The sequence below is a fragment of the Ursus arctos genome, unplaced genomic scaffold (assembly GCF_023065955.2).
Source record: "Ursus arctos isolate Adak ecotype North America unplaced genomic scaffold, UrsArc2.0 scaffold_3, whole genome shotgun sequence".
In the NCBI taxonomy this organism is placed as follows: domain Eukaryota; kingdom Metazoa; phylum Chordata; class Mammalia; order Carnivora; family Ursidae; genus Ursus; species Ursus arctos.
In genome coordinates, this window is record NW_026622985.1 from 45,437,499 (window position 1) to 45,509,587 (window position 72,089).

General features: G+C 35.7%; 1 pseudogene; it reads right to left on the reverse strand.

Moving 5' to 3' along the window:
• Positions 1–3,381: 3,381 nt before the first annotated feature.
• On the reverse strand, positions 3,382–41,531 carry LOC113260921 (40S ribosomal protein S6-like; annotated as a pseudogene).
• Between the last annotated feature and the right edge of the window lie 30,558 nt (positions 41,532–72,089).

Below are 72,089 nucleotides of genomic sequence, written 5' to 3' on the forward strand. Positions count from 1 at the left end.
GCCATAAAATAAAAAACATGGAGGAAACTTAAATGCACATTATTAAATGAAAGAAGTCAATCTGAAAACTGGACATACTGTGTGATTCCAACCATAAGACATACTAGAAAAGGCAAAACTGTGGTGACAATAGAAAAATCAGGCTTGGGGAAAGGAGGAGTGAATAGGCAGAACACAGAACATTTTTTGGGCAAACTATTCTATGTGATACTATAGTGGTGGATACATGTCATTACACATTTGTCAAACCCCACAAAATGTACAACAGCAAGAGCAAACAGTAATATAAAGTCTGGACTTTGGCTCATGTGTCAACAGGTGGGTTTATCCATTGTAATAAATGTGCCACCACCTGGGTGGGGGAGGCTGCACCAGTGTGGGGGTAGCTCAACGGTGCGGTGAACCAGAAAGTGATCTAAAAAAGTGTATTTTTTAGAAAGGAAATTATAAAATGAGTTCTCATATTTCCTCTAATTTATTCATAGTTTTGCATTCCTATACGCAGCATAGTATGAGGCAAGATCTAACAAATTTTGCTACATTGATAAGGAATTTCCATTGGTTGATTTTCATAATGACTCTAAAAACCCTTAAACTCCCCCATCAGTGGGTCAGTATCTGGATTCTGTACTATTCCATTACTTATATATCTATACTTATGACAATACCAAATAATTTAAATCACTTTGACTTTATAATATATTTCATTATGATACTGCATAGGGTATTGGTCAAGGATGGAGGCTCCAGAATAAAACCACACAGTTACTAATGGTGTGACCTTAGACAATATACTTTATCACCTAGTGCCTCACCAGTCACATTAAATAGAAGAGTTCCTAACTATATTAAATAATATAATATATATATATAAAGCTTTTGGAGGAGTGCTTGACACATTAAGTCGGATCTATTGCCACGTTTACTAATTCTATGATGGTTACTATCATGTGGTAGGGCAAACACTCCCCTTCAGTGTTTTTATTTTTCAATAAACTCTTGATCTTTTATTCTATTTTGCAGTTTTGTCTTCCATATGATCTTGAAAATAAACTTGTTGCATTACGTGAAAAATAATATTCTCTGTCTTGATTTATTACTGTTAAATATATATAATGAATTGCATTGAAGGAATGTTTTAAACTTATATTGAATGAGTGCTGTTACTATATTGTGTCTTCATCCAGGAATATTGAATGTCTTCCCTATTATGCAGATTTTTATGCCCACTGGTGACTTTATATGGTGGTGAATTTTCTTATGCTTATTTTAGTATTGTTGTTGTGTTATTATTTTTCTTACTCATGGGAGCCCTTCCCTCTCTCATTTTCATGCTCATTACAGTTTTTATTTTTTTTTTGTTTTTGGTTAGGGGAAATAAATAATTGGTGTTCGTACGCTGTATGGTCACCTTTTTCAACTTATTAGTTCTAGTCGTTTTTCAGTTGATTCTTTGTAGACATATTTTAGGGATAGAATTATGTACCCCCCCAAAAGATACTTTGAAGTCTAAACCCCCATACTTCGTAATGTGCCCTTATTTAGAAAGAGGGTCTTGTGCAGATGTGATCAAACTGAGGTGAAGGCATTCACGTGGGCCCTAAACCAATATGACTGATATCCTTATAAGAAGAGCAAAACATTATGTGAAGACAGAGACACACAGGGAGAATGCCATGGGACTACAAAGGAAAACACTGAAGTGAGGCAGAGAAGGAAATCAAGGATCAAAAGTGACCAGAAGCTAGGAAGAGGAAAGAAAGGTTTCTTCCCTATAGCTCCTAAGAAGGAGCATGTCCCTGATAATACCTTGATTTTTCACTTCTAGGTTATAGAACTGTGAGAGAGTAAATTCTTGTGTTATACTGTCTGGTTTACGGTACTTTTTTTATGATAGCTTTAGGAAATGGATATACTTTTCATGAAGACATATGACCCATAAATAAGAAGAGTACTGTCCTTTTTTTAATGTTTATACTTAAATCCTTTTTTCTTACGTGATTGCATTGCTTGGGATCTCCCTGAAACATTAAAGAGTAGTGGTGATAATGTGCATTTATCTTATTTCTGAATTCAATAAGATTCATTTTATTAACTTACTAATAGTATGTTGCTCTCTGGGGTTTCTAGTAGATAATATTTATCAAGTTAAGAAAGTTTCCCTCTATTGAAGCCAGTCTAGTGAATTCCATTAAAACTGAATTTAGATTTTTAGGGTTATCTACTGAGAAAAATCACATTTTTTTTCCTTCAAACTTTTCCTCCTGTGATTTACATTATAATATTTCCTGAGGCTGAAACATTCTTATATTCCTGAAAGTGTTCTTGGTGATTCATTGTTCTTTTAATATATTGCTTGATTCAATTTATTAACATTCTATTTAGGATTTTTCACACAGGTTCATAAATAAAATCAACCACTAGTTATTTTTATCTTGCTTGTGTTCTTTTGATTTGTTTCAGGATTACATTAATTTTGTAAAGTTAATTGGGACATTTTTAAATTTATTTCCAGCTATATTTCTGCTATCTAAAACATTATCTAAAAGGTTGAAATTATCTGTTTCTTGAATAGGACTCATTGATAAACACTGTGTGATCTGGGTATATTTTTTTGGATGTTGATCTTCCGCAGTTTTTTATTTCTTCAAGATTATTGGTATGTTGAGATTTTTCTACTCTTTCTAACTCTTAAGCCAGTATGATGATGATTTAGATGACAATTTAAATATTCATAGAAAAGCATCTATTCTGTCCACATTTTCAAATATACTTATATACAGCTTCTATTAGCTCGTAGGGTTACAGTAAAAAAGTATCACAAACACTATGTCACAGTTCGGGAGTCTGGAAGTCCAAAATCAAGATGTCGGCCAGGCTGGGATTTTATGAAGGCTGTGAGGGAAGGATCTGGTGCAGGCCTCTCTCTTTGACTTACAGATGGCTGTCTCTTCCTTGTGTCTTCTACGTCATCTTTCCTCTGTGCCTGTCTCCATGCTCTGATTTCCCCTGGACACCAGTTATATCGGATTAGGTTCCAATTTAATGACCTAATTTTTTTTTTGAGGGGAGGGGGGGAGAGAGAGAATCTTATGCCTGCTCCATACCCAGCACAGAGACAGACATGAGGCTCGTTTCTATGATCCTGAGATCATGACCCAAGCTGAAATCAAGAGTTAGACACTCAACAACTAAGCCACCTAGGTGCCCCCTTAATGACCTCATTTTAACTTGATTAGCTAAGAGTTTATCTCCAAATGAGGTTATATTCTGAGGTACTGGGGGCTGAGGACTTTAACATGTGAATTTTGAGGGGACACAGTTCAACCCACAACCTAGTTCTCCCTATATTTTCTCTTATCTACTTAATAACAGTCTGTATTTGTAATTGTACTTTATTTCTCATGCTTAATAATATTTAGGGGTGATTTTGATCTTTCAAAAATTTATCAGTTTGCCACGCTCTATTTAACACTCTCTAAATGATAGCTTTTGGCATTTTGATCATGGCTAAGTTTTCTTAAAAATTGTGTTCTTATCTATTTATTCCTTTCTTCTGCTTTATAATGTTTTTATTTACTTTCTTGATATGAAGCATAGATAATTCATTTTTACATTTTCTTATATTTTAATAAATCAATTTATGGGTAAACATCTTTTGAGCATGACTTGGGTCACCTTCAAGAGGTTTAAAATAATAGTATTTCTATCTTTGTTTATTTCTGAAGAAATTCTCATTTTCATCTCGATTTTTTTTTATCCCAAGACATAAAAAAATCTATTTTAAAATTAGTAAGTAGATATCTTGACTGAGATTTAAAAAAATAATAATGTGGGTCATATGGCCTCTGCTTTTGGTATCTGTAGAGAATATACTCTCCTCCATGGCTTAGTGCTTAGCTAATTTGTGAATTCTCCAACTCTTTGAAAAAAATTGTTTTGTTTATAAAACATAGTTATATATATGCATATAAAGTTATATATATATAAACATACATACTGATATAATCATGTTTTTCATTTGTCTTTAAATTTCTCTAGAAATATTTTTAAGATTTATTTATTTGAAAGAGAGAGACTGCAAGCAGGGCAAGGGGCAGAGGAAGAGGGAGGGGGAGAATCCTCAAGCAGACTAATGAGTGTGGAGCCTGATTGCAGGGCTCTATCCCAGGACCCTGAGATCATGACCTGAACAGAAATCAAGAGTCGGGTGCTTAACGCCCCAAAATTTCTCTAGACATTTTTATTTGTTAACTCCCATCAAAATTTTTATTATTTTTTTTATTTTTTAAAAGATTTTATTTATTTATTTGACAGAGACAGCGAGAGAAGGGAACACAAGCAAGGGGAGTGTGAGAGGGAGAAGCAGGCTTCCCGCCAAGCAGGGAGCCCGATGCTGTAGGGCTCGATCCAAGGACCCTGGGATCATGACCTAAGCCAAACACAGACGCTTCACGGCTGAGCCACCCAGGCACCCCCCCACACCCTTGCAATTTTTAAAGCTATTAGAAACGTTAATGCCTGGGACATCTTAATGGAGTGCATCTTTTGTCAAAAAGAATTACTTCTCTTTGTTCCATTTATTGGTTTTCACACTAAATTCTATTTCATTTATTTTTATTGCTCTATTTTTTATTTTTTCTGCCTATTTTCTTTTGTATTTAGCTGTTAAATTACCTCTCATTTCAAAAATAATTCTGATAGAAAAAACAACTCTTGTGTAAGTCCACACTATTGGAATAATGTTAAGCAATCTGTAAATCTTGATCATGTTAGATTTGACTCTGCTCATGTTAATTTTGACTAGTGATATGTTAGTGACATTAATTTAACAACTTATGCTATCAAAGTTCAGGATTAAGTAATACCCTGTCCCTCTAACCAATTTCCTTTTTCTCAAAATTGCCTATTTTTGTTCCTCCATTTCTAAATTTCCCTTTACTCTGAGTTTCAGTGCATCTGGATGTTAGGTCCATGTTTTACTATTATACTTTACATTAGAAACCAACTATTATATAGACTTAACATTTTTCTTACCATATGTCTGTTACCACATATAGTCCTATTTATTGGATTTCTTTCTTTGTTTTTTAAGATTTTTATTTATTTGAGAGAGAGAGAGAGCGAGGGGAAGAGAACGCAAGAGGGGGGTGGGGGGCGAAGGAGCAAAGGTAGTAGCAGACTCCCTGCTGAGCAGGAAAGCCTGGTGTGGGGCTGATCCAGACTCCAAGATCATGACATGAGCCTAAGGCAGACGCTTAACTGACTGAGCCACCCAGGCACCTCTACCGGATTTTTTTCTAATTTTGCTGGAAATAATCTTTTCTTTAAATTATTTTTTTTATTATTATGTTCAATTAGCATTAGCCAGCATATAGTACATCATTAGTTTTTGATGTAGTGTTCAATGACTCATTAGTTGCGTATAACACCCAGTGCTCTTTTGGAAGGTCTGTAACTAGGGAAATTTATGAGTGTGGCTATTTCATAATTTATTTTACTCTATCAATTAATGGTTTAGCTAGAAATATGGTTAAGATTTAAATTCTTAGATTCTTAAGAATTCTTAAGAATTCTTAAATTCTTAAAAACTTGAGAAGCTCCTCTTGTCCTGTAGCATCTGCTATTGAGGAAGAAGCCTGATTCTAATCTAATTCTTGTTCTTTTATAAGGAAGTTGTTTTTGTCTCTTAAGAAGCTTTTATCTTTTCTTTTTATCCTTGGATCCTACATTTTACCACACATTTCATTATATAGTTCTTTCTTCATTCATGTTAGGATTTTGTTGCTTGTACACTTACTTTGAAGACGCTAATTTTTGTGGGGGAAATTTTCTTCTATGTTACTCTGATTATTGGATTTTCTTTATATATCTGGTGGTTCATTATTGCCTGCTCATTGTCTCATTTACTAACAGCTGTTCAAGTTTTATTAGAACTGTTTGCATGATTGGTTGTGAAATGAATAGAATATGCCTGTATGAGGTATAATTATAGCTTGTCTTCTGGATATAGGGCTCTATCTCTTCTTACAGAGTTGCTAACTACCTGGGATATTGTCCAAATACTTTCGCTAATCCTCTTGATTAGCCAAACCAGGAGACAGAGGAAGGTCTAGTTCCTGTGAAGTTCATAGACATCCAAACAGATCCCCTGGGTAACATTCTGCTCCTTACATTTAATTACTTTGATCTATCTCTCATGATAGTTTGTAAGTTCTTTGTACCTTGTTACTCTGCAGCTTCCCTGTCAATCCGATTCTACCTGCTTTCTGTCTTACAGGAATCCCTCCTAATTTCTAATCTTCCAGTACAGCATTGCAATATATGCACGGTACATTGTGAGTCATGCCCTGTGTAGCCTGTTTCTGTGTGTTGGGCCAGGCAAGCAGTGTTCTCATTTTCCAATGCTGTTGAGATTATCAATTTAAAAATAGTTTTTCTTCTCTTTTAAAAGATTTATTCAGGAAGTAAGCCAGAAGTATTGTATTAGTCAGACATCTAACAGATCTCTTTATCGACCCATTGCCTGTTGCTGTCATCTGTGCGCCATAATCAAAAACCCTTCTTTTTCTTTCTTTCTTTCTTTCTTTCTTTCTTTCTTTCTTTCTTTCTTTCTTTCTTTCTTTCTTTCTTTCTTTCTTTGTTAGTATTATAGAAAGATCATGGTCTTTCATGATTATAAGATTATTATTACAAGAAATCAGAAAATATCATTTTCCCTCTTCTCTCTTTTTTTGTGTATCATGCCAATCCACACTTTCTGGGGAAATGTGAAATATGTTAATTCCAAGCAAATGATTGTGTCCTTTTAGCTTTCTCTAAAAATTTAGGATTAGTTACGTATAACACCCAGTGCTCATCACTACATATGCCCTACTTAATATTAACAGAGCTCATTATTCATGAGAAGCAATAAAGGAAATGGATTTATACTTTCTTAGTCTTTTCAGAAAGCTGTGGCTTGTCAAACTTTAACGTATGAAATGGTTGGTTTGACATCAAAGATTTCACCTGGCTTGTGTACTGAAGATAGTTTGATCCTTACTACAGTGTTTTAGGAAACATAAACATGGCTCTCTAGGTAATTAGAAAGAACTTCAGGAAATAAGATGTGTTCCTTCCTATCCTCTACACTTCCTCTGACATGGAAAAAGAAAAGCCTTTAGAATTTTTTTTTTTTCATTTTACCTAATATGACTCCACACAATGAGTTACTGAACTGAACTTCCTCCCCTACACAGTCCATCATTCTGCAGTATTTCACCCACTAGCCAATCCATCTGGAACTTTATCTAGTCACTTGCCAAATTCCTCCTCTTTCTTAAAGATGTTCTGACCCACCTCTGAGTTTTCATTTCCTCCCACTCTACCTAAGTGATGAGCTCTAACCTCTTCCTTCCAGATGTCAAGCTCACCTACTCCCCTGAGATAAAATATCTGCAACAATCTTACTTCCCTGCCAACCATTCACCAAGGTAAAAATGAATTTTCATATCTCCATTTCAAGTGTCAAAAGAACCCATTTTCAACTGGAAAAAATTATATGCCTTTTTCAAACTTATCACCACTCTACTGAATATATCAATTTGGACACAAGAGCTTATTTTATTTTAGTCTCAACCATTCTTACAATTCCTTCAGTGCACACACAGACATGTGCAAACACATACCATATTCCTGGTAAATTGTATCCAAATGGCCCTTTTATATATATTAACTTCTGGGGAAAAAAATCATACTACCATGTCCCTAAATTATTTGGAAGCAGAATTCCTCAGTATTCCTCATACATGCCTTTTTATAATTTCTTATAGTATCGATTGCTTATAACAGCCATAGAATTATATACACTTAACTATAGAAGGGAACATATAAATTATCTAAATAGCTCCCACTCCCAGTATGAAATACATCTAATTTTAGGTGATTACTATTTTGTGATAAAGTTTGCTCATCATTCATTCATTTAATCAAGAAATACTTATTGAGGGGTGCCTGGGTGGCTCAGGCCGTCAAGTTCCTAACTCTTGATGTTTGGCTCAGGTCATGATCTCAGGGTTATGAGATGGAGGCCCTCAACGGGCAGTGCCTACGGAACCTGCTTAAGATTCTCTCTCCCTCACCCTCTGCCCCTCTCCCACAACCCTACTTGTGCCCACTCTCTCTTTCTCAAGAAAAAAAAAAAAAGAAAGAAAGAAAGAAAGAAAGAAAGAAAGAAAGAAAGAAAGAAAAAGAAAAAGAAAAAGAAAGAAAAGAAAAAGAAAAGCAAATATTTACTGAGTGTTTTACTATGTCCCAAGACTAATCTAATGGCTGGGCATAAATCAATCATCTGCACTTTCAAAGAAATCACGTTTTAATGGGAAGAGACAAATAAGTAATAAACATGATAATTAAGTTGGTAATACAATGTGAATGTGTAATCTGGGATTTTACCTATTTGCTAGTTGATTAGATAGATACCCTGTTATGTTTCATGGTTGCTGACAGAAAACATAAGACTCCTGGATCAGAGACAAAGCTCTCTTACGCACAGCACAGCAGGCAGCAGGCACATTAGCTTATTTTGCATGGGAATTATGCAGTTGGGACCGGATGGATGCTGCACCTGCAGGAGAGCGGAATCACAACTGAGGAACACGGGATATGAAGAGATCACTATTTTGTAGCAAGCCGTAAGCAAGTCTTGTCTTTGGTTCGAGAGAGAAACGTTAACTTCTCTTTCAAGATTGCTTGCTATCAATCCAACTCTGAGGAATGTCCCAGTTAAAGAGCTATCAGGATTTTGCATTCTTGGCATACCCAGCAAGATGGGTAGAAGCACAAGTGACCCTTGAAGGTGATTTCCATAAAGATGGGCGGTGATAACTGCTATGGAATAGAGAACCAAGTAGATCAAGGACATAGAACAGAGGAGGCAGGAGGAAGGGTCGCCATTTGCACAGCTGAAGAGGTTGGTCAATGTAGATAAAATTATGCTGGGGTGACAACTCCAAATCTCGGTGATTTATAATGACAGATATTTTTGTTTCACTCAAAATAGATGTCAACAACCAATGGGTGGCAGCAGACTTTATGACCGTCATCTTGTTTCCTGAGCAAGAATAGTATTTTCTTAGTCATAATATTGGTTGAAAGAGGGAAAATAACAAAGTGCAACCTACCAAAGCTTCTTTCTCTCTATGTGTCATTAGCCAATGCAAGTCAGATGGCCAAGTCTAACCTTACACTAGGGAGAGGAAGAGGATGCTGATGACAAAATCTGTTATAGTAGTCTTTATAAAGAAGGTGAAATTCAAGCAAATAGTTGAAAGAAATGAGAACTGTAACCAAGTGGGTATATGGGGTAGGGAATTCTAGGCAGAAAGAAAGGCTTGAAAAATGACTTTAAGGTGTGCCTGGGATGTTGGAAGAATATCAACAAGGCCATTGAGGATGGAACAGAGCAGAAGAAGGGAAATAATTCCTCTGGGCAAATAGAGAGAGCCACTTCTGTAAGCCACTGTAAGGATTCTATGTTATAATTTCCGTGAAATAGGGAATCACCACCATACCAGAACTAAATTGTAAAAGAGAAAGAATAGAAGCAGCAAGATTTCTTCAGTGCTCCGTCAGAGGTGGCTCAGAGCAGGGTGGTAGCAGGCACTATGGTGGAGAAATGGGTACTGCATGTATTTTGAAGGTAACAGCAATAGACATATTGGATACGGGCGATTAGGAAGGGAGAAAAAGAATGAGACAGGCTCATTCATGTCACACTTGAAAAGCCTGTATTATGAAAGGTTATGTATGCGGTAAAATTTACACTAAATTTATACTAATGTGAATTAATAATCATGTTCTTAATCATCTCTATTTTTAAGATATTTTGCCTGTTTTTTCCTATCAGTTTCTGGAGGCCAGTGCTAAAAATCTCCCAATATGATAGTGCCGAAGAATTTAGAATGGTCGTATTTTTGTATTGGATTGATAACTTCATCTTTTTTAAAAAAAGATTTTATTTATTTAGTTGTCAGAGAGAGATAGAGAGAGCACAAGCAGAGGAAGTGGCAGGCAGAGGGGGAAGCAGGCTTCCGCTGATCAAGGAACCCGATGCAGGACTCAATCCCAGGTCTCTGGGATCACGACCTGAGCCGAAGGCAGATGCTTAACTGACTGAGCCACCCAGGCGCCCCTAACTTCATCTTTATGAAACTTTTTACTTTTAAACATTCAAGGGGTATGTCTTATATAGCTTATAGATGAGTTTTATTTTTTATCCAGTCCAACAATTCCGAATTCTAACTGGATGACTTCGTTAATTTACATTTAAAGTTTTACTGCTGGGCACCTGGGTGGCTCAGTCAGGTAACCAACTGCTTTTGGCTCAGAGTCCTGAGATCAAGCCCCACTTCTGGCTCCCCGCTCAGTGAGGAGGCTGTTTTTCCCTTTCCCTCTGCTGCTCCCGCTGCTTGTGCTCTCTAGCTCGTGCTCATTCTCTCTCTCTCAAATAAATAAAATCTTAAAAAAAAATAACGTTTTACTGCTCTATTTGTATTTGAATTAGCATTTTATTATATATTTTCTATTTTCCTAATAGTTTCGTTTATCTTTTTTATTTTTTAATCTGTTTTATTTTCCCTCTCTTAGTTTGCTGGTTACTTTTTGTTGTTACCCTACAGATTGCAAGATTTGTCTTAGATTTATTAGATTTTATTTCAAATTAGAAAATTTACCAATTTCCAGAAATCCAAAGATCTTACTTAAGTCCATTTAATTATCTGCATCTTATTTTTGTTTGTTTTGGTAACTTTTGTTTCTAGGTGGGGGAGGGGCAAAGAGAGAGGGAAAGAGAGAATCTTAAGCAGGCTCCACACCCAGCATAGAGCCCCACGCAGGGCTTGTTCTAAAGATCCAGAGATATGAGCTGAGCTGAGATCAAGAGTCTAGCTCAACCAATTGAGATACCCAAGTGCCCCTTGGTAACATATTTTAAATCTGCATAAATTTTACATCATATAAAATATTGCTACTGTTGCTTTTTAAGGTATTAGTATTCACTTATATTTATTCTTATATTTAATCTTTCTATTGTTTGATGTCTGATCTTCTTTGTGACTCTTAGAAATTTCTATCTCGTTTTTGACTGGACTCAAACTTGGAGGTAGAAGCTCTCAGAAGACAGCCCCTGTCTTTTGGCAATCTGCTCCTGCCATTTTTCTTTGATCTCTTTCTTCTCTTGGCCAAAAATTTAGCATTTTCTGCAGTTTCTGGCTTATTTTTCTTAGTACACTGTTTCTCCAGAGCAATATGCCAGAGTTTGTGTTGGAGGGTACGTGGAGTAGTTAACCAGACGTTGAATCTTGAGTGCTTTGGTTCTAGGTTCTTTTGGTTCTTCTTTGTTTACAGGCTTTTTCACAACATATTAGCAGACATCATCTTTTTAAGAAAGACTGAAAAGTTTGTGGGTTCTGCTGGCTCTTTTGGGCCCCAGGTGATGAGGCACACAGTAGTACCAGTAAGTTCAGGAATATCCTTCTCTCTCTCTCTTTTTTTTTCTTTTTTTTTTTTACAACAACCAAGTTGAGAACGCTGAGATTGGCATCCCCAACACAACCCCAAACAGGTATGTGCTTTCTTTCTCCAGTCGCCTTGGTCTGTAGCAGGAATGCCCCTTATTCAGCAGCAGGGAGACATAGCCATGGGTCAAGACGCCCTGCTTCATGGGGAAGCCCTGTTTGTCATTGTCACCACTGATTCAGACTATATAACCCTCCATTCTTCACCCAGATCAGCAGCAACTTCTGTGACCATACACTTCTCATAAAAAGTATGAAGTTTCTGTTCATCATCCACTTCAATGAGTTTCTAGCTGCCAGTGGCTGGGAAAGCGACATTCAGCTTCGTCCTACAGCAGCCTACCACTTCCAAGGCACCAGAAGAAAGAAGAAATCTTTCTATTGTTTTTCATTTCTGCTTTCATTACTATGTTTAATCATGAGTCATTTCTCTTTTGCCAGAAAAATCCCCTTGAATATTAATTTTCATAATTTCTTGTCAATGCATTTTTCTTGGTCTGAAAACTGTAATTTTTTTTTTAATTTACAGAGCTTACTTTTGTTAATTATAAAGTTGTAAGTGGCTACTATTGCTTTCAGAATTTTAAAGGCAACATCCCGCTGTCCTTGGTCTGCTAAAAAGTTGATTCTCTATCTACTGTTGCACCCATAAAAGCAATGTGGTCATTTTCCCTTGCTGCTTTTAAAATAATCTTTTAGATTTTGGTTTTCAACAATTTTTCTATCCCATAATGAGGTGTGGTTTTTATTGCATTTATCTTGCTTGGAGTTCATAATATTTAACTACTAATTTCAATTACTGCATTTTTTTTTTTAGTTATAGAATTTCCATTTGATTCTATTTTATAGATTCCTCTTCTATAGTGAAATTCTCCATTTTGTCCCTATTTTTCTTGAATACAGTGATCATAATTCTTTTAATATTCTCATCTGGGAAGTCCTATATCTGGGTCATCTATGTGTCTGTTTCTATAATCTTGGATTTTCCACCTGCTTTTCAATGATTTGGTTCTATCTTTTGGGTTGCCTAGTAATTTTTTATTGTATGCTATACCTTTTATATTAAAATCTACGGAGTCTTTTTTTTTAATAGAGATTTAATTTTCATTTGGCAGTAAATTAAAATATGTGTGGGTTAAATTGTTTCAATTAAAAATTGAAATAATTTTTGTTTATATTTCAGTGATTTGGGAGGCTGGTTTATTTCTGGTGTGCTTTTAAATCTAGGAAGGTTCTTTCACAAGGTCCTCAGCTTATGAAGTCCCTTTCTCCTTGGTGAACACTAAATTCCAATATTTTTTTCTTTTCTGTAACATTATGAGACTGATAAGATATGTTTCATTTTTTTAACTCCTTATCAGATCCTTTCTAATTTTTCTTTTTCTATTAAATCTGGCCCACACAAGAGTAGCTTAGGAGTTAGGAAATCCCTTAAGGGAAAATTGTACAGAGAATGTTGGTCTCATTTCTCTGTGATTCGCCTTTATTCACTGGAATCTTGGAATCTCAAATTTTGCCTATTTTGGTGGTCTTGAATTTCAATTGTTTAATCTCTTGAACACAGTTTGCTTGCTGAAACTTTTAACCTCATTTTTTTTTTTTTGCTAGACTCTATGCTCAGTGCTTTGAATTACCAAATGTCCCAAGGAAAAAATAGCAGTGGCAAATGTATGACTTGTTTTAATGCATTTCTCTTCTTTCCAGGGTCTTCTTGGCTATTCTCCAATCCCTCCAATTGGCTGTTTTTGTTTTTGTGTTTTACATTTTATGAATTTTTTTTCCTGTAGTTAGCCTAAGCATCAGTATTACTCTTATACGACCTACTTTGTTATAGTTAGAAGCAGATGTCTGTCAAACTTTTTTTTTATTGTTATATTTTAAAAGTTAGATTACAGGTATACAAGTCAGATTATCATGCTTTGAAGACCAGCTTTGCTACTTCTCTGACACCTGACTCTTGGCCTCAGTTTCTTCATATGTAAAATGGATATAACAGAGTTTCTACTTTATAGAGCTGTTATGTGAAGTACAAGAGTGTTGTATGCAGTATGCTGAGCACAGAGTCTGACTCTTATGAAGCACAAATACACGTTACAAATATGACTATTAGTCTGCTTCTGGTCCAAAGGTACTTACTTCCCACTCAGCAGAGAGTAGAGATGTTGCCTTACTTTTAAATAAACTTTTGACAAGACTTTTGCAATTAAAACATTTTTTGTAATAATTAAAAAAATATTTAATAATCTGTACAAGAATGGATTCAGTGATTGTTGCCAAGTTTACTAAAGTGAATTTTTAAATTATTCCGTTTAAAATCTATCTTTTTTTCCTCTCTGCTATCCTCTGGCACCTCAACAGTTCTGCAAAATTTCTCTAATAATACCTCTGGTAATATTATACCATATATGTTCCTTTGACCCTGCTTGGTGTACAGTTTTGTACTGTTATCTGTTGAACTTGTGCTTGTATTTTCTGACAAAATTTTATATACCTAATTGACACCATGACTTTTGTTGTTATTGTTGATAATATTCCTGTGATCAGAGCGCTGAGTGCCTCATTGCATTCAATAATTATTTGTTGAATTTAATTGGGGCATGAGTGGGCAAAAAGAAAGTAGAAAAACTGAGAACCCCACACCAGTTTAAAAAGGTGAGAAGATATATAGGCATTCATGGTTCTCAAAATTCTGATTTCAAGAAAATGTTTTCTTTCTCTTCTCTTTGATCACCAGAAAATGTCAAATGTTAAGTCTAGTAAAATAGATAATTTATTGTGTATATTCCAAAAGATAGAACATACTTCCAGATTACATATTTATTAATTTCAGAGAGCAATTATGACTTATAATAGGAAACATTAGCCTGTGCTAACATGTGAGAGCCTTTGCACTATAAAAATTGCATTAACGTCTTTTGTTACTTGAAAACAATTGATGTTATAGTTTGGTTTTATGATTCAAGTTTCCAGGCCCCTTGGTAAGAGAGATATCTTAGAGAAGGCATAAACGAGGAAAGCCTCTCTTTAAGAGCCTCTTGCCTGCTCTGGTCAATTCGCCCATTTTTAAGACAAAGCCTGGCTTGTTGAAGCAGGAGACGTACCTGTAACAGAACTTTGTCTCCTCTGTTTCAGTCTTTGTCTCTCCTAGTTTTCACAAACTCCATATAACCACTGGAGCATCTTTTCTTTCCTTATACTTTCTACACCTGACTTTTATTTAGACTTTCCTTGCTTTCAGATTCTTTCCACAGAGGGCTCAAGGTTGACTTTTCTGCTTAGGCTTCTTCTATAATTCTGGTAACTGACAATATGAATCTTTCATCAATATGGTGTAATACTTACTTAGAATTCTCTGGAGAAGCTCTTTCTCTCTAGCTCCTAAGGGACATCTTGGTTACAACATAGCCTAAAAACCATTTTCATCAGAAGAGATGAACCCAAGTCTATTCAAGAGAAAAATACAGGGTCCTGTAAACAGTGATTAAACACTGTATACCATTCTTCTAGGAGTAGTCTTTGATTTGGATTGATAAACAAAATCATGATACACAATAGATTTCACTCAGCACCAAGTTGGCTTAGCTTTAAGAAAAAAACACAGCAATGTTATCTGTCAAAGTTGTGGTTAGCAAAAATATTTCAATAGTAATTACATTTGTAATATGTTTAAATGAGGCATTCATAAATTTTATTAGTCAAAATATTGAAACCAATAAAACACCATTCACTAGCCAACATAACATTCATGATACTGTTATTGAAAATTATGAAAATATTTACTGTCAGTTTTGAATCTCTTTTCCATTGCAATCATTCCACGAAAGTGCCTCTGTACCTGAATCTGATGATATCATTATGGATCTCTGAATAATGTGCTTATTATTGGATCAAATTCTCCTGGAAGTCTTCCCAGAATTAGGTTGCAACTGTTCTGTAAGAAGACACATCTAGAAAAGCCAATTAGCCTGCCAGTCTCCATAGCATTTTTTAAAGCTGGTATTTAAGAGAGGCCTATGGCTACTTTGATTTTACAGATTTCACTAGGTGATAATTTCCCAGTCATCAGAATTAATGAAAATTCAGGAAATGTCAAACTTCAGGGAACATAAAACCTCACATAAAAACATTTTAGAAGGATCCAGTAACCTTCCAACATGACAAACCAGGCCTTTCTTTATACACATTAGAGCTGGAAGAGAAAGTAGAAGGTGAAGATAAGGGTGGTAGGCGAAGCTAGATCTAAAGGTTCTGGCAGATGTATTTTGATCTTCCACTGCCCCTGGACATGGATCACGTAATGAAGGAATCCTTCCCACACATTCTGTAAGAATGGAATATATGCTATACCTCTTGTAAGACGTAGTAACTGGAAAGGTGGATGGAGACACATACAAAGGAAGGAAGAGTAAAACTTGCCAACTTCACAGTCCAAGGTGATGTGGATGTCTATTCATGACTCTTCATAAGCCCTTATTCTAGAAGGTGCTGACCACTCTCCAGGGAATTCAGTTCTCACTGCATTATTTTTTAGAACCAGCATCTGTAAAGGTGATTGAAATAGTATATTAGAATATTCCCTATAAAAAGGAGAAGGAAAAATACCTCTGAATTATATAGATGGAACTTTTCCTTTCCCATAAGAAATGTGTGCCTCACTTAGCTAAAGACAGAAACATTCTCCTTTGTAGTCATTAGTTCTAAAGCTTTTTTTGAACTTTCCTAGATAAAGTATATATAACTTCCAAGGTCATCTCTGTGTGCCCAGGGTATTTCTTTGCATAGCCCCCACCTTTCTCTGGGCTTTCAATGAGAAAATAACAAATCCTGGGTACAGATAAGTGAAGGGCTTATAAGCAATGGTGCTTTGCATAGGTTACCTTTTGGAAGGCAATGCAGCCATTTGTGCCATTGTATGCATCCCTCAGTGAATTTAAAGATTTCTACTCCATGACGTATGGGTTTCAATAAATTGGCCCAATATCACTTTTCATCCACTTTTCACATGGCACTCAGGATCACAGCCGAAAACAGAAAGACTCTGAATCACCCCATGGGGGTGTCTCTTCTTTTTACTAGGGTTCTCTAGAAGCGCTTTCTCCATCCCTAATGAGCTTGTGCTTTTACCAACTAAACTTAAAATAGGTATTCTCCATACCCATTTCCTCCATATTTTGTTCTTGGTACAAAGTATTTTTTCTCTGCCTTTCATGTTAGGGGGAAAAATATATCTATCTATCTATATATCTATATCTATATCTATATCTATCTCCTAATTGTGCCCTAGTGCATATATTAAAATGGAAAATAACAGATTAAATGTGTAAGAGGAAAAGTCAGCAGCCCACTAAGAGCCTAACACACACACATGCGCGCGTGCGCGCGCGCACACACACACACACACACACACACAAAGAGCAGGCAATTAAAAGGTCACAAGGAAAAGAATATGGGTTTCTGGAAGGGGTTTAAATGTAAACAGCCCCCTGACTTTGGGTTCAAATAGAGAATGAATGGAAAGGTTGGACATATTTATTAAGGCAGACGATTTGAAAAATTAATCCTTGGCTAAACTAAAAAACATCCAAGGAAGGCAGTATTTGAATGTCTACCCTCAAGTCCAAGAGGAGGAATCTCCAGGGATTTTCTGGAGAGAAGAAACTCTATTACAACATTTTCCTGGCCTGAAAGCCTACTTAGGAGGAAGTGAACAGAACCCAGCCCCAAGGCCAAATTTCAGGCTCAAGTGGATGGACTGCCAGGACATCCTACACACCGGACAAAAGCAGTGAAGCCAAGACAACCCACATTCTCATGCTTTTAAAAACTGGGGAACCTCAAGGGGGTACTTGATTTATGTGGAATAACTAGCCTGCCCAAATACATTTTAGAAAGAAAACCTTTTCCAACACTCTCACCTGGGATTGAGGACTCTGGAAAACGGTGGTGGAAGAAGGAAATAGAGTAAATTGCTCCTTGGCTAATGCATTGAGACTCTTGGAAGAGAGCCTAAGGTTGGGAAAATAACAATAGCCAGCAGTTATTGCGCACTTACTGTGTGCCATGCCATAATAGCTTTACATGTAGAATCCCCTCCTATCCACACAAAATTCCTACAAGTCAATGCAATTATTACATCGGTCTTTATAGACGAGGAAGCTGGAGCCTAGATTGGCTATCTAATCAATGAACATACTATGAACGTGAAATGAACACCTAGTATAAAGCCAGGTTTGCCTGATTAAGGGTCTGCATTCTTAACAACCTATTGGGTTCAATAAATGAGCCACTGTAAGAAAGACAACCATGAGTTGGGAAGCAAACCTAAGATTCATATAATTTGTATGATTCTGTACTCAAATTCATGAATCTCATAATTAAAGAAGTCTCTCAAACAGACTTTCAAAGAAGACTGTTAGAATTTATCTGTAGAACAATAAGAGGTTAGAGAACAGACTGCTGCAGGGTACAATCTGCATATTTACTCAGGCTTTAAAATTTGGAACCTCAATGAATTGGTGCTAGTCCTTGGCCAACTTCTCTCAATCTAATTTATTGATCTTAAAATAATGAAAAGTAAAATAAATTTATTTATTTTTAAAAAGATTTTTTTATTTACTTGACACAGAGAGACAGCCAGCGAGAGAGGGAACACAAGCAGGGGGAGTGGGAGAGGAAGAAGCAGGCTCCCAGCGGAGGAGCCTGATGCGGGGCTCGATCCCAGAACGCCGGGATCACGCCCTGAGCCAAAGGCAGATGCTTAATGACTGAGCCACCCAGGCACCCCAAAATAATGAAAAGTAAAATTTAAAATTAAGCAATTAAAAGATGTTTCCTGTGCTATTGCTATATGCATTCATGGACATTCTATCTCTTAATCTAATGACCAACTCAGTGGTTAGCATAAAATATGCATTCAGTAAGTATTTTTAAAATAATGAGGTAGGTAGGCATTTCCCTCATTTTACAGATGTGACAACTGACACTCAAAGAAAACTTACCCATGACCGCAAGACTTCATGTAGGATTCAAATTTAGTTTTTCTAACTTCAAAACCCATACATTTGGTACAATATCGAAAGCCACAAAATTACAACATTATGTTGTTATAGAAGTGAATAAAGTGAGTGGAAAGGAGATTACACTTGTGCAGGGTCTTAAATAGTGAGCAAAACCTTTCATGGAACAAAATTAATTGTACATGGGAATGTGGAAGAGTGTGGAGGGAAATATTCTTGGCCACTGCTTCCAAATTTGTTCGTATCATAGTGCATATACTATTTTTATAGCACGCTGTGGGAAATGAGGAAGTAATTCTCAGCTGGAGGCAACTTCCCTGAGTGCTCTGGCCATTCCTGACTCTGACCAGCTACACTGTGAGTTGAAGGGGTCTATATCTTATCACAACTTTAATCCCATGGCCGCATACAAATATTTCAGATTTACCAATTGAGAAGCTTCGTTCTGGACATATAAAATAGCATGCAAAAATGTAGATACAAGGAAATGCATGAAATATTTTTGAAGCCTTGAGAAGTTCAGCTTGGTTTAGGAGATATGGTAGGAGATGGTACTAGAGAAGTTGTTCCAGAGTCTGGTTATAAAGTTTCTTAAATGCCATGTATTGGGATTGCAAAATTATAATAAATATGCAACACAAACAAAACCCAAAAAAACTCAAACCTAAAATTATGCAATAATGAAAAGAAGGATTTTCCTTTTTCAATTTTTTTCTTCAATATCCTTCTATTTGAAACTGTATTTATAACTCAGAATCTCTGAGATTCTTGCTGTGATGCAGTAATTGTATTAGACAAAACCTCCCTCTGAGATCAACTATTAGAGCTGAGCAAAATGAAACAAATAAAATAAAAAGGAACAACTGTTTAAAATTATTCTCCAATAACTAAGGCAATAAGAAATTGAGGAATCAAATTCCTGAAAAGAAAGGAAGTGCATTGAAATGAACCCTCCATTTGTCTCCACTTTTTCACCTTGACTGCCAATTCCTAGCCCTGAACATAGAAACTGATCACAAAGCAGCAGCCTAGAAACTGTTGGAAGACAAAGAATTGGACTTCAGCATTATCAGAAAAGGCATAATTTGAGGGACTCCTAATCAGGGGATTTCGGGAAAGCGACTCTGACAGTCTACATATAATTTCTGCCCTAAGGACTCACTGATTCTGAGACAGAGAAACTCTGAAACTCTTCTCGGAAGCTAAACACTTTAGCAGAGAGTTTGTAAATCTCATGATGCTAGAGAGACAAAAAGCAGTGTTCAGCTCCCCCAAGTAAGAATGATCCTATTCAAACACATAAGATTATTTCACATTGAGATTCCTGCAAGCATTGCATACAAGGAGTAAGAACCAACTAAAAATAGACCAGTTTTGCTTGGATGAAAGCAATCTGCCTATATTTAAATTGGATTGGAAAAACAAACACTAAATCTTCACGGACGATATCTAGAGCCTTTACAATTTTTTTCTACATATTTTCCAGCATTAAATAAAAACTGATGAAATATGTAAAAAAAAAGCAATCAAATAACTAGAATAAAGAGAAAACATAGATTCTTAAATAAACGAGATTAATGTATTTAATAAAATAGATGATGATTTGAAAAAGCTCACCAAATAGCAACATCATTTAAAACAGAAATCAAATATTATATAGATAATTGAAATTGAGAATTAAAAGATGGGTTTAATGGCAATTTAAGAACTGCAGAAGACAGGAGTAGTGATTGGATTATAGATTAGTAGAATATTCAGAATGAAGCATAAATAAAAGGATGGAAAATACACAAATCTAAGAAATATACAGATAAATATTAAAATTTTCGATATTGCTGATTATATGTTCTATATGGATTAATTACATTTATACTTTACTAGTTATAAACATTTAGAAAGTAAAAGTTGAAAGAGAAATTAATTTATAATAGCTTGAAAATCACAACGTACCTAGGAATAAATCTAATGAAAATTGGAATAGCTCTAGCAGTAATCCATAAAATATTATCAGAGAAATCAAAGAGAACTGTAATAAGTGGAAAAAAAAAACCACTATGGCCAGAGACTGGAGGATTCAGTATTCTTAAAATGCCAGTTCTTTCTAAGTTGCTCTGTAGTTTCAAAACAATTTCAGTTAAATTACCAACTTTTTTTTTTAATTGACAGGCTAAAGCTAAATTTATATGAGAAGGCAAAGGGCCAAGAATAACCATGATAATCTTGAGAAAGAACAGATTTGGAAGATTTATATCATCAGTTATCGAGTTTTTAATAAATCTACTATAAGGAAAAATATGTGATATTGGTACATAGATACACAATTTGATAGAATAGAACATAGAATTCAGAAGCAAATCCATTCACATATATACATCCAATTACAACAAAATTGTTAAAATTCAGTAAATAAAGAATGATCCTTTGGTAAATAGTACTGGATCAACTGAATTTTTTATGGAAAAAGTGGTCATTTATTTCTACCTAAGACCTCATATACAAAATTCAGTCCCAATAGATTTCAGACATAAATGTGAAAAGCAAAAAGGTAAGGTTGTACAAGATCAAAAATATCAAGATGCCCATTTGGTATAAAATATTTTTTAAAGTGTTTTTTTTTTTTAAGATCACAAAACACTATCCAGAAAGAAATGGTAGAATAGATTTGATTTTATTACAATTGAGAGAAAAACACACCATCAAAAGTGTAAAAAAGATGGGGTGCCTGGCTGGCTCAGTCAGTAGAGCATATGACTCTTGATCATGGGGTTGCAAGTTCAAGCTCTATGTTGGGTGTGAAGATTACTTGAAAAAAAAAAAATAAAATCTTGAAAAAAAAAAAAGAGTAAAACGACAAGCCATAAAGTTTGAGAACACATTAGCAATATGTATATTTGGCAAAACACATGTATCCATAATATATGAAAAATGTCTAAAAGCAATAAGAAAAAGATAGCCCATTTAATTTTAATAATCAAAGGCTTGAACAGAAATTCCAAAAAGGAGGCTATTCAGATGTCCAATCCACATGTCCAAAGGTGCTCAAACTTATTAGTGATCAGAGAAATACGCATTAAAATCACAATGAGACAACATTAAGTGTTGGTGAGCTTGAGGGGCACTAAACCCCTGCACACCACTAGTGGTAATACATATTTTTATAACAATTTTGGTAAACTGACAATATCTATAAAGCTTTGTGTATCACACCTTACGACCCAACAACCCCACTCCTAGCTATGTAATCAAGAGTAACACATGCCATTGTATACTAATTCAAGGTGTGAGAATATTCATAGCAGTATTAGTCACAATAAAAAGCCAGACATAAATCTCCATTAATAATAATATTTGTACATTTGTACGATGGGATGATATACAGTAATAATAAAGAAAAACTCCACTGCTGTATGCAACAACTAGGTGAACCTCACTGACAGATGATTCAAAGAAGCCAGCCTTAAACAACACCTACATTAGGTGATGGGGATTAAGTCGTAAGGAGCGCTGGGTGTTGTATGGAAGTGTTGAACTGCTCTACTGTACACCTGAAATGGTATAACACTGTATATTAACCACACGGGGATTTAAAATAAAATAAATAATAAAAAAAGAATACCTATATCGTATAACTTCATTTATTTAAAGTTCAAAACTAGCAAAATGAATCTAGCTGATAGAAGTGAGGCTATTGGTTACCATTTGAAGGCATTTTAACTGTAGACTGTTAGGAGAGAGACTTTTGGATGGATGTTCTATATCTTCTGCATGTCCTATTTTTTCATCTGGTTGTTAGTTACATAAGTATGTTCCCTTTATAAAAATGTATTAAACTGTGCATTTCAAAAATGTATACTTTACTGTATGCAAGTTATATTTCAACAAATGAAAATATCTTTGTGTAAAATGTAAATAACCTCTCAATATTTTATTGTACAGCCATTTAAACCATTCCCTTTTGGTCATTGTACTGCCATCACTGTATAAGGTTATCCTGTCTTGGGTTTCAGCCACCTACTCACATCTCTCTCTCTCCCCTTTCTTGATCCTCACAGGCCATAAAAACCTGAAAAAATAAGTTCACTTCTTGGGCTCCTGTTTTTACATATGTAAAATATAAAGATTGGGTTACATTACTTCAAACTTTCGTTTTTTTTGAACCTTCCTTCATATCCCTGCAGCTCTAGTCTTCCTCATGCATAGTTTTCACTACTCCACTGAACAAATTCTGACAGTATCTTCATCAATAAATTTAAATTTTTTGCTTGTCTTGGAAGGCAAAATTTCTGCCTGTCCAATCTTATGTCCTATAGCTCCCAAGAACATTCCTTTCTCCTATCATATTTGTCCAGAATCCTCAATGCCCTATGAGTCCTACATATTAAATTCTGTTATATCTCCTTTTTCTCCCTCTCTCTTTGATGTCTGCTAGTTGTTCAAGTCCCCATTCAAGCCTTCTTTCTCCAACCAACATCATCCTACTATTTTTCCCTTCACTGATGTGCCCATTGTCAAATACTTTGCACACAGCATGTTGCAATCCTCTGCTATCCTACATTTGCCTTACCTGTGGCCCTTCTATTTTCCCAATGAGGAATCAGCTCTTTAAGGAGAGGAAGTATGGGTTTGCATGACATGCCACTACTTTGGCATGTGCAGTCTCCTGATGTAAAGCACTTCTTCCAGTTTTATTATCAGGGATGCCTGGGTGGCTCTGTGGGTTAAGCATCTACCTTCAGCTCAGGTCATGATCCTGGGACTCCTGGGATTGGCCTCTGGAACGGAGCCCTGCATGGGCTTCCTGCTCAGCGGGAAGTCTGGTTCTCCCTCTCTCTCTGCCCCTCCCCCCACTCCTGCTCCCTCCAGATCACTCTCTCTTTCAAATAAATACACAAAATCTTAAAAAAAAAAAAGATATAATTGACATATAGCACTGTATAAGTTTAGAATGTACAACATAATGATTTGCCTTACGTATATTGTGAATGATTACCACAATAAGTTTAGTTAAGATCTATCATCTCATACAGATACAAAAAAATTCCAAGAAACAAAACAAAAGGCTCTAGGATCTGCTCTTAGGTTTCCTATAAACCATAGAGCAGTGTTAACTACAATCATCATGTTGCACATACACCTAGTTCTTATTTATCTTATAACTGGAAGTTTGTGCCTTTTAATCACCTTCCTCCAATTCCACCACCCCCATTTTATCGGTTTGTGATCGTGGGCTCTAATACAATGGCAGATTCTGAAGGCCAGGCTTCTAATTGCATTCTTGTTTATTTCCTCACAAATGGAGTTAAATCTTGCACAAAGAAAACTTTCAATATATACTTATTAACTGATTTTTTTCTGGTTCTTTCAAAGAAACAGGCCATTATAGTATTAAAACTAATACCATTCCTTTACTCCAATGCTTCCATGGCATCACACTCTGCATAAAATCCGAAGGACTTCATGGGCCACGAGGTGCGTGGGACCTAACCCTCACCTAATTCTCGGGCGCTCTTCCCCACCCCTGCTCATTCTCAGCCTTCAGCCTTATTCTTCCCCCAGGCCTAACTTTTCACTTATTTTAGATCTTTCTTCAAATGTTACCTCCTTAGAGAGATCTTATTTATCTTATCATGTCCTATGCAATATTTTCTTTTGTTTATCTCTGTGACTTTACCTACTCCTACCCCAAATGTAAACTACTCAAAGGAAGGACTTTGAGTTTCTTATTTTTTGTTTATCTCCAAGGCTTGCACATATAATGTGTTCAATAAATATGAACTGAATAAATATATAAAAAAATGAACAAGTAAACACTGACAATAATAATTGAAAAAAATTCTAATCCAAAGTATATGTTCAGAGTGGATTGAAAACATAAATTCAGATCCTAAGGGACAAAGTAATATATCAACTATATAAGAAGATAACACAACTTCATATTTGTGGGTATAATGAATAAAAATAGGGTGAATGTGAGTTGTGGACAAATTGTTCTTACAAAATGATAGGATAAATGATAGTGTTTTAAAACTTCTGAGTTTAGGCTAAGTCGAATACTGAGCTATACAGTAAATAATGAATAAAGCTGATTATCTATGTCTGATCTTATTATAAAAACCAGTGCATCTGGGAACCAGATGACTTTAGAATTACATTATAGACAACAACTCTTTAATGCTTCAATATAGGTGGAGACAGGAATCATTATCCCATTTAGCAGACTTTTAAAGTTGAGGTAGTAAAACAAATGGTTTGTCTACTGTTTCAACATTTATTTGAGAGTGTCATGTTGGATTTGAGTTCATAGCCACGTGTTTGTTCCTGCATTTCCTGTATAATTTATTACATAATTTATGTTATGAACATAAATTTCAACATAGTGAGAGAAGCATCACACTCTGTACTCTACAATAGATTGCTCTTCTGTAATCATCCAATTATGGGTAACCAGAAAGGCAATGAATACAGCACTGGATATTAAATGTGGACATATCCCCTACTAATTTATTTAAAAAGTGAGGTTAGGAGTTGGTTCAGGTTCAAGAGTGGCTGGCTTATGGAAACACATGGATTCCAGCCCAAATTAGGATCTTAAAGGAAGTATAATACACTATGATACAGAGAAAGTGGGTTTGTGGTGGCAAAGTTGTAGCACATACCAATTTGGTGACTCCTGACAAATCACATATAAGCATTTTTTTAAAAAAATTCAAGATTTATAAATAATATTAGTGATATATAATCATTTTTCTTCTTGTGGGTTATTTTTCATAGATTTATCCCTTTATTTTTATTTTTTTATTCATGGATATTCAAAATTCCACTCTTTACCCCCCCCCCCCACAAGGAAAGTTCCAGCCTCAGAGTTGTTAAAGTAAAAACAATTGTTGTTAAAATGGAAAATAGAGGCAATTTGTATCATTGGCCCACCACAGTTTGGCTCAGGTCTTCTAGTCTCTGCTCTTGTGAGAATGAAGCCAGACCACACACTGAGACTGAATTACAACACTTCAAAAAGAAGAAAAACACAAATGGAAAAAGTCGAATGGGTTTCCAAATAGGAGGTGGTAGACAGTGAAGAAACCTCTTAGCACAACTCTTAAAAGGGCTAAACTCTGAATCTGAGGCCCTGACATGCAATCATGAACTTGCATTCCCATTCTTCTGTGGCTGTAGGACAGGAAATGTCCATTCAACTGCACATTGTACTAGTCCCATCAGTTTGAGTGGAAATGCATTTTTAGAGCCTTTTATCCCAATCCCCACTTTCTGCAAATGGATCCTGTCATTTATGAAAATAAAAATGAGAGCTGAATGAACTATTTTCTTCCATAAAACTATTTCAGCAAGTGAATGAATAAATTAGGGAGTGAATCATCGGCAAGAAGACCTTAAGTTGTTAGTGACAGAGAAACATAACATACTCTCTTAGGCACAAAGCAACATCTAAATCCTAGAATCCAAGTACGAGTTGATAAACTGTGGGAAGGGGAGGGGTGAAGATGTGTTTCAGGGAAAACTCAGGAAAGGTACTGATTCCCTCTGGAATGTTCTCCATCTCTTATCTCTAGCCTAGGCACTTAGGATACAGTAGAGAACAGAAGAAAATACTATCCCTTCCTTCAGAAATACAAATCTAAATTTGAAAACAGCCTCACAGATCTAAGATTAGAATTGCTGTGAGTACCAGAACAAAGAGATACATGTTAACATGGGGGCACAGAAAATGTATGAATTGACTAGAAAAGCAGGGGAGGCTTTCCCAAAGAAATATGATGGAATTGACCTACACTGTCTGCAGATCAATCTCAGAATCATGAGGGAAGTTCATATCCTGAACACAGCCAGGCACAGAAGGGCTTCCCAACACTATCATCTGGTTAGACCTGGGAATGTTAGGGTCATTTGGCCAGACATATATGTTTCCATGGCTCTTTTACAAATATTATGCAAACTTCTCAAAATTTGGACCTCACTTGGCATTTAAGGAATCCTTTGGGGAACAGCACAAATAGGAGCTTTGGAGATGGTTTAAATCTAATCAGAAGAAATAAAAGGGGAAAATAGAGGAAAGAAGCAATAGGGAAGAAAATGGACATTTTTAAGTGCCAAGTAGAAACTAGATGCCGAATATAAGTTATCTCATTTAATTTCCCCCCAATACTATGGCCATTCAGAATAGTTATCTCCATTTGATAGAAGTGGAAACTGAGGCTTCCAGGAATTGAGTAATTTACTGACTATGACAAATCTAGCTAATTTGCTAGGATTTGAACACAGGACTCTCGCTTCAGACCCATGCTCTTATTTTTTTTTTTTTTTCATATACAGTGTTTCTTCTCTAGAGAAATCTTACTAGGCCTTAGGAGTAGACAGGTTGTGTCCATCCAAGCTCTGCTTTTAATCCAATTTAAATAAAAGAGAATGCTTCTGAGAATTCAACCCAATTGCATTATTATCCCAAGACAGAAATTCCAGAGAGTTCTGCCTTAACTCGTAGTGTCATTGATAACCATCATTTCTGTCAACCTAGTCATACCCTGAACTTACTCCTGTTAAAATAGATTGCGTCCTTCCCTAACTGCAGAGACAGGCTCATAACCCAGGCTGGAATAATAATGCCTTTCTCGCTTCCAGTCATAGTGTTTGTCAGTGCAGCACACATTATAGCTTGGTTTACCCAGTGCTCAACTATAATCCTTTGCCTCCATCACAGAGGTTGGAAAAGATAAAATAATCCATTTCCCAGATCCCATGTGGCTAAGAGTGGCCATGTGGCCCTTTTCTGGTCAATGAGATGTAAGTTTGCTGAATAGTACTTCTGGGATAGGTTTTGCTTCCATGATAAGAATGAACAGACACAGTTGGCTTGTCTTTTTGCCAGTTCTCTTTCCAGCTGAAATTCAGATGTAGTACCTACAGATGCAGTACCCATTCAGTAACCGTAATGCAGTAAGCATGAGGACATAGCCAACAGCAAAGATGTTGGAACAGAAAAAATGGAAAGAGCTTGGATTTCGAGCTACTTTGCTGTTTCCCTTAGTTTTGCTATTGGAGGAAAAATAATCTTCCAATTGTTTAAGCCACTATAATGAAGCCACTATTACCTTCTGTTTTACTAACAAAGCACTCCTGAGAGATAAAGTCAGAGTCACATATATAAAGAAGCCAGGATGGGGCACCTGGGTGGCTCAGTTGGTTAAGTGTCTGCCTGCCACTCAGGTCATGATGGGGTCCTGGCATGGAGTCCCACATGGGGCTCCCTGCTCAGCGAGGAGCCTGCTTCTCCCTCTCCTGTTAGCCCCGCTTGTGCTCTCTCTCCCTCTCTCTTTCTGTTACATCTATCTATCTATCTATCTATCTATCTATCATCTATCTATCTATCTATCTATCTATCTATCTATCTATCTATCTTAAAAAAAAAAAAAAAGAAGCCAGGCCAATTAAAATCCTTTCTCAAGGTTTTTTTCACTTGAGCTAGAAAGGTGATACTCTTTTTAATGTTTTATCTGAAGAAAGTGGTCCCATTCCTTGCAGTTGTGGCCACCCACAGAAACAGGTGCACCTTCAACAAAATTTAGTGTGGATTTTAGACTGATGATGCTCCATATACACCAAGAGGATATGAAAGGATTAGAGATAAATCAGACAAAATATATACTCTACCTGTTCAAAAACTATAAAATAGTACTGGAAACAAAGAAGACCTAAATAAATGAAGAGACCTACATTGAACAGTGGTTGGAGAACTCATATTATAATATGTAAATTTTCCTCACATTAATTTATAGATTCAAAAACGTTACAACCAAAATCTCAGGAGGCTATTTTTGTGAAAAGTGTCAAACTGATTAAAAAATTTATATGGAAATGATCTAGAATAGCCAAAACAACTTTTGAAAAGAATGAAATAGTTGGAGGACTAACGCTTGATTTCAAGGCTTTTTAAAGTTATACTAATCAAGACAGTATGGCACTGGCATCAAAATAAGCAAATAGATTAACTAAATATAATATGGAGTCCAGAGGTAGAACCACACGTACAGGGACAATTGATTTTTGGCAAATATGCAAAAGCAAGTCAATGGGAAAAGGAAACACAAGTGGTGCTGGAATATTGGCTATCATTATGCAAAATGTAAATGTCGTTCCGTATGTTGCCTCACATATATGAATTAACACTATATGGATCATGGACCTGGATGTGGACCCAAAAATATAGAATCATATATGAGAAGAAAACAGAAGAGATTTATGACGTAGGGTTAGGCGAAGATGTCTTAGATATGACACTGCTATATCGGATGGCTAATAGTATTTCATTGTGATTTTAATTTTCATTTCCCTAATGACTTATGAGGTTGAGTATCTTTTCTTGGGCTTGTTATTTTTAGAAATTCTGTGAAGTGTCTGTTCAAATCCTCAGTCCATTTTTAATGTTTCATTTTGTCTTATTGAGTTATATGTTATTTATTCTAGATTCAAGACATTTATCAGATCATTGTTTTGCAAATATTTTTTTCCAGCATGTGGCTTGCCTTTTCATTTTTTAAAATAGTGTTCTTCTAAAAGTAAAAGCTTTTAATTTGATATTCTTCGGTGATTTTTTTTTCTCTAAGATTGTCTTTACATATCCTAAGAAATCTTTGCTTAACCCAAGATTATGATTTTCTACTATGCTTTCAGAAGTTGTAGAGTTTCACCTCTCAGATCTAGGTCTCTATTCTTTTTGAAGGGTGAAGTAAGGGTTCAGGTTTATTTATTTATGTAATCTGCATGGATATTCAGTTGTTTCAGCACTTGTTGTTGAAAAGTCTGTCCTTCAACTTTTGACTTATTTTAATACTTTGACATACATTAATTGTTTATATATGTATGTCTAGACTTCCTCTTCTGTTTCACTGATCTATTTGGATATCCTTAATACCAATACCACAGTAACTGGATTATTGTAGCTTTATTAAATTCTTGAATTCTGGGAATATGTTAACTTGAGCTATTATACCTATTTCAAATTTGATCAGCATCCTCTGTGTCCTTTGAATTGCCGTGTAAGTTTTAGAGCAGCTTGTACAGTCTTTCTAAAGAAAAGACTCTCCCTTTACACAGTTCCCTTTCCTTTCTTATTCTGACTCAGATTCCAGCCACCTTGTCTTCCCCAAACTCCAATGTCTGTCTTTAAATCCACAACTCCATGACGCTACCGGCTTCTTTTGGACTCATCCTCCCTTCCCTGCGGCCTGGAAATTGCTTCCAGGAAGTTCACTGGAGCATTTATAGGACTGACCTTGTTTGTTTCCCTTCTCTCAGTGATCCCAGGCCTCTGCCCTTGTCTGGAAATAGTTGTTGCAAATATTTTGTCCAGTTTGATGTTTACATTGAGAAACCAATGCCTGTGGCAGTTAATCCTTCCTGGGCAGAAGCAGAATTCCTGACAGGCGTTTTAATTGTAGTCCTTCTAGTTGATGTGTGGTGTGTCTTATGGTGTTTTTAATGACTCATGATTTTGAGCAACTTGTCATGGGCTTCTCAGTCTTTCATATACCTTTACTTACGAAAACCTTATCAAATATATTGTTCATTGAAATGAGGTTGTTTGTTTTAAGTTGTAGGAATTCTCATATATTCTAGAAACCAGTCCTTTATCAGAAATATGTATTATGGGGGCACCTGGGTGGCTCAGTTGGTTAATCATCCGGCTCTTGGTTTTAGCTCAGGTCATGATCTCAGAGTGGTGAGATCAAACTCTGGGTGGGGCTCTGTGCTCAGTGTGAAGTAGGCTCAAAATTCTCTCTCCCTCATCCTCCCCCTCTGCACCTCCCCCCAGCTTGTGTGCATGTGTTTGTATTCTCTCTCTAAAATAAGTAATAAAATAAATAAATAAAATCTTAAAAAAAAAAAAAAGAAATATGTATTGTGAATATTTTCTCCAGGTCTTTGATTTTCTTTCTTCTCTCCTCTCCTCTCCTCTCTTCCCCTCCCCTCCCCTTTTCTTTCTTTCTTTCTTTCTTTCTTTCTTTCCTTCTTTCTTTCAGATTTATTTATTTATTAGAGAGAGAGAGACAGGGAGAGAGAGTGCAGGGGGAGGGGCAGAGGGAGAGGGAGACAAGCTGACTCTCCACTGAGGCGGGATCCCAATTGGGGGCTTGATCCCAGGACCCTGAGATCATGACCTGAGCCAAAATCAAGACTGGGACTGAACCAACCAGGCATCCCTCCAGGTCTGTGTCTTTCTTATTCATGTCTTTGTAGGGCATAATTTTTACTTTTAATAAAGTCCAATTATTGATTTTTTTCTTTTAGGAGTCATACTATTTGACCTTTGCCTACTGAAGGTCAGAGATTTTCTTCTTATTTTTTTCTAACACTTATAGTTTTAGCATCTACACTATGTCTAGGATCCACCTAAAATTAATTTTGCATGTATAGTGTAAGGTAAGGATTGAGGTGTATATTTTTACAAATGGATATCTAGTTGTACCAGCACTATTTGTTGGAAAGAAAATCTTTTCCCATTTAACTACCTTGGCATATTTATTAACATTGATTAACCATGTATATGTGTGTGTTCATTTGGGGGCACTCTATTTTTTCTTCCTTTATTTATATATTTATTTATATTTGAAATCATGTAGAATAAGTCCTCCAACTTTTTTCTTTTATAAAATTATGGTTTGATAAGAAATACACAGGATCAAACCGAAAGTCATGTTCAATGACCAACAAGGAAAAATTTGAGAAAAAATTAAATAATCATAATATTGAATTTTAATCCACAAAATAGAATAAATATTTATACATTCATACTAATATAAATAAATGATTTTTAAAAATAAATATATGGGGGAGAAAGAACTCTTCCATTCAGTAGATTTCTAAATAACAAATACATAAGGAGTGAGGGAAATTCTATGTTTCACTACAGATGTGTGTTGAATTGTTTCATCTATGAAGGTAGTCACGTAGTATTCTTTTAATTTGTGAATGTGCTGAATTAAATTGATTATAAGTGTTAAAATCAATAATACATATTATTATATTACTGGTTCTAGGTAACATTTTCCCATTTCTTCATATGTCTACTCATTTTTACTGGATGTTGGACATTTGTTAATTTTATATTGTTGAGTAACATAGTTCTAAAATTCTTTTAAAGGCTGTTGGATTTTGGTCTGGCATATAGTTAAGTTACTTATTTTGAGGCTTGCTTTCAAATGCTATTAGTGCAAGTCCAGGGTAGTTTTTATTCTAGGGAGGTTTTTTTGTTGTTGTTCTTCCTGTGGTCCTACTCTTAGGTCCTTCTACCTCCCCTGAATGTCCTGACTATTCAGTGTAATTCCTCTATTCTGGCTGGCTCGAATTGAAAAGTCTCCCAGAATTGTGCAAACTCTACATATTTTTTGTTACACGTCTCTGGTCTTTCTTTTCCTGGGCCAGTGGATTTTTTTCTATGCATGGGGAACTTAGAATTCAGCAACAGATTCCAGGGTATTCTATGCAGATGTCTGGGACTATTTCCCTGTATGGCTGTCTTCTTTTATTATATTACTCTCCTCAGTTTCCAGTTGCCTCCACCTCCCTGAAATTTGATATCTGCCTCTTTAAATAGAGCACCATTCTGTAGTTGGGATTCTCCTCCCTGTACCATGGGCTAGAAAGTGCCTCTAGAGAGAAAGCCACAAAGATGACATAACTCACCACATTTGTTGACCTTCTCTGAATATCAAGATAATAGTCCTGGAATGATGGTTGTCCAATATCTGCAAACAGTTGTTTCAAATATTTTGTCCAGTTTCCTAGTTGTTTATGGCAGGAAGATAAGTCTCATCTTGGTTTTCCTGGGAAGCATATTGTTTTCTTTAGTTTTTAGTGATAATTTATATGTTGAAAGATTACCAATATGATTTACCAAAAAAAGCTATTTTCTTTTTTGTCTGTTCTTTTAGGACTATACTAGATTCTCATCTAATTGCAAGGATTAATATGTGAGAAATACTATGCTTGATTAAATGGTGCTCCTTAAACATTTTTGCTTTAATACCTTCTAAAATAATTTTGTGAAAGTATATATAATATATACATATATTTGCACATTCTCAAGTTAACATGTAAATATGCTTTCAAATGTTCAAATACTTTTTTGTGAGAGATATAATATCTAGTATACTGTAAAAATTGACATTAAAGCAATCTCCCCACTATTTTAAATGTTTAATATCTTAATAAATGTCATGGCTATTTGATGTCATCTATAATCCGTATTTTATTGGCTTCTGTATTATACTTCTCTGCCACAATAATAGGCATTGAAATCACAAGTTGTTTCTTCTTCATTTACTAGAACACAAAGTTCAAAATTTCAAAAAGTGTTTTCTTCTACATATTATTGTGATTATTGTTATTATTTTAAATATCAACCCTAGAAGCATATATTACACATTTTGTTAGGTAATTATTAAACTTTTAAATTGAAGATTTTCATGAAATGCATTTCATAATGAGATGGATAGGGCCTTTTCCTTTTCTTTCTTTTTTCTTTTTTTAGTTAGTTCATCCTTGTATCCTTAGATGAATATGTTTTATTGCTAGAATAAGATAGGTTTCAACACCTATTAGCTATCCACTTTTCATTTTTATAGATCTAAGCCCTAAGGAATAATGTACTCATAAATAAGAAAAATGGAATGAAGGGAGTTTTATTTTCCTCATGTCATTCAATTCCTTGTAAACCCTCTGAGTTACATGCCAAAAATGACATGGTGATTTATCATTAAAAGCTATTTTTGATGATTCATACATCAATGACAGGCTACTCCAATGTTACTTATTTCAAAGAATCTGAAGCCAACTGATGTACAAAATAAAAGTGTTAATCATTTTCATTAATATCATAATACAACATTTAGAATATTTTGAATTATTCCTTTTTCTAGCTCTCCGAAGTTTTGAACACCATGGGTTATGAATAAAAGAAAGATTCAAACTTTCTTCATAAAGCAGAAAAATAGTTATCAATTTGTTGGCTATAGGCACTTTCTTAGGTAGTTGACTCTTAAGGAAAGAACGTAGATAGAAATTAAAGATCTGGAAATTTGCCGTGTTTTTTAAGCTATCCATGTCCATGTATTTCTTGGAAAATCTTTGTGTACCCTGGGGTCACTGGTCCAGGTTGGAGGATCACAGCCATAGAAGACTGCTCGTGGCTATATACTGTGCCTAGTTCTAGTCATTGTGCAATATAGAGTATAAGATGTAAAATTCTGTTTTCTGTAAAACAACACTTAATTTGGAAATACAAGATTACATACTTAACCTCTATATAAATACACTACTCTGTTTTTACATAAGAGGCAAATGAACCTCAGAATGGTGAGGTAATATGTCCAGTTTCACAGGTACTAGTAAGGTGGTGGACTTGGAACTCAAACCTGGACTCCTGTTATCCCAAAGTCCACATTCCTTTTACAAGTACTACCTTCAAAATGACCAGAAAAATAATAAAATTTAACCAACTCCATAAAAAGAAGCTACTAGGTAAATATCTCTCCTTCAGAAGTCTTCATAAAGAAAGAGAAAGCGGGGGGAAATGGCCTTGAAGAATGAGGATATATATAGGTAAAAACAAAGAGTCAGGTAAGCTGGGGAATAGTACAAAGCAGTCGAGAATATGTAAGGTACATTGTAAGTGAAAGGGGAAACAAAAGCTAGTGAGTCTACTTGGAAAACAGAAAGTTATAAGTTGCTTTGGAGTCAGGCATGGAAAAATCTTAAAATGATGATTCTATCCTTGAGAATTAGGAGTCACTGATGAGTTTTGAACTGGGGACATGGTAAAAGTCATGTTTGAGGAAGAATTATCCAGTAGCAGCCTCAGCATAGTTTGAAAATGGCTTTGACAAGACTACCTAAGTAAGCTGTTGTAATAATCCAGATGTGAGTTTATAATGGAATAGACTACAGTGTTAGCTGTGGGAATGTAAAGGAGAAGACGAATACCAGAGACAGTATGAAGAAGGAAATCACAGGCTGGGGTAGATAATTCATGTGGGGAATAGTGAAATATCAGGCAAGAACGACTGCCTTGGGTTGCACAGAGCTCTTAACGCAAGCCCAGGGTCTTGGATATTATAGGCAGTGAAGAGCCAAGAATGTTTTTGAGCATGAGAGTAAGAATGTTTGAAGAATATTAATAGTGAAATAAATATCTTATCTCATTCTGTAGCAAAAACACTAGGTTATAATTATAAAAACCTAAAGATCTGAAGTCTTAAGTCCATAAATTAGGAATTCTGTTCCTCAAGGATAATGTGAAGTTACTTATTTGTCATACTAGATTACAGCCAGATTAGCTTGTTCCTACTTTATAATGTTTAAAAGAAAGTTAAAGTAGAAATTTAGTGAGATTTTTGGATTGTCTGGAATTGGCTTCTCTCAGGAGACAAAGAGGATGTACACAATGTGGGACAGAGACAGCCTCTCCAGACAGTGAAGGTTGTTTAAAGAAGGGCTGCTATTCCCACCATCACCACACACCATGCCTAGGAGGGCTGGCTGCTGGTGATAGTCCTTACCACCAGGAACAGAGGCTGACAAGAGTATTGGAAGAGAATTGGAAGTATATCTCGCAGGTCAGGGAAAGTACAAGAGGAGACTTTCAGTAAGATTTGGAAAGAATTTATCTATAAGTCTCATGAGAGAATCAGAATTTCAAGGAAGGGTGGTCCTGGAAAGATTGTACAAGACTGTCTGCCTTCTTCAGTGTCCATTTGACTTAGAAAATTCAAGCTAAGCATATGGACTGCTTTCTCTTTCCCTCTCCCACCCCTTCTCACCCTCACTCATTCTCTCTCTCTTTTTCATCCAGTTCCTTTCCCCCCAACTACAAACGTACAGTCTGAAGACTGGCTAATCCTCTCCAGAAGCAGATACCTAACATGAATGGCATAGTAGTCTCCTCACAAAATTGGAGGGAGGGAGCACATTATTCACCTCCTACACCCTAGAGAAAGGAAGGAACTGTTGAAAATTCCCCACTGATCCAATGAATCATTACTTCACTGATTTTTTCCTCTTTCTACTCCTACCCCCTACCCATGTGGGGGAGGTAGTGATGAAGGTTGTTTGGGAGTAGCAGAGCTAATTTGATTATCTTCCTAAGAAGGTTGTAAAGAGATATGATCCCTAAAATTGTAATGCTTTTTTAAATTTCCGGTGACTTTTTATTTAGGTTTAATTTCAAACTTTCTGAAAACTTTAAAGAATATCAGAAGAAAACTCCACCTGTTCACATTTACCATTATGTTTTGCATTTTATTTCATCATTCTTCCTATCTACCTACCTACCTACCTACCTACCTACCTCATCTATCATCTGAAAGTTGGAGACAGTGAATCCCTTTACCCATAAATACTACACTGGGTATTTTTTAAGACCTCTGGTTCTTTTTGGAATGTTTCAGGACCAGCAATTTGTCCCTAATTTTCCATTCTAGTGACAAAATCCAGAGCAACTAAAAAGTACCACTTAATATTCTATTATAAAAAGCATTCCGTGAAACATAGTTTCCTAGAAAGCAAACTGATAAATATTAACAGGACACAGATTCATCATCATTATATAATAACAACTGCTTATTAGGATTTCAAAATACACTCAACAAAATTAGTCATTTTATATATAATTTACTGTTCTCATCATGCTTTTAAAATCATGCTATTCTTCACAATAAACTTATAATGTAGCTTCTATTTGAAAAAAATAGCCACAAAATATTAATTAGCTAAGGAAACCTAGAAACTCTTAGTAGTTAATATTTGACTAATTATTAATGTATGTCCCTTTATATCAGAAAGGATGAATGTTATAATCTGTTAAGACAAAGGAATGTTATATCCTATTATGACATCAAGTGCTAAGAACATGCACAAATTGTAGAAGACTGTACAAAATAGACCTTTAAGCTCTTATTAAAAAAGCTTAGGGCAGGGAGTTTGGGTGGCTTTGATTTTATATTACCTTTACTTTATTCTACCCTTCTTCAGGGGGTAGCAGAGTAGTTCATTATTCTTGACCTTAGAGTTGACTACTTATTCAATTCTCTCCTGATGGCCTTATGTTCCTTTTCATTCCTTTCTTCTGTAGTTTTTCTTTTCCTACTCAGGGAAGGCCTGAAGGTCTTTGGTTCTAGCTAGGATAGGAGAAGAAAGAACAATACAGGGTCAAATAGCTACAAAATTATTAGATCTTTTAAATAGCCTAGGGTAAATCCTTCTTAGAATAACTTTAATCCTTCCAGTTCTTTTCTCACCTTTAAGTGTCATTAATGTAAGAAATAAAATGGTTCATTTAGCATCTTCTATGTACCATGAACTGCTCTGTTATTTTATGCAAAATGCAATTTAATCTTTAAAATCATGCTCCGAGGAGCAATGTAATCAATAACGAAGAAAAGATTTCTATTCAAAAATCTGTGACTAGGTCCACTAAAAAATTGTTTGAGCTGATTAATGAATTCAGCAAAGTCACAGGGTACAAAATCAACATACAGAAATCTGTTGCATTTCTAAACACCAATTATGAAACAGGAGAAAAAGAAATCAAGGAATTGGTCCAATTTATAATTGTACCAAAAACCATAAGATACCTAGGAATAAATCTAACCAAAGAGGTAAAGATCTGTACTCTGAAAATTACAGAATACTGATGAAAAAAACTGAGGATGACACAAAGAATGGAAAAAACATTCTGTGTTCATGGATTGGAAGAACAAATATTGTTAAAATGTCTATACTGACCAAAGCAATATATACATTTAATACAATCCCTATCAAAATACCACTAGCATTTTTCACAGAGCTAGAACAAACAAACCTAAAATTTGTATGGAACCACAAAAGACCCTGAATAGCAAAAAAGTCTTGAAAAAGAAAAGCAAACTTGGAGGCATCACAATTCCAGACTTCAAGCTATATTACAAAGCTGTGGTCATCAAGGCAGTATAGTATTGACACTAACACAGACACATAGATCAATGGAACAGAGCAGAAAATCCAGAAATGGACCCACAACTACATGGTCAACTAATCTTTGACAAAGCAGGAAAGAATGTCCAATGGAAAAAAAGACAATCTCTTCAACAAATGGTTTCAGGAAAACTGGACAGCTACCTGCAAAAGAATGAAACTGGACCACTTTCTTACACCATACACAAAAATAAATTCAAAATGGATGAAAGACCTAAATGTGAGACAAGAAACCATCAAAATCCAGGAGTAAAACACAGGTAGTAACCTCTTTGACATTGGTCATAGCAATGTCTTACTAGACACATCTCCAGAGGCAAGGGAAACAAAAGCAAAAATAAACCACCGGTACTTCATCAAGATAAAATTTTCTGCACTGTGAAGGAAAGAATCAACAAAATTAAAAGGCAACCTACAGAATGGAAGTGACATATCTAATAAAAAGCTAGTATCTAAAATCTATAAAGAACTTATCAAACTCAACACCCAAAAACCAAATAATCCAGTTAAGAAATGGGCAGAAGACATGAATAGACATTTTTCCAAAGACATCCAGATGGCCAACAGACACATGAAAAGATGCTCAATACCACTCATCATGAGGGAAATACAAATCCAAACTACAATGAACTATTACCTCACAGTGTCAGAATGGCTAAACTAACAACACGAAACAACAGATGTTGGCGAGGATGCCAAGAAAGGGGAGCCCTCTTATGTTGTTGGTGGGAATACAAACTAAAGCAGCCACTCTGGAAAACAGAATGGAGGTTCCTCAAAAAGTTAAAAATAGAACTACCCTGTGACCCAGCAATTGCACTTCTAGGTATTTACCCAAAGGATATAAAAACACTGATCGGAAGGGACACATGCAGCCTAATATTTATAGCAGCATTATATATAGAGATCTATATAATTCTATATATATAATTATATATATAATTCTTTATATATAATTATATATATAATTCTTTTTTATGGCTGAGTGATAGTCCATATATACTCAACCATAAAAAAAGAATGAAATCTTACCATTTGCAATGACATGGATGGAACTAGAGTCTATTACGCTAAGTGAAATAAGTCAGTCAGAGAAAGACAACCACCATATGATTTTACTCATATGTGGATTAGGGGAAGGGGGAAAATAAGAGAGGGAAGTAAACCATGCAAAACTATAGAGTGTTAACTATAGAGAACAAATTGAGGGTTGGTGGAGGGGAGGTAGGTGGGGGATGGGCTGAGTGGGTGATGTGTATTAAGGAGTGTACTTGTTGTGATGAGCACTAGGTGTTATACGTAAGTGATGAATCATGAAATTCTACTCCTGAAACCAATATTACACTATAAGCTAACTAAAATTTAAATAAAAACTTAAAAATATCTGTGACTAGAATATAAATATTATAGATTAGGATATAAGAGATTAGAATACAAAACATAATAAGGTAATAGAATATAAATAATATAAAATAATTAATAAAACAGAATGATTCTCTATTGGGGGTCCATCTTATAAAATACTCATTTTTTTTTCCTATTACTATTTCATATGACTTTGAGAAAAAATTCCTCAGAAGTTGAGATGCTTTTCATTCTTGACTCTCACTCTGTATCTTCTCTTTCTGCTGCCCGGAACAGGTAGTATGGCTGGAGCTCCAGCAACCATCTTGAATCATAAAGTCATACTGAGACTGGAAATCTTGTGTTAAACATGGCAAGGCAAGGGAAAAAAGATCCTTGGTCCTTGATACATTGTGAAACTTCCATATCATCCTCACTCTGCCTACCTTCAGAATGTTTTTATATGAGATAGAAATACAATTCTCTCTTTTATAAGCCACTTTAATATCACATTTGGTTTTTCTCTTATATAGAAATTAAACCAGGCTCCTAACTGTAAGTACATAAATATGCTATATATTTAGGTGCTTGTACCTTGTTTCAGCATAAGCTCTACAGAGACATTAATGGCTATTAAACAGGGTAGAATGGGATCCAATTTTTTTGTTTCAGATTGTTCTGACTACAATTTGAGGGTAAATAGAAAAAAAGAACAATACTGGAGGCAAACACCATATTGGAGATGGTTATAATCATCTAAGAAAAAGATGACTTCAGTCAATCTAGGAAAATTGTGGTTGGGATGGGGGGAAAATGAAGAGAATAAATACTTCAGATATAAAACTGTCAAGACTAAAAGATTGATTGGAAGTGGGATGATGGGGAGGGAATGGGCAAGTACGAGAAACTCTCCAGTTTGTAAAACTGGTGGTGCAACCATTAGCGTTAGTGAACACTGAGAGGAGAAATGTCAGTGGGAAAGTTCAACTTTGCACATCTTGAGCTTGAGTTATTTATGTGAGATCCAAATGGACATGTGCAGGATGCAGCTGGATAAAAAGACTTGTTGTTGCTTACCAGAGGAATTCTGGTGTGTGTGTGTGTTGTGTTGTGTGCTAAGAAAGAATATTATCAACCAGAGAGAGGATAGAGTGGAGAAATTAGTGAAGAGATAATAAAGTTCTGGGGAACCTCAAAATTTAGGGTTTGGTGGAAGAAAACAGGTGTCCAAAGGAGACAGATAAGAAAAAGGGAGTGAGGAACAAAGATATTCAAGAATCATTCCAAGAAATGTCATTTGAAGATAGAGTGAATACTAGAATGTGCTCGGTGGAGCAGACTACCACTGGAAGGGGCAATGAGGAAGTCATTACTGTAAATGGGAATGATGTGGGTTGAGTTGCTTGGTTCTGGAAATACTACAGGAAGTTAGGAGTGAATGGTTAAGTGATGATAGTTGACTATTCTTTAGAGAAGCTCAGACGGAAAGTAAAAGGCAACATTCAGTAATATTGACAGCAAAATTTGATAAGAAAATGGTGAGAGCTGAAAAAAAAATAAGAGGATTAAAGTGTCATTATCAAATAATTGACTAAGAAGTTTAGAGTTAACACCTGTACCAAAATGATGATAGCACATCCTAGGTCCTGAGAAATTTTATCTTGGCTTTAATTGTTCTAAAGCGGGAGCAGTAACTAAATACAAATTTCAAGTTCTGTCTAGTAATCGTTGAAGTTATATAGACAGAAAATAATAAATAAGTTACTTCGGCTGGATTCTGATATCACCCAAAAATTAATGAATTAAATCAAGAAGACACTGAAGCAAATGATTGGCCCACTAATACATTACCAGACTTCTGCTGGCAGTTAGGAAAATGATGCTCCCATCACATCTGTACTTTCTCAGTCAGCATACAGATCTGGGAACAGACTCTAAATTAGTTACCGTGAAGCTAGTAAGTTCATGCAAATGTTGTAACTCACGTTTTTGAATTTCACCATTTCCCAAAGCAAGTTGACCCAATGATCTATATTTGGTGGTGATTTTTATTCCCAGATGTTGAAAACAGCTTCTTTGCTGGCAATAGGTCCTTGAGGATGCATTTTCCCTTAGCTTTAAATAGCATACTTTAGGGAATTGGTATTACCCAAGATATAAAAAGATTAATAAGGATTTAAAATTGAATAACTCTAGTAATTCCTTTAATGGATGTGCATACAAACTGTTTCCTTGGTTAATATCATAACGGCTTATTTATCACCACATTCCTAAGAGATAACTCTCTTAAGTTTGTGACCATAGGGCTTCAGTCATCATGCGGCGCTGAGGCCACACGCCTTATTTCTTGGCACAACACAAACAACCTTGCATAAGTCAATGTGTGAGACTTTGGAGAGCCTATCCTCTTCGATCCCCTGTGTAAAGTTTCTTTTTAAAGACATCTGAATTTTATCTGTGTCTTTCTGGCTTTCATTGAGAATGTTTATTCAATTCAATGTGAGAGAATTGAACTCTCGACAAGGAGCATGATGAATTTTCTAATTCAAACTGGGTACCAAGAGGTGGCCTGTCATCATTTTCCTTTTGTTGCACTGAAAAAAAAAAAAAAAAAAAAGCAAATGAGTCTCCTTGAGAGCAGTTCCCACTTCTGTTTCAAGTTTCCCCACCAAGTCATTAAACATTCTCTGGGTTTTGTCAACAGCCTGGTAAACATCCAGAGAAAGAATCAAAATAAGATCGTTTATTTAACATTCTTCTCCTCCAACTGCTGATTAGGATAAATAGTTTGGATAAAACTCCTATCTGATCCAACAATCACAAAAAGAAAACATTTAGCTATTGCTGAAGTTTAAATTGAGTTAGAAATACTTTAAACAGCAAAGAATTTTTGGTACACTTTGATATTTTCTTTATCTTTAACTCATCTTGTTAAGACAACGGCAGGGCTAAACATTACTGTTGAATAACCACTGAATAAGCTTTTTAGAATCTAAGTGAAAATGCAAGCACTGATTTTGAGAACAAGCTATAGGCAGAAAAGGCCCAAACTCAGTGCTCCATTTAAGTAACTAAAAGAAGTTGAGTCTAATAGTTATTTCCAAGAATATCCTTTTCAGACTTTGGGTGAAATGAGTGCTGATTTACTTATCTCTAGAGAATCTAAGAGCTTAGCCAAAAAGTGAAAAAAAAGTTTCTAATTATCAAAAAGACTTCTAGGCTTGTAGATCAGACGTAATGTTATAATGCCTTGTTTTACATTTCTGTGCAAACTTTTTCAAGAAAATATGTTGTAATCCTAAATACAGATCTAGTGAGATATACTGCTGAGTACGTAAAAAACGTATTACAATCTTTAATGACCTATAATCCAGATTTTAATAGAGTAATTGTGATCCATAACTAAATCAATTAGCAGATCAAATTTTTAACATATTGAAGATTGTACAACAGCTCACAAAATCTCCTCTGCCTTCAGCTCCTACCAGCTTTGCTCTTATTTGTTTTACGCTCTGGATAAAATAGTATACTTACAGGGTCCCTAGCAAGCCATACACTTCAATGCATTTGTGTCTTTTCTCAGCCTGCTACTTAGAATGCTCTTTTCGTTCTTTAAGGCTGATTGTAATCCAATTATTCCTTCTAGAATGACCTCAAATACCACCATGGAACATTATCTTTACTTGAAATAAAAATTGACTGACAAATTATGATTCTTCAGATGGGTACCGGGCAGAAATTTCCTCAAAAAGGAATAAAATGAACCTGGCACTTTGAGAAAAACGACTGACAGTAATTGTGATAAAATTAGAGCTGTCAAAAGAAAATGACAATTTTGGAAAAAATTTTATCTACCATTAGTTTTGCAGTTTCCTGATCCTTTAAACACTTTTCTGATGAAATTGGTGAAGACATTTACGTTTGTGACTTTTTGATAATGTATACAGAAATATGTCAACGTTTGGAAGAACTGCATAAATCAGTGATCTGTTTTCCAAATGAGGAATGTATGAAGTTACAAAATTACATGAGTAAAATAGCCATTTAAAGTGTAAGAATAACTAGTGGATTTTAATATAACAGGATAAAGAAAGTTGATTAATATGATTTCAGATTCTACATTTCAACTAACTTTTAACTTCTTCTTGTCAGGTTTTGGTGTAGGATCAAGAAATATTTACAATTATCTTAAAAAAATCTCCCTTCCCTTACTAATTACATGTCTGTGGAAAAACAGTTTTTCTCTATACACTTCAATGACAAAATAATGCTACAGATTGCAGGAAGAAAAATGTAAGAATCCAACTGTCTTCAATTAAGACATCAAAGAGATTTCCAAGAGTAAAACAGTGCCACTCTTGTCACCAAATTTTTGAATATATGGTTATTTTTTAGAATAACTGCCAGTAAGTATGTTTTGATGTAGCAAGTAGAAATTTCTTCGTGAAAAATCTGAGTGTCTAAGAAATACAACTTTATAAACTTTAAATTTATTTTCCAAATCCAAGTAAATTATTTGCCTGACGAAGAAATGTATATATATTCTTGATAATCTCATTTAAATTCAAGGATTTCTTTATGATTATAGCTCTAATTCAAATTATTTTACTCCCTTTCTTCCCACCTAAATTTGGTGAAAAGAGGGAGAGTGGAAATGGGCTGTGCAAGCACTACAACTCTCAGGGGCACAAGGGAATGTTAATTTCTCAACCTTGACCTCAGACTTAGGCCACTTCCTGCACCCCATATGCAGTACTGTGTCATCTGATGTTCTGCATAGCTGGGACTTGAGGTTCCCTGAAAAGTGCGTGGTGGGTGCTGGGAAACAAGTACTGTAATATGATGTGAAAAGAGAAATGAAAGGCATATGCATTAGAATTTTGAAATATTATCATCACCACATTGTTTTATGTATAAACTCTCCATCTTCTTTTTCCCCACCTCTGTTTTATAAACTTAATATGTTGGAGACATGTTCTCTTGTCATTAAATATTCCTCTAAATTATAATTTTTAAAGGTTGAATAATATTTCATCATATTTCATCCTGAGGACATATTATACTTGCTTTAAGAAGTCTCTTGTTGAGGGGCGCCTGGGTGGCACAGTCGTTAAGCGTCTGCCTTCGGCTCAGGGCATGATCCCGGCGTTCTGGGATCGAGCCCCACATCAGGTTCCTCGGCTAGGAGCCTGCTTCTTCCTCTTCCACTCCCCCTGCTTGTGTTCCCTCTCTCGCTGGCTGTCTCTGTCAAATAAATAAATAAAATCTTTAAAAAAAAAAAAAAAAGTCTCTTGTTGAACATTTAAATGTTTCCAATTTATTGTTATAAACAATAAGCTTAAGTGAACATCTTTTCACCTGTTCACCCAAGTATTTGTATCCATTCATGATTATTTCCTTAGAACAAATTCCTTATAAGGAAACTCTTGACTTAAAGATGATCTATGTTATTAAAGTTTTGGGATTTCTCCCCCACAAAGTTATTTCCTAGAATAGTTGTACAAATTGACATTCCAAGAACTGCTGGAGTGAACATTATTTCACATATGAAATGGTCATTTAGATATCTTCTGTGAATATCCTATATACGTTTATTGTCCATTTTATTATTTGCATGTTAAGGCTCTTGTCATTGTTTTAATTATTTGTACTATAATTCAGTAACGTTAATAATGCCTACTTGTTCTCGCTTTTGGTTGCATTTAATTATTTTTAAACTTTGTCTATAAATCTTTTATGACTGTCTTTTAAAATAGCAGATGCCAGATTTTTATTTTTTGTCAAATCTCAATAGAGATATTTAATCCAATCACATATTTTTACGACTAGTATCTAGTTTTTTTACAACTCATATCCTCTTTAGTTTCTGTTTCTAATTTTTTTAGTAAGCTTTTCCCCTTGCTGTCTTTTCCTATTTAGACCATGGTTTTTTTTTGCACTTTTCTTTAGTATTATGGATACTTTATTTTTCTTGGACATACTGAGGTTTAATTGACAAACAGAATTGTAAGGTATTTAAAGTGTACCATCCAATGACTTGACCTATGTTTACACTGTGAAATGGTTCCTCCCATTGAGTTAACTAACAAATCCATCACTTCATGTATTTACCTTTTATTTTTTTGTGTTTTTTTTTTGGTGAGGATGTTTAGATTCTACTCATAACAGATTTCAATTATACACTTCAGTGTATCAACTATAGTCTCCGTGCTCTACATTACATCCTTACACCTTATTCGTTTTCTAACCGAAACTTTTATCCTTTCACTAGCCTCTTTTTATTTCTTTCACCCCCAGCTCTTGGCACCCACTTTTCTACTCTACTTCTATGTCAGCCTTTTTTTTTTTTTTTTTTTTTTCAGATTCCACACACAAATGATATCACACAGCATTTGTCTTTCTCTGCCTGGCTTATTTCACCTTGCATAATGCCCTCTGGGGTTCATCTATGTCATCTCAAATGACAGAATTTCCTTCTTTTTTAAGGCTGAATAATATTTTATTGTATATATCCACCTCGTTTTCTTGATCGATTGATCCACTGATGTACATTTAGATCAATTCCATAAATTGGCTATTGTGAACAGTGCTGCAATGAACATGGCACTACAGGTATCTTTTTGAGATAATGGCTTTGTTTCCTTTGGATATATACCCAGAAATGGGATTGCTGGATCATATGGTAGTTTTATTTTTAATTTCTTGAGGAACCTCTGTACTGTTTTCCATAGTGGCTGTACCAGTTTACATTCTTGCCAGAAGTGCACACGGGTTTTTTTCCCCCACATCCTCACCAGCATTTTTTATCTCTTTTCTTTTTGGAAACAGCCACACGAATATGAGGTAATATCTCATGGTGGTTTTGATTTGTATTTCCCTGATGATTAGTGATGTTGAACATTTTTTCATGTACCTATTAGCCATTTGTATGTCTTCCTTGGAAAAATGTCTATTCGGGTGTTTTGTCCAATTTTTTTCAAGTTTTTATTTAAATTCCAGTTGCTTAGCATATAGTGTAGTATTAGTTTCAGGAGTAGAATTTAGTGATTCATCACTTGCATACAACATCCAGTGCTCATCATTACATGTGTCTTCCTTATCCTTTGCACAGTTTTTAATGGGATTACTTGGGGTTTTTTGTTATTGAATTGTATGAGTTATTTGTATATTTTGGATATTAACTCCTTATCAAATATGTGGTTTGCAAATATTTTCTCCCATTTCATAAGCTGCCTTTTCATTTTATTGATGGTTCCCTTTGCTGTGCAGAAGCTTTTTGGTTTGCTGTAGTCCCACTTGTTTGTTTTTGCTTTTGTTGATTTTGCTTTTGGTGACAAATTAAAAAAAAAAAAATCTTGCCAAGACCAATGTCAAGGAGCTTACTCCTTATGTTTTCTTCTGGAAGTTTTAGGGTTTCAGGACTTAATTTCAAGTCTTTAATCTATTTTGAGTTGATTTTTGTGTGTGGTGTAAGATAGGGATCCAGTTTCATTCTTTTTGCATGTGGCTGTCCAGTTTTCCTATTGCCATTTAATGAAGAGACTATCTTTTCTTCGTTGTATATTCTTGATTCCTTTGTCAAAAATAATTGAACATACACGTATGGATTTATTTCCGGGCTCACTATTCTGTTCCATTGCTCTTGGTGTCTGTTTTGACCCTCAAACCATACTGTTTTTGTTACTACGGTTTCATAATAGTTTGAAATCGGGAAGTTGTGATGCTTCTCGCTTTGTTCTTCTTGCTTGAGACTCTTTTGACTATTTGGGGTCTTTTGTGGTTCTACAATATGGATACTTAAGATTTGCTTCTTATAGAAGTTGTGGTTATTTTTTAGATATTAAAATACATTTCAATCACCACAAAAATATCTACTTTGCATCTGTTTCCTAATTCGAGTTATAACACTTGAATTTTTCTCTGTTGCATTACCAATCCAGTTGTTGCATTCCATCAGGAAAGAACTCCTTGGGTGAGTTTTTGGCGATCATTTCTGTGTTAGGTTAGCATGACAATTTCAAACACAAGAGTCAAAATTAAAAGAGCTCAAGGAAGCCCTATATACACATCATCGAGATTCAAGTAAGACTGCTTATAGCTGTGGCACCTAACCTTTTTTACCGAAAAAATATTTTAAACCGATGTTTTTTTAATGTTGTGTCAATAATGAAAAATAAACCATATAATATCTTCTGTAAAATGACAATTTTTGCCCAGTTTTATTTTCTTTCTTATCTCCCTCTTATTTTTCCAAGTTTTTGCCAATGTATGCATATTAATATTAAGTTATTGTATTTATATTATACATAAAATAATGTAAGCATCTTTTGGACATAAATAGTATAATCTCCAAAAACAATTATTTAGACTTAATTCTATGTTTCTTGGTTTTTTGGTACACTACAATTTTCTTTCATTCGATTATTTTCCATATGCATTTGGATTATTCTCCAATCTATTACAGCATGTATTTGAGTCATCATTCCCAGAAAAGTATGTGGGTAGCATCCCTCCTAAGCTTTGCATGTCCAAAAACGTCCACCAGCTTGTCTTTCACAATGAATTTGGCTGGCCATAGAACTGTGCCAACCATTTGAAAACATGACTCCATTGTTTTCTGGCAGTTAAACTATTTTTGTGTCTGATGCTTGTGGAATTTTTAACAGTTGGTCTTATAATTCAAAACTCATGAGGTTATGTATAGATGACAACTTACTAGTTCTATTTTCCCTGAAACTGGACAATCTCCTATATCCTTAGTATATTTTTTCTACAATGCAAAAAATCTTTGTCTCTTTAACATTTACTTCTGATTTATCAATTCTGTTATATTTTCTTAATTTCTGTTTTATATGCAAATTCTTTGGTCTGTCATCCGTCTATCTTAATTTTCTACATTTTATTCCTCTGCTTCTGTGTTGTGAGAGACTGGAGTTTGACTTCTATTTCATGTATCCTATTTTCTAAAATGTCAGAGGTTATCCACCATTGTGTTTACAGTGTTAAAGTCAGCGACCATGTTTTTCATTTCCACACATCTTTCTCTGACATTGGATTTTTATCTTCACGTCTGCGAGCTCTAGTTACATAGTTATACCTTCCTCAAATTTGCCTGAGAGGATCTCACTCTTCTAAAATAGAGACTATTAATAAGATACTGCTGAGTTTCACATAATTCTCCTTTGTATGCAGAATATTACTGTGAGAGGAGGAAGAAAGGGAAATCAAGTGGTGGCTTCTGTGATTTTTTAAAATCTCTCTCTCTCTCTCTCTCTTAAGTAGGCTCCATGCTGGGCTTGAACATACGACCTTGAGATCAAGACCTGAGCTGAGATCAAGAGGTGAATGCTTAACCAACTGGCCCCAGCTTCTATGATGTTTGAAATAGACTAGTAATAGTTTCAATAATTTAGAAGGAATTCTTCAGTTTCTGCTAGAAGGGCCTTGCCATTCTCCACTTTCTAGCATGGGCAAAAGTATTTCTCTGTATTTATGCTTCCTTCCAATGCCCCATCTATGAGCTGACTCTTCTTTTCTAATAATCTCATCTGTACAGAAAGTATTCTTTTGGAGACATTTGTGTGACTGTTTTTGACACTTTCCTCTAAAGTCCTTGTTATTCCTTCAGGATATTTCTATCCATCCCCCCGCAATGGATTAGTCTTCCATCACCTGTCACCAGGGATACTTTAGTGGTCTCCAATATCTCTTTCTCTGTATCACAATGTACAGATATTTCAGACTGAATGTTGACATGCTCTTACATCACTGAGACTGGTGGCATTTGCATAATCCTATCCCTATTTTCCTTCCTCCACTATGTTTAGATGGAAGGAAAGGAATTAAAATAATTCAATATTAAATCCAAATCATTTTGAAATCTCTCTAAATATTGATTTCATCATACATCTCTCCTGACTCAAAAACTGTCAGTGGACCCAGAATGCCTATGGAATAAAATGGAAACACTGCAATTTCTCATCCAAGGTTGGTCATAGTATGCTTTTTAAATAGTTTTTCCAGTCTCAGCTCGTATATCTCCTCAACTCGCTTTTTGCTCCAATGAGATTATTTCCTCATTTTTTCCAAATAAGCCATACTCAATTCTACCTGCACACTTTCCCTCACACTATATCATTGGTCTGGAATGCCTTGTATGTTGTAGGTAAATTCTCTCCACTATTTTATTCCTAGCTCAAGAATTACTTCTTTTATTGAGTTATCTAAAACCTTCACAAGCTTATATAGCATTTTCTTTCCTGTGTGACTCATGTTAGTAATTACATGATGTTGAATATTTTATCATACCTTCAATGAGGAGTTGTCTCACCTCTTCCACTTAGATAATACCTGGATAAGTGGCATTAGCATTAATACTTTTAATCTTCATTTTACCTCCAACATCATTAATATTGCAGTACTTACCAAGTGCTTGCTGTATAAATATATGAATAAAGAGAGAAAACAAAACAAAAAACCTAGTAATTTGCTTTCATTTTAAGGTACTTTACACATTCTTGGAAAAAAGCCTAAAATTCTCATTGAAAAGTTCAAGTGAGTTAAAGAGATTTTAATCAATAGTTTTCATAATAAAGTTAAAAATGTTATAAAAGAAAATTAGAACACATTCACGGGGTATTTAGAATGACCTTCAATGGTATCATTTTTAGGGAGAGATAACTGCCTCCTCATGGAAACAAAACAGTCAAGTGGGCTTTGAAGTAAATTAATTCTGGGTTCAACTCTCATCTTGCCACTGTCCTCTTGGGTAGGTTTCTAATTCCACTTTACCCCATTTCTTCATCCACAAATGGAAATAATAATGGCCCATTATATCATTAATATCAAGAATTGAATGGAGACTAAATATTTAAAATTTCTCTAGAAGTGCAGTGTCTATTACACAGAAAATAATAAAAATGCTATTTATTATATTTCTATCTCCTTAAAATATATTAATTCATTTAATCAATTCTCACTCATCTGATGAGTTGAGTAATATCACTACCCAAATACAGATAGGAAACAGACAGATAAGTAATTTTTCAAGACCATTTAGTTAAAAAAAACAAAAACAGAAAACAAAGCAGCACCAGACAATTCATATTGTATATGGCCAGAGCCCACACTCTTGGCTACTAAACTGTACCGACACCCAGATGGACAGGGATTATTGATCTCTATTCTTATTCATCTTCACTCACAATGCCAGTCAGATCTCATGTAAGATACCTGCCCTCTTTGCAGAGCTAGTGTAAGGTTTTTGGGATATTAATGGGAAATGATAATCCTCTATTTCCCGTGAAATAGGAGGGATTTAAGAAAATATCACATTACTACAGAAAGTCATAAATATCTCTTTTCTGCAGATTTTCAACAATATTATTTGGAATGGTTAAGGTATTTCTGGATGAAATTTACATTTCACAGTTCCCTTTGAGCCCTATATTCATATAATTTGATTTTCTAAACCCATTGATGTATGATACAGATAAGTTTCCCTTCATATGATAAGAATTGATATATTTAAATTAAAAATTTTAAATCAATTGAAAATTTTAAATCGAAAAATTTTTTAAATTTTAAATTCTTAAAATAAAAATTCTATTTGTATTTATATTTTTTGGAAAAAATTAAAAATTATTACATATAAATTTAAATGAAACCATACCCTTTTACAGTTAATGAGAGAAATGTACTCCAACAAAATTTAAAACATCTCATTTTCAAAGCCTTTTGTGGCTTTAACACATTCTGCACATTTTAAAGTAATTAAATGATCATCTTCGAACATCTCTAGCACAGACATATTGAGAGATACAGAAACAGTAACAGGGAAGGAAAGAAGAAGGAAGTGACAGGATACCAATAGAAGAGCAGCTGAGTAGGCTTGAGACACTGCAGAATATGTCTATTTCTTAGCCTCAGAATCCATATCAGAGCATGATGACAATTCTAAAGGCAGCTCCCAGGATCAGACTTTTGGATGTGGGTAGCGTGAACATGTGGGAGTGTGTCAATGTTTTTTCCTGGCTGGACAGACGTTTTTCCTCTGTTGCCAAAGCCATGTTGTGTGTATGAAAGATGAGCTCCCTGTTCCTGATGCTGTTACAGGCACCAGGAAGCAGTAGGAAAACACTGGAATCCAACTTTCTTTTGGAAAACCAGACCAACTCATGGAAAAAAGCCTCAAAATATGGAGTTAATCCTTGTGCAGATGATCATTCTTCTGGTTTGCATATCAGTTATTTACATATCCTGCAACTGAGGTAAGGAGATAACACGTTATAAAAATAGAACTACAGTGGCCTTAAATCCTCATTTGGATCAAGTCTTATGATACTGTCATATAGCCAATGATAAGAAAATAATTCAGGATGGTTGCCAGTCAACTTCCTCAATGCAAAGAGATATATCACAATTTTCACTTGTGAGGCCATTCTTACATTTTAACACCTTTCAATAATGACATTTTTCTTTACAAATAGTGAGCATAGACACATATGGTATAAAAAAGAGGAAAGGGGCGCCTGGGTGGCGCAGTCGTTAAGCGTCTGCCTTCAGCTCAGGGCGTGATCCCGGTATTATGGGATCGAGGCCCACATCAGGCTCCTCTGCTGTGAGCCTGCTTCTTCCTCTCCCACTCCCCCTGCTTGTGTTCCCTCTCTGGCTGGCTGTCTCTATCTCTGTCAAATAAATAAATAAAGATCTAAAAAAAAGAAAAAGAGGAAAAAAGTGAAAAAAATCTATTGGTTAAGTAGGTTAGCATTAGACAGATAGAAGATGTTCAATGAATAATAGTCTCTTCCCCTTTACAAAAATCCAATAGCCCTTGAATATTTATATCATGCCCGTTTTCCAGAAGGAAACTGAAGCCTAACTACTTATAACTGATGGAGATTGACTTGGTTTGTTTGATCACAAATGTCACATGTAAGCTTTCCACAGCATCAGGATCTTTCTCAGGTTGTACTGGCTTTCCCACAACTATAGAAAAGATGCTTTTTTTCCCTGTGTAACTAGTTTAGTTTCTTCTCAAGATGTCTGATTCAATGGACATACTATTCTCTCATGAGGCATTATAATGTAGTGCTTGAAAGTTTGGGCCTCTGGACTTAGTCTGGATTTAAAGACAAGCTGTTGACTTCTATTGTGTAATCTTAAAAATTTCTTTAAAAAATCTTGTGCCCAGAACAGTAAAAGGACACTCAGTAAGAACTAAGAAAATCTGAATAAAGTGTTAAGGCTTTAGTTAAGAATAATGTATTGAGGGGCGCCTGGGTGGCTCAGTCGTTGAGCATTTGCCTTCGGCCCAGGGCGTGATCCCGGGGTCCTGGGATCGAGCCCCACATCAGGCTCCTCTGCTAGGAGCCTGCTTCTTCCTCTCTCACTCCCCCTGCTTGTGTTCCCTCTCTCGCTGGCTGTCTCTCTCTCTCTGTCAAATAAATAAATAAAATCTTTAAAAAAATGTATTGATATCAGTTCCTTAATTGTAAGCATATTTATGTAAGCTGTTAATTATAATGTTAACAACACTTTTGGGTGGGGAATATATAGTAACTCTCTGTACTGTCTTTGTAATTTTTTTGTAAAGTTTAAACTCGTCTAAAAAGTAAAAATTTATTAAAAAATACTGGTCTTGGGGTACCTGGCTGGCTCAGTAGGCAGAACATGTCTCTCTTGATCTCGGCGTTGTGAGCCTGAGCCCCACATTGGGTATAAGAATTATTTAAAAAAAAAAAAATACTGTGCTTTAGTGTCCTCCTGGTTTTCTTGGGAAAATTTGAGGAATTAATACATATACAATACTTAGTTCCTGGTAAATATGAATATGCAAATAAGTGTTAGTTATTCTGGAGCATTCTTAGGGAAGGGAGAGGTTTGGGCTGAGAAGGAGGCTCCCTTTTTATTGGAAATCTACTCAAAGTGTGCAAAGAAACAGTAGGCACGACTCAAGGGTTCCCACCTTCCTATGCACCCAAAGTTTGTGTTATAAAGGTCTCATCAGGAATGTCGTTCCTAAGATCAGGAAGTATCCCTAGATTTTCTAAGTCGAGTTTATCTGCCTGCTTGTCTCCAACCTGTTCCCAGTTCCAAAGAAGGTACAGGTGAGATTGAAGAGAAACACAAGAAGAGGAATTAAATGAAGCACTGAAGAGAAGCAGATTAGTCCCACATACAAGTTAAATATATTTAGCTGAAGGTTCACTGTGGCTCTCGGGGCCTGAACTATGAGACTCACTGTTGGAAACTCAATATCCTGCTGCCCAAGTCTGCCAGCCACTAGTGGCCAGTCACCAAATTCCCTCATTCCTCGATATTTGGCTGGAATGCTTTCTGTTGCAAATTTTTTTACATACGATGAAAAATTCCATGTAGTGCCAAAGAAAGAAAGCATATGTGAAAAGATAGCACTTTCATTAGTAAATGAAAGTTGGTGTCAGATGAAAGGAATTCATGACTAAAGTGACTGTGAATCAGCTTGAGAAAGCTCGCCACTTGGTTGACTTCCTGCACATCAAAAATTTGAGGGGCAATGTGCCCCTGTCCCTTCTTAACAGTGCTTGTTTCATTTCCTAGTGCAAAATTAGATCACAAAAACAGTAAGCCCCTAACTTTCCCCTATTGGTGAAATTATATCAATGCTTCCCAATCTTAAATGTGTATGCAAACCTCCCAGGAAGTCTTGTTAAAAGACACATTATAATCCATTGGTTCTCAGATGAAGTCTGAGATTCTGCATTTCTGACAAGCTTCTAGAACTTTGAACCCCACTTTATTGAGTAAAATTAGGAAGGGTTAACCAGAGATACACTCAGGCCCGCACATGAAGTTTGAACTCAGCTAAGGACCAGCTGCCCATCTGTCACTAGGAAAATAAACTTGCAGTGAAACTCAAAAGATACACACATGCCCTCACTTCTTTTTTAATAGAAATGATTGTGGAGCTCAATAATTCTCAACCCTGGCAGTGCCAGGGGAACAGACACAAATTGTCCCTATGTCATCTACAGAGATTTTGATTTAGTTGGTCTGGTGCAGGCCTGGGGATTAGTATTTTTTAAAGCTTGCCAGATGACTCAGTCATGCAACCGAGATTGAGAACCACTATGGAACTGACGTCACCTTAATTAATGCCTTTCCACTTAAGCTTATTTGTTGGCTGGCTTTCCTATGTCACCCAAGTGGTGCTAATTTCTGAAGCAAAACAAATTAAGTGGCCACCAGCTTCTAGGATTCTGAAATCAAAGATGCTTGAGAAATGCTGTATCTTTCTTTTCCTTTCTTTCCAGATTCACTATGCATATATTAAACCTACATAGATCATCAGAATTTCTGTTGAATGTGAGTGGCATACTTGAACTCTGTGGATGATGTAAAATGGACTTTGGGCAGACATCTGTGTAGGCTTGACACATCTATAAGGTGTGTTTAAAATCTGTCCTATCAAAAACCAACCAGACTCTGGAGATGACACTGAGAATAATGTGGGTGACAGAATCTCCCTGGCCTAACTAAAGGACAGGAGTATCATTGTAATATCAGCGTATCACACATTAATGATACAGTGTTTACATAGTGCTATCACAGCTCTCAGCCCTGCTGCCTGCCTATCAGAAAGGACGAGAAAATTTTAAAGGTGTTACAAAGAGTAGGGACAGACATTGCCTGTCCTTGGATCTGTGCAAGGAAATGGAAGCAATGTCTACTGTACTCAGCATAGGACTCTGAGTACAATCAGGACGGACTGCTGACAGATTTCTCCTTCACTCCACCCTTGGAGACAGGCCAGAAGCTAGGCTTCAAAGTATATCTAAGTGAAAGTTCATTTCAGTTTTATCAACAAACATGAGTGCAGCCAAGTAATTCTGAATTACCCTTATATAAACAATGTTTATCTGTATTTCCCTTTGAAAATAACTATTGTGTTTTTTGAATAAGCCAATAAAATATTGTTTTTCTTTGTGATTCCTGACATGTTTTTTTATACAAATTCCACCATTAAAACATACTTTTGAAGGTTCCCAAGATTTGAAAAACATTTAGTGTTTGGCCCATGAATGAGAGTGCAAACACAATAAGGAATACTCAGTATCACTGAGTTGTCAGAAGTGTCATGATAGTATTACCATGAAGCATTTCCCCCCCTCATCAAATTTTAGTTTCCTTATCAGTAAAATGGGGCAAATGCCACCCACCTTAGAGGATAATGAAGATTGAGAAAATATGCACTCTATTTAATAAGCTTGGAAAGCCTTCTTCTGTTAGTGGTTAGCTGCATGGAGCACAATACACTCAAATGAAGTCTGTGCTGTCCCACACTGAGTTTGTGCATGACCCAGTGGTGGAGATGACAGTCGAGTGAAAAAGAAATATGTCATGCAGTTAGGATTAACCCAGGGCACTTCTTAGATCTGCACCAAATTTAAACGGATATCCTTTCAACTTTATGTGCTCTCCAATTCATTGCGCTTCATTTTGCTTTAAATCAGTGCAAAGAGGCACAAACAATTGCATTTACATCTCCTCTTTGGCCTTTGATTTTCATTACTGGTGCTTCCCAAACATGTCCTCAGGGAGCCTGAACACTTCTGCAGAGGTATTGAACAGGGATGAGGAGGAATGAGCATGGCTTCAGACAGGTGCCTCCTCCTCCCAGCGTGACTCCTACTCACTTATAGTTACTTCTCTCGAATAAGACATCAAGGAAGGAAAGACTTTTACAGCTAAAATAAATGTGATAGCTGCTGCGATAAGGAGAATTTCAGATTGAACGCTGCTTACAACCTGAACCTATCTCATTCCTCAATCAACAAAATAACAAATGAATGCATAACTTCCTATTTTCCTACCAACTCTATTAATATTTCTTCAAAGTGGTATGTTAAGTGGCAACATGTATGTTAAGCTTCATTTCCACACTGACTTCTTATGTGACTTCAGATCTTTATGCCACTAAAAAGTGTTTTCCCCCCTCCTATCTCATTGAAAAGCTTACTCAACAAAAATGCCCTTGCTTATTGTTAAAATATATTACGTGAAATCTAAATTTATTGGAATATACTACTGAAGCAATCTTTCTGGACAGTCAACAGTTAAAAGTGTGCAGAAATCAAATCAAGAACAGAAATGGCCACATGGCTACATTTTCAGGGGCTGTGCAAGGGGTCTCTACTATGTGCTCTGAAGTTTCCTTTAAACTGCTGTTGAGCTTTTAAAGATATTTGCTGATCTTTGCATAGCAGCCTTTGTGTAATTGCTGGCAAGCAAGATAATTCCAAATATAAAGAGAGAGGCACCAGATAAACAAATCAAATTACAGTAACACTTCATTAAATGCAAGGATGTGAAAGTTAATCCAATAGATATGAATACAACAGACTGATCTATGGAGCATGTTTGAAGACTATTACTTAAATACAAAATTCAAAAACTGTTAATGCTATAAAAGATTTTTCAAAAGAATTCCAATTATTCAGTAAATCTGATTCAGACCAGTGTACATATTTGGACTGATTTTATATTTGGATTGATAATCATAGGTTAAAAAGACTGTTTTCTGTCAAGTTAATCCAAGTAGGCTTGGGGAAAGGTAGGATTTATTTCTCTTTCATTAAAAGCAATGAAAAGAGAATAATTTTCTTTTCTCTCCTTTATTTTTCCCTTTTCTTTTTTTTTTAAAAATCAGCTCATCACTCTAGAGAGCACCAAGGAGGGAAGAGATGAATTATAACAACTATTGCATGGAATAAACTATACATCTCATAAAGGGTATCATAAACAGATTTCTTCTGTATTCCTAAGATCACCAAATAAATGACAGAAATTCTGAAGCCCCTATTCTGCTTTGCTAAACTTTGTTTTAAATATAAACTGATCTGTGCAGGCTCATCAAAGGATATGTAAGAGGATATCTATTATGGCATCTTTTTTATGGTGGGGATTTGGAGGCAATCTGGGACTCCATCCCGGCAAAATGGATGGTAAAACATGGAGGGTACACAAGCTGGAGAACGGTGAGGCAGTTTGAGGTTGTGGGTTAGATGACACATTGCAATGTAAATTTACTTTAAAGACATAGTTGTCAATGAAAAGTATAGAAAATAATGTGATATGTAAACTAAAGATATGTGCACCTTAAAAAAATACATATTTTGGGGCACCTGGGTGGCTCAACTGGTAAGTGCCTGACTTTTGGCTTCAGCTCAGGTCATGATCTCAGGGTTGTGAGACTGAGTCCTGCATGGGGCTCTGCACTCAGTGGGAGTCTGCTTGAGATTCTCTCTATCCCTCTCCTATTGCCCCTCACCACCCTCTCTCAAATAAATAAACAAAGCTTCAGAAAAAAACAAAACAAACAAAAAACCCCAAAACAAACGTATTTTGCAAAAGTAAGTATATATAAACCAAAAAAAAAAAAAAAAAAGCAGGAGACATGATGAAAAAATGATGGTTTGGAAGCAACCTTGAAGTTAATTTAATTTAATCATTGCTCTGATATTAAAATTCTCTTTATAACATTCCCTCCAGGTGCCTGTCAAGCCAACATAGGAACTTGCACTGGGAAGCCTCTGTGTCTTTTGAAGGAGCACACTTTTTGGAGTGTACAAAGTTAATCCCTTAAAGCAAAACCTACAGAAGCATGAATGAGAACAAACCCTTTGTCCAAAATTTCATTCTCCGTAGGTTATAAAGCAGTATTTTCTCAAAGTTGAGGAAATGACCATTGACATTAGTATCAAATGATAGAAAGAGACAGTTGTTTAAAATGCAGATTCTTCGACTCTACCCCAGACCTACTGAATTAGAATCTCTGAGTCTAAAACTTTTGATTTTTAACAAGACTCCACCCCCATATCCACTAAGTGATTCCTATGCATACGGAAGTTTAAGAACTACTTGTATAAAGAAGCAACATTAAAGTATAATTCACTCTATGCATGTTGCTATTCATAAAAAAATATTTAAGATGTTCTGGGGGTAAGCTATTTTATATTTTTCCCACATATGAAATTCACACTTCATCTTTCTTTTCATTCATTCCTCTAAGACATTGGATTCACCATTAAATTTAATACAGAGGAAACAGAAGTCTACTAGCATATTTTAAATTTATGGGTTTTTGTTGTTGTTGAAGAAGAAGCCCAAGCCATCAGGAATAAACTTAAAATGTTATTACAATGATCTCCCTCAGTCAGAGCAACAAAGAATTATTCCATTAGTAAATATTCCTGTACTTATCCAATTCAAAAAAACCTTTTTCAATTCTGCTGAAGGAAAAGGAATGAACATTCATTCACTGGCAAAGCTGAAAGAAGGCATTAGGATAAAATGTTAAGGTCTGGCACTGAAGTTACATTTATCAGATGTGTATATCTATTTCACTAAGACAGCATACTATATGAGGATTCAGACAAGAGCAACACTTTTGAAATATAAACTCTGAAGCCAAAATTCATTGCCCCGAGCTAATGAGAGGACTCCTCTCTCTCTCTCTCTTGTTACTCTTACATCTTTAAAATCTGAAACTTTATATCTATGCTGAGGGGAAAAAATAGTGTAGGAAAAAGCAATACTTTTCTAACCACATTCAGCTGAAATGGACAGCATCTCCAGGTATATAGTGATCAGGTAATTATGGTTTGTAAGACTCTTATCTTCCTCACTGATTCACTTCTGCAAATTTTGGAATTCTGGCAATGAAGCCAGGACTTGAGACTTGCAGCATTTTTTCCTTATTTTCTCTTTCCAAAAACTAAAAGAAAACTCCTCATATTGCCGACACACATAGATTGACTACACACATGCGTGCATATGTGTGCACACACACATGCACACATGCACACCCTATCCCTCTGAGAAGAATCTGGCCCTTTGGTGCATTACAAAGAATACTAAGGGCCAAACCTTTTAGGGCTGGAAAATAACTAATGTTCTTGCCAGTGAGTTAAAGCTGGAGTATCCCCTTTGTCATAGCCAAATTTATGACATGGATCAAAAACTATAAAAAGCTATGTTGCATCCTGCCATTAAGGAGAATTAATATTTTCAGTGGTATGTTAACCAACGTTTTTCCAGTGTCTCTTGTTAAAAGCAGATTGTTGACTTTTCATCATGGTGTGCCAAACATTTTCATTGAAACCCTAACAAGACTTTCATCTTAGAACCATTATTTCTTAATGGACTTGGATAAGGGCAACGTAAAAGAATGGCTTTGCTTTGCAGCATTGCCGCATGCGGCAATGGCTCGTCATTAGCGTGTTGGGCCTTGCTGAATCATTACACATGTAGACATTTAAGGCATTTCCAGTGTGACTTGATTTTTTCCTTGAAGCACACTTCATGTTTAATCTTATGCTAAAGCAACATAGGTCCCCCCCTCATTTTCATGTATTTTTTTTATGATTCTTTCTACTTGACTATCCAGTGAAACTATAATAAATGAGATCATTTATACACACACACACACACACGCACAGAGTTTTGTTTCCTTTGTACTTTTTATTGAGGATATCTATCTCTGGGATATTCTTCTGTGCTTAGGGAATCAATGCATCTTTTAAAAAACCCTAAGCCCCAATAATTTAGCAATAAACTGTATGACATCAGTTGTTCAGAATCTCCAAATATATCTATATTCTTGTACATCAATGTCTTTATGTGAACTGGAGCCAACTGTACCATAGCAAAGGAAGCCTGAAGGCTAGAAGACAAAAGGTGCCATGAAAATAGAATGTGTCCTCTTTCTGAACCTTCCATTCAGCTGAGTTTTGAAATATGTAATATAAAAAAGATATGATAGAGCTAGTGGGCTGATGCTGACAGACTCTAATTTGCCCAATAATCTTTCATTTCTCTCAAATACATATTTAGAGTCAGTGACAATTACACACAGAGACGGAAAATTTGGCTTTTGGCTTGGGTTCTCACTTGAATGTGTTGGCCTATATCTCTATAGAGTGTTTTATGATGTGGTTGATCAAATTGTAAGATATGACTGTAAACCACACCACTGACTTGAAAACCAGCAAGCTGAGAGTCACCTGAAGCTAGCTATCGAAGTCAGATAAACTTTTGAAATCCAAGAATGTGTGGGAGTGGGCTGTTTATCCAATAAATAATATTTAATTCTAGAATCTAGATTTTATAGAATTTAATATGCCTCCCAGGAAGTTTTATGATTTGGAAAACTGCATGAATTAAATACATATTACAAAAATCCTCTATTTGGAATGTAAGTATAACCATTCAATCTTTATTCCTAGGAAACAAAAATCATTCCACTTCCTCTAAACGTATTATTTCAGTTCAGGTGTTTTTGACTGCCAGTAACATTTCCAAAACCAAAGCGGATTAAACAAGGAAAGTTATCAATATAGCTCATGTAAGAAATCCAGAGGTAGCCCATCCCAGGTGGGAAATTGAATAGCTCAAGTATACAGGGCTATGGTCAGCACCTCTGCCATCAGCTTTACCTTCTAATTGCAAGCCTGTTGTATCTCCAAGCATCACTACCTCACACAACCACATCCAAGGCAAAGACAAAATAGTTGAGACTTTCTATTCATGTTTCTCTTTCTTTTTCTCAAAGAAAAAACATTTCTCAAAAACTCCTCAGTAAATTTCCCCTTATTATTTAGCTAGAAATAGAACACAGATAGGTAACTAAAATTAAAAAAAAAAATTGTTGGAAGGGATCTTGAATGATTAAACTCTCTATTGTGTTCAAACAAGTATGCTATTAAAAATGAATGTACAGCTTGGGGAGTAAATGGGAACAGATGCAGTGACCCATCAGAAAATCAGAATGGATGTCAGGTGCCATAACCCAGAGCTTGTTCAGTTGAGAGCTGGCTGAACTGACGTGTCTTCATCTAGCCTTTCTAAGTGTTTAGATAAAAGGACTTAAGATAGCAGGTGATAGAAACCCAAATTGCCTTGTCTTCCACCAAACTGTAATGCCTTGGGGGCAAATAGTGTGTTTTACTCATGACTATATCCCTAATATCCAGAATGGGGCTTGAAACTCAGAGGGCACTCAGTATTTGGTGAATTAATCAATAGACAAATGTAGTCAATCACAGAATATCTGGATTTGCTTCACACCAAATTAAGAAGTTCTTTTCCTTTTTAACTTCCATCATCTGTTACATTCTTTAACTACATTTTCAATAGTTACCATTTTTAAGCTTTTGTCTTTTTATGCAGTAAAACTATAGTTGGTTAGAATATTTTATTAGTGAGATGATGAAATACCTAACCAGTTCATCATTGGGATTATAGAGTTTGGGCGGTCTGTGACTTTTGAAGGAAAGCAGAATTTGACATCCTAAAATATTTCTTTTTGGCATAAGAATTATTTTAGGCTGAGTATTTTTAAGAAACAACAGATACAGGAATAGCTCTGGAAACTGAGTAGAAGTTACTTAACATTTATGAAGGAAATCTCCATTTGTAAGGGTATCTTTCTCTCTGCACTAGGAAGAGAAGGAGGACTCTACATCTCTAGAAAATTTTATCAATAAAGAAGGTCACAACCTAAATCTGCATAACAATCACACCTTTATTTACTGTACTTTTCCTTATAGCCTCCCTTAAGTGGCACCCCTACCCCCAACATCTTTCCTCTTTAGCTGGAGATGATATTTAAGGTGGTGGCTCAGGCCACCTCAGGAAGTTACTCAGTTTTCCTGGGTATTTCCCATGTATACAGGAGGTATACAGCTAATAAACTTGGTTGTTTTTATCCTCTTAATCTTTTATTACAGTGGGTATCTCAGCCGAGAACCTAGAAGGGTAGAGGAAAATTCTTTTTTCCTTCCCTACACTGTATTTTTGAATCAAATAAGTATAATATAAATGTTTCAAAATAAGTATATTCTCCCTGGGTATATTTTGCTTCTACTGTGATGGCAGTTATGAGGTTAGAAATAACAATGAATTTTATAGTTAAGCATAAAATTTCTGCTTCCTCTTTGGGTGGAGACATATATTAGCTAGATTTCCTAACTTTATAAAGTCCAAAATAAAAGTTATCTTTAAGAAACACCTTGCTTTAGTGTACAAATATAGTATGCCTTAAAATATGGATAAATAGGGCTATGATAATGAAATTGCCTTCAAATTATAAACAAAAGGCTGATTATGAAATTAACATCTCATTAAATAGGTCCAAAACAAATTTATACTTTAAAAGAAACTAACTGCACCAAAGGAAAAATACTATGGGAAAAACAAAACTTTCAAATGTGATTAAAGAAAAAAAAAATCTAACCAGAGAACACTATTAATACAATATTTGATGTGCTAAAATACTTTTAATTATTTCCGAATTCAAACCTGCTTTCTCTTACTTGAAATTGTTGCATAACTCAAAAGTGCCATTATAATTCAACCCAAATGGTAGGGTACTTCAATGAGCTGGTGGAATTGATTCTGGACATTAAAGAGATGCCGGCATAGTTATAAATTGCTATTCTAATCGGGACTGAAGAGGTTAATTCAAGATTCCACTAAAAAACAGACTGGCAGAAATGTTTCCAGGGCGTACTCCCCCCCCTTCTTTCTCTCTCTCTCTCTCTCTCTCTTTTTTTTTTTTTCTCAGTAGGGGTTTGGAGAAGAGGTTTGGAAGGGAAGGAGAGGGCTGGTTCCAGGCCCCCTGCATTCCCCAGAGCACCGTTAGGGAAGGGGGAGGGCTTCCTGCCCAGGCAACCATCTGTAACATTCTGCGAACAGCAGGAACCTGGGCTGCTCCAGCCAGTAAGCCCTGGTGAGGATTCTGTCTGCATTCAGAGAGGAGTTTCCCCTCTTATTTCTTGCATTCTCTCTGCCTCTCCGTCTTTTCTTTTATCTGTCGCAGGTGAGCAATGGGGCTGGGCTCTAAGTAGTTGCTTGTATAAATAAAATAGCATCTCAAAGATGTCTGAACAATACTGTAGGGGACACTGGTTTGACCAGTACCAAAATACCCAGCCTGCCTCCTGGAATGTGCTGGCAGCAAGCTGGGAATGTCATCATTCCAGCTAATGTCACACTGTGGAACACTTTCTGGGATCAGTGGACGTGTGTCTGATGTTCCCAAAAGTTACTGCTTTCTAGGCTTGAGTCAATTAGAGCTGGCTTTTTTGGAAGTGGTGTCATTTAAAACTTATTTTATGCAAGTTATTTTTGTGCCTATAATTTGGGGCTCACACGTCTGTTATTTCCTCCCGTCCTTGGCGTGCATAATATGCTGCCTATGGAAAGTGGTAAAGAGTGACTATGGAAAAAGTAACAAGGGGTTTTTACTTTCAACATCTGGAGAAAACACATTTAAGGAAATGCTAACAAATAGGTACAGGGATTGATAAAGTTATATATATATATATATATATATATATATATATATATATATATATATATATAATCTTCTTCCTTCCTTAGGTAAAAACAATCCAGAAAGAATTTTTCAAATCAGTTTTACATAAAGCATACAATAAGAAGTTAACAATGAGCCTGATCTCACTTAAGAAGATGCAGTTCACATCTTTTTGTAGGGTCAACCAAATGACTAATGTCAAATCTCCAAAGCACATAGGTACAAAAAATTTTCTCAGAAAAGAATAAAGGCATAGGATTCCAATTTTCAAATTTTCCTACTTTCCACTTTTCAGTAAAGCTTTACTATTATATTTAACTTCCTGGCAGCAGACTAAAGAAACAAGCAAATTATACTGCAGAATATGAAACTTAAAAATCAGAAAGAAACCTTCAAGAAGCATTCCAGTGCAGAGATAAATATTAAGACAAACCATGCACCCATAGTTTTATTGAAAAAAAAAAAAAGTACAAATGTGAAAGTACTCTAGTCTTATACACCAAAATTACTTAAAGACAAAGTATGATTCAAGGGAAAATAAATCATAATGAATATCTACTACTGTATTAACCAAAAGAACGGTGGCTACATTTCAGCACAGTTTTCTACTTCGATTCTTTCACATTTTTATATCTTAAAGTAAGCATTAGTAAATATTCCCATCTGGTCTAAGTTTTTATTTTTGACCCTGAATCACAATCTTGTATCAGTATAGCCTAATTGATAAAGGCATTGCATCAAAATTTGAAAACACGAAGAATCAAATATAATAGCTTCATTTTTCCTAGAATTACCTGGTGTTGAGATGAGAAAAAAATTTCAAAATCTGTATTTTGTGAAAAAATATGTATCAACAGAATAACCAAACACTGAAAATTGCAAGATCAGGTTTGTAGAAATTTATAAAGCTTTAGAAAATAAGTGGATTGCTTCCAGGTGTGTGGGACTAGTGCTTATGGGGTTACAGTACCCTTGATGGAGGATGGGGGAGGCACTTCCTGAGGTTGCACTAATTCCCTTCCTGTGTCCAATCATCTTGATGTCAATGTCCAGGATCAAGCTGTGAGTTTTAACATCTCAAAGCTTAATTTCTGTTAAATATTGCAAAGCAAAGGACTAGTACTATCACCAGGATGATGTGACTGCCATATAATACCAGAAAAACAAAACAGAACAGACTATTTGTTTATAATTTCACAATGACAAATAGTTATTCTAAAAAGGATACTGCCCTGATCCACACCATCAGTGCTCCTTACCTGTAAGACAGGCCACTGAGGAATCCAACCAGTTAATGAATTTGCAGTGAGAACTTGCTGTGTAGGATAAGAACAGCCCAACTCCTTGTGACCAGCACATTTCCTTCACGAAGGCAGATTTTCCTTCTTTAAATAAATGTATACACAAAATAATGTTACAGTCCAGAACGGAGGTCCTGGGATCCATTTTGTCTCTTTAAGGAAAATTAAATGTTGGCTGATGTACAATTCTAAAGTACAAGTCTCAGCAAATGATTTTATCTCCTTCATGCCTGTATTTTTCCAGACATTGTTTGTTTTATATAACTTCTAAGCACTGACAGCAGAGATTACTTCCATTTATTGATTTTTTCAAGGACTATTCTAGAGAAATGGTTATTGTGAAAATTCTCGAAACTTATGGAAGCCTCAGTGTTTCTGGGCTAGAGTAGGATATTCGTGAGCTCTTAGCCATGTATATGCCAGTAAGAGACTGAAAGTCACTATGGGGATGTCTATACCTGGTTAACCACTTTACATTGCCCATGGGGTTAATCAGTAAAACCCATAAGTAAGAATAATTCTTCCTATTTTTCAGATGAGGAAATTCACTTTAGGTAACATTTTCTAATCATTCCTCCGGTAAAGACAGAGAAAGTATTTGAATTAGATCTCTCTGACTTCTTGGTAGGACAACATGGACATTCTCTATTTTGACCTATACTTGGCTAAAGAAAGATAATTCCCCATAAACTAGAGATAGGTTTTTAGAGAACAGGAATAGTGAGGTTTAATTTATATGTTCCCAGAAACCAGTACAGTGAAAGCAAACGAGAGCCTCACTTAGTATTTGCTGAATGAATAAATGAATTGTGTGAACTCAGTAGGGTTTAATCGCTACCTTGGAAAGCTGTAGATTGAACATAAGATAAAGTGATTTGTACTTTACTAAGGTGTTTCCTTCAAATATATAATAATCCTTTAAGGATAAGAATAGTGTTAAGATTATGCTCACAGTTTTGGAATTTCCTCTTTATTTAAATGGTTTTCTTAGAATTGTCATATAGAAGAATAAAGGGTTTCGTATCCACACAATTTAAAAATATAGTCAGAGCATAGCATCACTAATAATTAAGAAACTGCAAATTAAAACTACAATGAGATACCACTTACGCGCATTAGGATGGTTACTTTAAAAAAAAAAAAAAGGAAAATAACAAGTGTTGGCAAGTGTGTGAAGAAACTGGAGCCCTTAAGCACTGTTGGAGAGAATATAAAGTAGCATAGCAACTATGGAAAACAGTATGATGGTTTGCCAAAAGGTTAAAAATAAAATTACCATATGATACAGCAATTCCGCGTCTGGGTATATGCTCAAGAGTTGAAAGCAGAGCCTTGAAGAGACATATGGACACCCATGTCCATTGCAGCATTATTCCTAATAGATAAAACATGTTAGCAACCCTAGTGTCCACTGATCGAGAAATGGATAAGCAAAAGGTGGGTGTATATATACAGGGGAGTATTATTCAGCCTTAAACAGGAAGGAAATTCTGACACATGCAACAACATAAATGAGCCTTAAGGACATTATGCTAAATGAAATAAGCCAGTCATCAAAAGACAAACGGTATGATTCCACTTCCATGAAGGAACACTTAGGATAGTCAAAATCCTAAAGACATAGAATGGTAGTTGCCAGGGGCTAGGGTAAGGGAGGAATGTGGAATTATTAATGCTATAGAGTTTCAGTTTTGCAGTGATGTGGTTTTGGAATATAGGTGAGGTTCAGTGGGGTGGAGTCCAGAGCCAATGACCAAGAAAGAATTCTTGAGGCGTCTTTGGTGCAAAATGGTGGCTTATTAAAGCACAGGGACAGGACCTGTGGGCAGAAAGAGCTGCTGCCCTGGGGTAGTGAGGGGTGGCTGATTTTATACTATGGGGTTGGGGGAGTTAAGGGAAAAGGAAGGTTTCAAAAGGATTTTCATGTGTTAAAGAAGACTCAGAGGATATCAGAGGCCTTGCCATTGTCAGGTTAAGGTTGTTTTTCCCCTCCAGCAAGGCATTAACATTAAGGTAGTCAGGAGCTTCCCGGAAGAATAACACATGTGTATCATCCAGGAATGGGGGGTGGGGGAGGTTGCCGAGTGTCAGATTCTGCTTTGTCCTCAGCTTGCCTTCTGTTCCCTCATCAGCAGGATGAAAAGAATTTTGAAGATGGTTGGTGATGATACTAACAGCACTAACAATGTGAATGTGTTAGTACTGCTGAACTGTACATATAAAAGTGGTTAAGACAGTAAATTTTATGCTATATGTAGATTACCAAAATAAAAATACTGGAAAAACTATAATAAGAGAAAGACATTGGTCCATACAGACAAGTCACTGTTTGGACTCTACTCAGCATTAGCCCTTCCCCGTTATTTGGTTTATTACTTTAATGTAGCTGAGTCTCATTATTTAATTGTACTTTTTAAATTATTATTGAGAGGGAGGGGGTGAAGATCTGTGGACCTTGCTTAACTATGTAAATGAATTTAGTAGCTTCCAAGTTAAAATAATCTCTTTTGTACCCCAAAAGTTCTTTAGAGCCAGTGCTTAGATATCACAGGAAAATATTGCTGAGGATTGTTAAGAAAACCAAGCTATAAGAAAATTCAGGTCTTTAAGAAATGCCACTATACTATGAATTATTTATTGTCAGTAAGATGTAAATTATTAAGGCCTAGGCCTAAAGAGACAACAGGAGTTAATGAGCTTTGTCTCTTGTCTCACGTTATATGGATTCTATGAATTGATTTTGGAATTCTAGCCTTTTGAGCAATGAAGTTTCCAGTGGCCATATGATAGCTTATTTAGCCAGCAGCCAATTAAAATATGTATTTAAAAAATTCAATTAGTAAACATTATTGATCATATACTCTATGCTAGCCCTGAGTAAGTAGGAAGTATACAAGTGTGACAAACATGGCTATCTTGGTATATGTATTTTAGAAAGTAACAGTTCCTAAATCTAAATAGTTACTGTGTATGCATGTACATGGTTTCTCTTTGAAAATCAACTGCCCAAAATTTCAAATGTTGTATTCTTCTATTAGAGTTTATAAGTAGTAGAGGTCAATTCACACATTTACGGTTAAAAAGATCTTTGATGAATTTTGCTTTAAACCATTTAATAAAGTCAAATAAAATTTTCTTCCTTCAGGGGCTCCTGGGTGGCACAGCGGTTGAGCATCTGCCTTCGGCTCAGGGCGTGATCCCGGCGTTCTGGGATCGAGCCCCACATCAGGCTCCTCCGCTATGAGCCTGCTTCTTCCTCTCCCACTCCCCCTGCTTGTGTTCCCTCTCTCGCTGGCTGTCTCTATCTCTGTCGAATAAATAAATAAAATCTTTAAAAAAAGAAAATTTTCTTCCTTCAAATTTTATCTTTTCTGACTAATTATATAAATTCACATATTTAAGAATTTATTTAAAGGGACCAGTAAGCAGGTAGAGATATGTAGAAGGCACTCTCGATATTGATTGAAATCATCAAGCCTGCTTTTAGCCATGGAACATGTTTTTATGTGTTATTAAAGAAGTTATTCAGAAGAAGGCAGTGTGGTACACTGTCTTGATTTTTCAGGAGAGCCCTGGTGTCCCACAGCCTTCTTCAGGTGTCATGAGGACACTTGACTTTCAAAGAGAAAACTGAACTGACAGAATGTGAACAGTTATAATTCACACACAAGTCAGCTCCAAAAACTCCTAGAAATAACCAGGTGAAGTTCTTTTGAAGGATGAGGTAAGTTTTTGTCATCATTCATGTGCAGGTAAAACCTTCCAAATTTGAGTTTTAGTTTCAGAATGAGCACAATTACTCCCCCCCCCCAAAAAAAAAAACAGGCCAGGCTGGGGACATTCATAGGAGACAAGTCTCCATTGATACATTTTACCTGGCATTTATCTTCTACCCACTTTGGATTCTTATTCACATTCCTGTGAAGAGATTTAGTTTCTTAGATTCAGTTTCTCTGGAATTATAAATGTGTTCGTGATACATGGAAGAGGTGGTTGTTGTTGTTGTTTTTTCAGAGAAGTTCAGCAGGTACATCAGCAGGAGGCACTTGTGATACCAAGGAAGCTTAAGCAGAGGAGGCTGGGAACCTCAAGAGCAGTATTCATCAACTGAAAGATTCACAGCACTGGCTTCTGCTCTGGCAAAGTGTATGTCTGGTAAAGGGTAGTAGTAAATAGTCTGTGGAGAAAAAAAGAGATGGGTCAACACTGGGTTGTATAGATGAGTCGTTACTCAGCTATGACCGGTTATTAATGAAAGCAGTCACTAAAAGCTTCCAAAAGGTATAGATATGCAATTTTTATTTCCTAATTGCCAGTTGTGGAAAGAGCTTTGCAGAAAAACAAATCCTGTACTGGTGGGGAACAGAGACAAGGAAGGGAAATATCTGGAATATGGTGATCTCCTTTCTGGCTGGCCCAGATTAATTTGGTCATTCCAGAGTGGTTTTATCCTGGCCAGGCAGCACCATCAAGGAGTGCCAGTATAAAGGTGGGTGGGAGAAGTGACCACTCTCCCCCACAATGCACATGTTATAAAGTTTTTTACTAAGGTGGAAGTAGAGACATGACAATTGCAAGACTGTCATCTGATCTGGTAGTGATAGATTTCACCAAAAACTGGAACCTATATTTTATATTTGTTTTGATTTATACTTAACATTTGTAATGTTTAGATATAGCAAAACAAGTTAAACTGTACATATGTTCCACAACTTGTGTAGCTAATATCATGCATAACCCACATAAGGTTAAGTTGTCACCTGGAGGTGAGGACAGGGGCAAGTGCCCTGGTTGTTGTTAGTGGTAAATTTATCATTACAATCAGGTTAAAACATAATTACTATAACAAGGTAATTTTCATATTTGCCTAGTGACAGCCAAGGGGATTACATAATTTGTGAAAAGTAAAAACAGTAACAGAGTAACTTTTCTTGGTTTAGAGTTTTTTTGGTTTAACAGTGACCTCTTGGTGCCTGTCCCACTGTTTCTTTCTACAGTCACATTGTTATCTCATCCAATCCGCACAACCATACTATATGAACTCCATTTTACAGATGAAGAAACTGAGGAGGCTTTATCCAGAAGGAAATAAAGCTGGAACGGGAGCTCTAAGTCCAGGAGTCTGTACACCTCTCACCAAGCAGGCTCTCAATAAACACATTCGTCCACAGAGACTGAGGGTTGCTTCCTGAATGTCCTTGTTTTCCTGAAAGACCTTTCAGCAAGAACGGCTCTGAGAAATAAATTGGGGCAGAGTAATTTAATGCTCTTGTGTCGCTCTCTACTCATTGCCTCTCTTTTGAATAAGAACGCATTGTGCATTCATTTCTCAGCAATATTGCAGAAGATCACTAACTAATTTAGGCTTCATTCAGGAAATAAATAGCAGGTTCTAATATGGGCTTGTGAGGTGCAAATACATGTGTATACATACCAGCATGAATGTACATCAATCCCTTTGCTCTGCTCAGTCACAACAATTACTATGAAAGCTTCAGTAACTTCAACTTGGCAAACAGAATGATAGGTCTGGGAACCAAATGTTAGCCTTAAGTGTGTTTTTCTGTTAGATCATTAGGTTTCTTTTTTCTCTATTTAACAGATGTGTAGAAATTAAATGGGTCTGGAGTCACTAATATTTTATGAATATGAAAAGCACTGTCCTTCCTGTGAATAAAGCCAACCATTACCCCACTAATCGATCTAAATAAAAGATTTTCCTGCACTAACAAATAGTATTTTCTGATGATTTTAGTTCCACTCTTTATCCTGTTCACCTCTAGAAACCTAAACAAAAAAGCCTATCAGGCTGTGAATAGGAGAAAATCCTTACTTTCGCATTCTCCTCTACTTGCCTATTTAAACTTGGCTCATGTCCTCTTCGAGGAGGAGTGAGTGGCAAGTCTGCTGCCCCCAACATTGTAAGCAACACCAGAACATGTGTTATGTCATCACAAACGAATCAGTGTATGGAATAATAGGAAGCGACTTTGGAAATTACCTGCTTTAATTTCCTCCCTCTAAGGGCGCCTGGGTGGCTCAGTTGGTTAAGCGTCCACCTTCAGCTCAGACCCTGATCCCAGGGTCCTGGGATGGAGCCCCACGTCGGGCTCCTGCTCAGCAGGGGAGTCTGCTTCTCCCTCTACATTTCCCCCTGCATGTGTGTGCACATGCGCGCTCTCTCTCTCTCTTAAATAAAATCTTGAAAAAAAAAAATTCCCTCACTCTATAGAGGAGAAAACCAGGGTACAGAGAGGGAAGTCCTCTGCACAAGGCCACAAGTGTAACAAGGGGCAAATCACGTTTATTGATATTAATACAGTTCAGCCTTCACTGTTCGAGGAAGGGCTGGTGGCTATGAGTAGCTGTGACAGGGAAAAAGAATAGCACCGTTGCTACATGAACAAATTTCTTTTATTCATTCGGTGTATTCGGTCGCAAGTTACTATACATGTAGTGAACCTTCCAACACGCTAAATGTTAGGGATGCAGTTCCTAGCTTCCACAGGCATCAATCAGAATGAGTTGTCCTTAACAAGCCAAGGCCATTGAGAACTCTTCATAGCAAATGAGTATTGGACCAAGACAGTATCTCCTGCCACACAGAGTAAGAAGATTCAAGGGATTGTACATTAATATTTTCAAAATCAATCATGGTTGCCACTTTCTATTATCATGAAAGACAATATAGCAAAAATAGAGCTAGGACCCTGACTCACATAATTCACTGATTCTTGAATTGCAGTTTTCCTATTGTTTAAAAACATTCTGTCTCTCTCTCTTTTTAATTCTTTTAAGCTCTGGAACAGAGGTAAAAAGATGGGAGGGTTCTTTTAGCCAGACATTCTCAAAGAGCTAAAGGAGAGAGAGAGAGAACAACAAAAAACTCAATTTATACTCCTTTAAGAATGCCAGGTTAGGTAAAAGTCAATATCACTTTCAGCTAAAAATTCAATTTCAGGAAATACGTCACATTTTTTATAGAAAATATATTTTATCATTCAATTTTTTTTAAGAAACAGAAACATGTATGAGTGATTATTTTTTTGTAACAGGATTACAAAAAATGGAAGAATTAAAAATAAAATTCCTAGAAGGCAGGGGCAGTGCCTAGAATGTCTTTGTATGTCCAGGTCATAAATGATTGCTAAAATGTAGTGAGCACTCAGAGACTTTTGGCAAATCTCCGGAAGTATTAAAAAATCCTAGAGATAAAAGCTAATAGAAAATATGATTAATTTCAAATAGAAAATTGCCTCACTCATTCCACAACCAGTTCACTAAGCAAAGAAAATGGAGAGGCTCTAACTTCTAATTCTAAATGGCACAGTGTGCTGGTTGATCCTGGGGAAGACAAATCTGGTTTGAAATACTTGTTCTATCATTGTCATTTCAGGAAGATTCAATAATGCTGGCAACTATGAAGACCAAGTAGCAGAAGGTGATGTTTAAATTCCTAAATTCAAATACAGTTAAAAAGGCCAAATTCTCA